We start from the raw sequence: 72,089 nt of genomic DNA on the forward strand, positions 1-72,089 counted from the left end.
TGGGATCGAAGTGATAGGGGGTGTAAAACCCGATGACACGCTTGTTATAGGCATAGCCAATGGTATTAGGAGGTGAATTTGTGGCATAGATCTCAATAGCTCGAAGATGTCAGCCATTGGGTTTAGTCCTTGTGTGATCCCTGGCAATCCCTCTCGTGGCCATGTCATAGTGCCTAAATGCTCCTTATATATATATATATATATACATATATATATATACATATACATATATATATATACATATACATATATATATATACATATACATATATATATATACATATACATATATATATATACATATACATATATATATACATATACATATATATATACATATATATACATATATTACTTTTTATATTCTCCCACAACCCGTTATAGCCTCAAGAGGCTTGGCGTACTCTTCGTTGGGTCAAACGGGTGTTCGTTTGCCCTAATTAAATTAGGTGCTATACACGTGAACGACCTCTTAGAGATAATTTTCTGAAAAAAGTGTATGTTAGTAACTTCCTAGATGGAAGAGAAGGTTCTAAAACCTATTTTCCATCACTGTCTTAAGACGAAAAAAGTTTCTCAGAATTTTTTCGTTTCGCAGCACGTTTTTGAGGGTGTTCCAAAAGGAATTTTGAAAAACTTGATATGACGGGGTTATAGTATTTTTGGAGCATTACAACTTTTTTTCCCTAAGTCGTCCGTGATTTTGTTGTTTTGTCCTTCAAAAAGTAGCCCGAATATGGCTTGTCGTTGTTTTTGCATTATTTTTTATGATTTTTGTTGTTTTTGGGCTATTTTTTGCCTTGATTTCTAGGTCGAATTTTGAAGCTACTGATCGGAGGCCAAAATGGTCGATTTTGACTTCGGACGGCCAAAATGGTCGATTTTGACTTTAGACGGCCAAGTCCAAAGTTGAAGAGCTCGATGTCAGCTTTCCAATGAGCCCTAGAGCGCCTTCATCGGATATACTGTTTAGGAGGTATGGGCCTCCAAACAGGGGTGTTTTCCAGAGTTTTTTTGGCACGCAGTTCTGGAAAACATGAAACTTTTGGGTGTGAAAAAATGATTCACGCTGTGAACTCTTTTTTTTTTTTTTTGCATGCGGCTCTCAAAAACATGAATCTTTTAGGCGTGAAAAAATGGTTCACGCCGTGAACTTTTAGGCATGAAAAATGGTTCACCGTGAACTATCTTTTTTTTTCGGGCATGCGATTTCCAAAAACGTGAACCTTTTGGGCGTGAAAAAATGGTTCACGCCGTGAACTTTTGGGCGAAAAAAATGGTTCATGTCGTGAACTCCTTCTTTCTTTATTTTTTTAATAGTTAAGTGGGAAATACGAATTTCCCTTTTTTGGGGGGGATATTTTTTGAAATTTAAAATGGAAGGGATATGGACTTTAAAAAAAAAAGGTAAGTGGGAATAAAAAAAGTCAACCCTCTAATGACACCCCTTACACTCTTTATAAATGACCCCCAAAAATGGACAATTTGAGAACTCATTAGCATCTACTCATTGAATGCTTATAGCGTTAATGAGTTATGTAAAAAAGTGATTAAAGATTAATCCTTTTACTAATCTTTTTCTCTTTTACATTAATGAAAGACTCTAATTAACCACTAATCTCTAATTAATTCACATAATTGAGCACATCATTGGATAGAGCAAGGGAATGCTAATCTTTGTGCATCAACAATTGTGTAAATTAATCTAAAATAGGAGATTAATTAGACTCTTGATTATGGTCTTCTCTTTTAAGCAAAGAGAGTCAAAGTTCTCCAAGTGATGAAAAATTTGATGTGATTAGGTGTTTTGATGCATCTAGATGCTCTCAAAACACTCAAAAATACCAATTTCGACTACTCATCTGATAAATTTAGACCCCAATTAAACACATTTTCTAAATTTTTTACCTCTTGAGCAAGATTAATCACCCTTAATGACAAAAACCAATCCATTAAGATAAATTAGTCAAATTCAAGGATTGTTTTAAAGGTTTTAAGAAACTTTTTAAAAGATTAACTACTCCTAATGTTTGCTAACACTCTAATCCAAACAATTTCAACAACAAACACACAATTAAACTAAAATTAATGATCTTAGTTCTATGTTTAACACTAAAGAGAGCTAACATTCACTAAAAAGTGCATTCTATTGCATTGTTTGATGCAATGAATTCAAACTAAGCCTAATACAAACTATATGCAAGCCCTAAGAACATGAAAAACCACAAAAACAAAAACAAAAACAAAAACAACAAATTAATCTAAAAATTAAACAAAAAGCATTCTTTTCAAAAATAAAAAAGAGAGCTATTCTACACCAACTCTCACACAAATCACCATCCAATCCACATCTTTTTCATCATGGGAAACTATTAATCAAGATAATGGGCAATGGGTTATGCGTAAATTAGAGGAAAAATGACGAAAAAAGCCAAGGGATGGTTCCTCGGCGGCGCCAAAAATGTTATGGCTCACCTTAACCCTCCTTAAAACATATCCAAAAAAAAGAGATTTCCTGGTGAACCGCAATTGTCATGAGGATCTTTCCAATGGCCGAGCTCGTAACCCTTGAGGTGTCCAAGGTCTATAACTCCTTGAGAAGCAATTTCACTGTGCCTCCCGCCCGCGAGCGTTGTCACACCTCCGCGTTGCACTACGGGTCCTCGTCCCTCCTCTCACCTCACTTCACTCACACACACTCACTAGCATGCATTAGGGAGAGAGATTAGCAAGAGCAAGACTCAATTGCATAATGGGAGAGTATCTTGTATTATGAGAGATATTCACTTATATACATGGCCATAAGTGTTCACACTCACTTAAACTGTGGCCGGCCGGACACTGTAAGCTCATAAAAGGCCTAATGCTATTACGATGACTACTCTCATAATATATCCATAAAGTACATCAATTAGGACTTCATCCTATCTTGCTGCCACATGCTCTTGAAGCGGGAATCGCCATAAATACTCTGTCACACCATTACAGGCGCCCGTCCAAGTTGTAGCTTTGGACACTATGGCTTCATATCTTGAATGTATGACCCTTTAGTGTATTTACCGTGACTCCTTGATGTAAGATAATGGCGGTGGTCCCTGTTAACCCTAGAATTGGGTTAACAGATGCATTGTGTGAGAGAGAGAGAGAGAGAGAGAGAGAGAGAGAGAGAGAGAGAGAGAGAGCTGCCTCAATAATGCAAGTTAAGAAGGATCTATGTGTCATTTGTGATGTTGAGTATGGCATGCACAAACAAAGAATGTTACACCATTTGGCACTATTTTGAAGATTAATATCCAAATGCATAAACCAAGAAACATGGATTTACCATGCTTTCCTATATCAAGCATGTTAACATTGCAATTGATATATTCAAAGCCCAACAAATTTTGATTGGAGCATGAATTATCTCGTGTTTGCTTTCAAAAATATTATGAAGAAAGCAATCTTTATAAGAAGGTTACGAGCGTCACATCTATGATGTCATAAATCAATATGAAAATTTCTTTAAGCAACATCGTACAGAAGAACTATTTTTGTGCTATAGAGAGATTACTAATCATGCTGATGGTAATATTATATGCACTATGCTTCACAAAACATATCTGCATATAGTGGGGAATCTACAATCATTGTCTTTTTCAGAAGCATTGAGCTTACTCTTGCTCTTGCTCTTTCAAGAATTTAGGGCAGGTCAAACAAAAAATATTACTATAGAGGAAAATCATTGTCTTTTTCAGAAGCATTGAGCTTACTCTTGCTCTTTCAAGAATTTAGGGCAGGTCAAACAAAAAATATTACTATAGAGGAAAATCAAAGTTTGTTGGTGTTCTTTTCTGATATAAGTTGTCTTTTACTCCTTAACTTGACATGTTAGCAAAGATTTTGCTTTAAAAACCATTCAAGCTTCTATATAAAAAGGAAGGAATTCTATACGAATACAAATTTTAACACATCATCCTTATCTTCTCATTTTAGCACCCTTAGCTCTCCCTCATGGCATGTCCACATATAATGATGTGTAGTGGATGCATTATAAGCTTTACATTTCCAATTTAGCAGCAACTTACATATCTTAGCAAAGTAATGATACACTAAGTGAATTGTAGCTTTAGGGGCATGCTTTTTGAATCCTTATATGTGTGTATACTTTTGAGTTTGTTATAGAACCTTTGTTGCATGGAAATTCTCCAAGAATCTTTTAAAGGACTATATGAGGGGAGGGCGTGTGGAGAAAGGCCTTTAAATGTTTAAAAGTGTCAAGGGTGGTTGGGTTGGTGGGGTGAGGAGTGGGGTAAGTGCTAAGGTATGAGTATTAGAGTATTGTTCTTGTGAGGGTAGGGACTAGGGAGTGAGATGAGTTGGAATGATACCTTAGAAAGGAACATTTATGTTAGATTTGGAGAGAGAGAGAGAGAGAGAGAGAGAGAGAGAGAGAGAGAGAGAGAGAGAGAGAGAGAGAGAGAGAGAGAACTTTAATGCACGTTGTGTATGATTGCATTGGGGTACGAGAATGCATTAATAGAGTGTACACATGGCATGTTGAGATGGCAAATTGAGCATGTGGAACTTGGAGGGCAAAGAGAGGTCAACTTACTTTTAATGGTGGCCCTGGAGAGAGTGGTTACTTGAGAACAATCTTTGAGAATGTAGAAGCAAAGTAGATGAAGAATAATTACAGATTCTTTCACTCACATACATTCTCCTAGCGATGAAGGTGAACAAGGGAGTGAGTTGGCTTGTGAAGGCAAGGTCTTATAGTCTTAGGGACCAAATTAACAATCAGTGGAAATAATCAAGCGTAAGCCATCTTTATACACAATCTTTTTGTATGAACTTACAAATAGCATACCCCTACTTATAAAAAAGAAAAAGTTGGCCCACATTTTGCAACTTTTATAACTTTAGAGTAGCACCGCTCTCCTATAAGGGGCCCACTAAATGTAAATGATGTCTTAGAGGCTTGTGGTCCCATCACTAACTTTTCAAGGTTTTGTGATTTTTTAATCAGGTTTAAGTTCTGTTTCTGCATTCCCCTTTTTATGTTGTCTTGCTCAATTCTGCCTTCCCATCACTAACCTTTCAAGGTTTTGTAATATAATCAGGTTTAAGGTTTGGGGTCCTGCTTCTGCATCCCCTTTATGTCGGCTTGTTCAATTTTGCCTTCACGATCGGTATCATTCCTCATCGTTTTCTTCTCTTTCCAGCGCGAAAGGTTTTCTTGATTTGTTCCCACTTTCAGCTTCTCGCCGTTCTCTCTTTCGCCCGCCGTACCATCGCCGGCTACTTCCTTTCTGTTTGCGTTGGAGTTAAAGCAGCGTACAACGAGTGCGACGAAGCGACTAGAACGCGGAACCTCCAAGAGCTGGATGCGAGCCATAGCCGCGGATTGGAGCTCCTGCATGCTGATCATCGAACCATAGCGGACAGGCGATGCATTTTCATAAAGAAAGGTACATGCATGCTTTAAAGCTGTTTTGAGCAGGACAGTGAAGATTAGATATTCAACAGCGCGATCAAAGTAATGTTGTAATGTTTCGAGACGAGAATTAGGGAGCATTGCTTCGTAATCGTCAGTTATTAGGCGTTAACGTTAAAGAACTTCTGAAGCGTTTTTGTTGAAGGAAGGCAAACAACGAGCAATAGCTTCTGTTTAAGGAAAACCATGAAAAGAATTATGCTTCTGAGAGAGACGGAAAACCTCGGAAACCTTCTTTCAAGCTATGTAGATAAGGCTCAAACGTTTCCGTGTAGAACGTTCCCGGCAAACTCTGAATTGTAGGCCAAACGTTTCTGTTTACGATGCTAATTGCTCTATGTATAGGGAAGTAGATAATGGACTTTGCTTTCCAACTTTTGAAGTGTAAGCTCAAATGTTTCTGTGCGGGGAAGTATAACGAGGAAATCTTCTCTTTAAACTTTCAAGAGTAGGCTCGGACCTTTCTGTGCAGGGAACTCAAAGGCAAAAGTTGCTTCTCAAAGTTTGAAGTGTAGGCCCAAACGTTTCTGTTCAAGGAAAGAAAATGGCTGTGAGAAGTAGGCTCAGATTTTTTCTTATGCAGGGAATTAATACATTTAGTCCCTTAAGCTTTGAGGAGTAGGATTATTAAAATCGATGAAGATTCTCAGCAGTGCTGATTAAACACATGCTTCATTCACTTCGTTCTTCAATGGTGTTGCACTTTCAGGCCATGCATCTTTATTTGCCACGGTAGTTTTGGCGGTTTTCTGTCAGCATCTTGCATCAGTATTTGGGGCAGGAAGTAAAACAATAACATCTGCTTCTTGAACTTTGAAGTGTGGCCCAAACCTTTGTTTCAACTTTCAAAGAAGAAAAACACTGAAAATAGCCTTGTAGCTCAATCTTTTCTGTGTAGGGAAGTAAAGCAATCAATGTCTGTTTATTTTTTCCAACAGTTCCTAATTATAAGCATGGCTATCTAGTTGCATAAGCTAGTTTGGTCTAGTTTGTTTTCCCGTACTTGTTTGCTAAACACTATCCATTTCTTTACTGGTTAAGATGACAGGCAGGGCCGGGGCAGGCATCAGGGCTGATTTTTTTTTTGCTCGAGTTTTTGCAAGAGCAAAGTTCTCTCATACAAGCACACAAACTTTTGCTGAATCCTTTTTCTTGTAATTTTTACCTCCAGAGTTTAGGTGATACTGTCTGGAAGCCTTATCCTGGTGTCTGCTCACGGTAGATGGAAGCTACATAAATTTCAATTTGTGACGTAGTTGAGAAGGTGCGTTCATGGATTCCATGGAAGTCCATCTCATGCCATGTTCAGGGACAATTGGACACAAGACAACTGCTGTTCTGTTTGTAATGAATGCGGTTCTCAGTTCAACATGTTCAATCGTCGTCATCATTGTCACATCTGTGGCTGCATATTTTATGGAAATTGCTCTCAGAATAAATTTTCTACCACAGATGGGTGTGCCAGGCTTCAAGAAGAAGAGGATCGTCTCCACATTTGCAGATTTTGCTTCAATAAAAAAGAAGATTCTACCAGTTTTTACGGTGGACAAACATCACAAACTACTACTCCATTTTCATCAATTCACAGTCTGTCAAGCATCAGCACAAGTGGCACTGGCTCGACAGCATCATCTGGGTATCCACAGCTGGGGTCTTCTGTTTTCATTTCTCAAGCACATTTAGGAAGAGATGTTATGGATACAGATTCAGAGCAGAAACAACTCAGCAAGTTGAGGCCAGGTAGGACGAGCATTAGATTAGTATCTCCAAGAGGTAGGGAAGGATCTCCAAGTCCCTATGATTTCTGCAACGACAGCAGGTAAGATGTCCCTTGTTTAAGGGAGGGATTATGTTCTGAAACGAATTATGTCTGGTGTGGTACTGATGTTATTCTGATTTACAAGTTTTTCTCTTTGTAGGAGTGATGATGAGGATGACGAATGCCATAGAGAAGCAGAAATCCACCATTCTAGATTTCAAAGGCGGTATAAGTATGACGAGGAGGAAGATGGCTGTGTGCATGTTGGAACCCATGGTTCATATGGTACCGATGCCCAAAATGATCAAGAACTTGCTATGGGAGCAGTGGCTGACATTAACATTGGGGGTAACTCTGAAAAAAGTGAGGCAGGAATACAATCATTATCCATAAGATCTGGAATGTCAGGTGAATGCTATGAAGGGCCAGAGGAGGGTGCAGATGACAACAGCTTCTATGCAGCCTTATACAAGGAGCCCTTGTCTGTGCAGGAAGGAGACTTTCTGGACGTTGAGAACAATGCCTCGTTATGGATTGCTCCACCACCAGAGGATGAAGAGTGTCAGATGGGGATTAATGGAGGGAATGACGATGATGATGATTCAGAGGGTGTTTGGTGTTTGACCCATTCGCCTGGTAGCTTGAGTAGCAGTGAGTATAGGAGCAAAGAGAATTCAACAACAGAGGAGCAGCGGAAAGCCATGAGAGCTGTTGTGGATGGGCATTTCAGAGTACTTGTTTCACAGCTTCTGAATGGGGAGGGCATCCAGGCAGATGAAGGTGGTCAGGAAAGTTGGTCAGAGATTGTGACATCGCTCTCATTGCAAGCTGCAAGTGTTATAAAGCCAGATACAAGCATAGGTGGAGGGATGGATCCAGGAGGTTATGTAAAGGTTAAGTGTGTGGCCATTGGACGGCCGAGTGAAAGGTCAGTGATAAATTCTACATTCATTGCAGAATTTTGAGTTTATTGGTTCCAACAAAAAATTGTTTGATGTCCTAGGTAAAGCTTGAAGCTATTTATTCATTGTGGTGCCCTTGTTTGTGGCAGTCAAGTGGTGAAGGGAATTGTTTGTAAGAAAAATGTAGCCCACAGGCGAATGACAACCCGATTCAGAACTCCCAGGTTGCTCCTCCTGGGTGGTGCTCTTGCGTTTCAAAATCAGTTTTCCTCTCTGGAGACTCTTTTACAGCAGGTGAGATAATGTGCCATAAATGCTCTTTTTCCGTCTTTCCTCTTTCAAGCTGGTAAAGTTCAGTACTAGGAATTATACACGTCTTTTTAATATAGAACCAATCCTATTTCATATCGATGTGATTGCTTGGATTAAATATAAATGTATGTTCTGGCTATCATTGGCAATGGTGAAGAAGTCAACATAGGAAATAAAAATTGATAATGCTTTCCTAGTAGGCCAAAGTTCCCAAAAGCAACATGCTTTTAAAGATGAAATCATGATAGGAAGAAGCTAATCTCATGTACGGCCAGCATTAGTCTGGAAGCATATAGTATGCACTTGAAGCATCACATAGGTGAGTGCCAAATGGACATGGACGTCAGCGTTCAGATGCTAAGGGGCAAGTTTAGGGGCAGAGTAGGCACAATCTAGATAGCTCATCGCTGCCTTTAAGAGCTAGGACCAAGCGCCCAAGTGTGGAGCCAGCTGGACAGTTGGATAGTTGGTGAGTTGCAAATGCTAAGTATGGGGATGTGTGCTGGCCACTGATCCTAGGCTGGCCAACCACTAGATATGCTCCTATTTAAGTATGGGCCAAGGTCATTCTCAGTCTTCTGGTAAGAGGTCCTAGAGCAGGAGGCAAGTGCTGGATCAGTGGTAAGGCAGCCTCAATGTGCATTACACAGTTACACAAGTCTTGGACAGCAAGACAAGCTTTTTGTTCATGCAGTGTAAGCTTTAACACCAGGGTTTTGGAGTTTAGACATGAGTTTTCAGCATTGTAATCATGGTAAATATTCATCAGCAATATGCATGGTAGACTAGGTTGATACTCAAGTCTGTCCTATTCCACTCTGCTTTTTCAGATTGTGCTTCTAATGAGCCTTCTAATCAGCATTTAATTAGGGCCTAATCAAGTAGGCTTCCACATGCATGCGTAGTGGTATCAGAGCCTAGGTAATTGCTTAGGGAGATTTGCAGCAAGGCATTGCATTAGGGTTTGCATGCAACATAGGTCCCTGCGTAGAGTCTTTGTGTCGAGTTTGCATGTAGCCTACATCCCTACATAGAGCCTGTGTGACACATCTCACGCTAGGTATGCGTGACTGGCCTGTAGGAGTTGGGCAGCAGGTGTGGGAGCGCTTGGACAGTGCAGGTGCCACGTGGCAATGATGACGTGACAACAATGACATGGAAGGTTGGACGACAAATAATGATGCATATATATACGCTTATTGGAAAATCGTCATAATCATCTTCTTGACTTAGTGTAGGACTTCATAGAGCGTTTCTCTAGAGGCGAAGTGCTAGCCAGGAGCGTACAGTAGGAATAGGTGCAGTTGACGTTTTCACTCAGCCATATCCTTTGTACTTGAATTTCAGTTGTATTATGCACAGCCTACAAACAATAGTTTAGGACTGTTGTGTGTGTTGTATGTGTGATTTTGCCGCACTATGAAAAGCCTAGGACATAGGCACGAGTGTTCTGTAGCTGGTATCAGAGCCTAGTGAACCTGCAATTTTTTTTCATTTATGGCACCCATGTGCGTTGACTACTTGGATAGGGTAGAGTCCCTAGGTTCAAGGAGTGACACTAATCTACGGATCAGGGAATTAATCCAATGGGATAGGGACTCTGGCAGCTAGTTTTCTAGAGATTGGAGACTACACTAGGTATGAGTTGAACCTCTGATCATCCTTAGTGTGATGGTGTCACGTGTACCTTGCACTGGGGTACACAGTGACACTGGCATGATCATCAGTGCAGGATTTGTTCAGAAGTAGAACCTTTTCTAGGATTATTTGTCGTACGTCGTGACCCCATTGTGAGCCCTCGGTCTAGGGACAGTCAGGCACGAGCTACGTAGGTCAGTCTCTGAGCTTTAGAGGTGAGTCAGTTGTCAGTCCTCTTAACCCACTTGGAGAAAGCATCATTCAGGAGCATGTATGTGTCAACCTTAGGATTAGATGCATGCAAAGCATTGTAAGTGCATTCACATAGAAGGGGGTCAGCCCTAAGGCCAGCACTAACGCTGCCCCTACTTGGGCTAAGCCTTGCAAAGGCATCCAAGAGTTTTGCCATACAGTCGGCCAGCAGCCGACAGGCATTACAGCACCCGACCAGGATATGTTGCCAGCTGACTGAGCATACGTGTATTGTTCCTGTAGCCGACTGTGCATATGAGCAGTCGTGGGCATTTTATGCAACCGACAGGGATTTTGCACCAGCCGAGCCGACTGGCATTTCTCAGTTGTGGGACTTCTTGCATCAGTCGACAGCTTCTTAGGGGCAGCCGACTGCTGATTGAGGAGGTATAAAAGGCATGGCCTCATTCCCACAATAATTATTCAGGTATTCAGCAGTGAACAACAACAGTTCAGCAGTCCTGCCCATCTCCAGACAACAAGGAAGATACTCTTCTATCTTGGCCAGCATAGGTGCAGTCCTACAATCATCTGGATTTGCATCAATGGTCAAGGAGAGTCTTCAGCAGAGCCTTGGGATAGCTGGATACTCTGTCGATGTCTGGGCCTCCTCGTCCTTGCATTGGGCATTCATATCATTTGTACTCAGCATTGTATAACATTTTTCCAAAGAATAATATAAGCAAATACTCTTGCTTGCAGGGGGGGGGGGGGGGGGGGGGGGGAGGGGGAGGCTTCAGTGGGACCCAATACTGTGTCTTCTTCTACATTCTACATTCTCTTCTCTCCCTACTCTCTAAAGTTGAGGCTATAGATTCTCACCACATAAAGGTATAAAGAAGGCCCTGTTGTGCGTTATCATGATCAACCTCAGTGCATGTAACATTGGTATTAGAGCATCAGGTTTGTAACCCAGCTCGGCTACCTAAAGAAGTGAGAGCATCCGGTGGATGGTTATACTGCAGTCCGGAAAAGAAACCCAGGCCTCCACCATGTCGGGAGAAACATCACATCAAGAAGAAAGCCAGCAGGAAGGAAGGAATGGAGGCATAAAGCTTCCAAACAGAAAAAACAAAGAGCTCCTAAAAACGATGATGGAGCAAATAAATTCTGTGAAGATGTAGCTTGCCGCCCCTGGAACAGATAAAATTCTGACTTCTTTTCATTGACATAGAGCTCGTTGCTTTCCAGCAACTTAAGGACTTTCTCCACATCAATGTCATGTTGCTCAACTGTAGGTGAAAATACGAGTATATCGTCCAGAAATATGAACACACACTCTCCAATCAACTCCCGAAAAATACGCATCATCATGCGGTTAAATGTAGCTGGGGCGTTCGTCAATCCAAATGGCATAACCACAAATTCATAGTGGGCCCGTTCTGTACGGAAGGCTGTCTTGGGGATGTCCCCCTCTACAATCCGTACCTGGTGGTACCCACTCTTTAAATCCAGTTTGGAGAACACCTTGGCTCCATTCAGCCTCTCGAGAATATAGTCAATTCGAGGCATCGGGAATCTGCTCTTGATAGTCAGCTTGTTGAGTGCACGATAATCGACACAACCGAGAAGACCCATCTTTCTTCTTGACAAACAAGATCGGTGCTGCAAATGGCGACACGCTGGGGCGGATGAAGCCAGCTTGCAACAATTCTTGGAGTTGGCGGTCCAACTCCGATTCCATTGCCTTAGAAAGGCGATACGGAAACTTGCTCGGGGGTTCCGAGCCTGGCAGGAGGTCAATCTTGTGATCCTCCGGTCTGGACGGGGGGAGCTGGGGAGGGAGACTGTCCCGAAGAAAAATATTATGGTACTTTTCATGGAGAACCGAGTACTTCTCGGAAGCACTGGCCACCGTCTGGGCTGTCTGGATGTAAATCATCGCACACTGTGCGCCTTTCCTGACTGCTCACTTAGCCTGCAAGTGGCTTATGAGCGGAAAGTTTGGAATACTTGGCTCACACTTAATGGTCACCGGGGTGTTTGACACATTCCGATCGATCTGGAACGTGTGCTTGTCCCATCAGGAAGAAACTTGTGAAACCACTGGATACCCAAATTATGTCTGCTCCTACAAGAGGGGAACCATAAAGTCACGCACAAACTCTATGCCCTGAATCACTAACTTAGCACCTAGAGCTTCATACTTGATGCTCGTTGTCATATCTGTGCTAAAACCCTCAACTTGTTTGTCCACCAGAGTCAGCTCGAAACGGGCACGCCTAGCGGCCTGTTCCGTGATCACATCCTCCGTGCTGCCGCTGTCAAACAAGACGACTCTCTGGCCACCTATGTAGCCAAAGGACTTGAGCAATTCGTTGCGCTCATACTCCTGGTCATGGGCGTCCTTCTGCTTATCTTCGAGCTTCCGGCTAGTAATTGCTCCAACTGAAGCACCGGGGGTTGAAGAACTAGGGGTAGCCGCTGGGGTCTGTGTGGGAGCTGTGCTCACCACGGAAGCTGTGGAGGCGGCGGCGGCCTTTGGAGGCTTCTTCGGACAATCCCGAGAAGTATGTCCTTTTGTGTGACAAAAGAAACATCTACCCTCCTTCTTGTACTGAGAAAGCTCCTCAGCACTCAACTTGCCACCTGTCTTGCCTGCCTCCGCTTTCTGGTCTGGAGTAAGCTTAGACGCATTGTTCGAGTTCTTGGAGCCAGAGGCTCCCGGGCTCTGTCTTGGGGAAGACTCCGTTTGGTTCTGGCTTTTGCCCCCCGAGGCGTTAGCCTTGGGAGAAGCCGGCTGGGAAGTCTTGGGCTTGCCACCATTGTGTTTCATTTCTGCACTCTGCGCAAGCGAGAGTGCGTCCTCAAAGGTGGCTGGCCTAAACATACGCACCTCCCATTGGATTTGCGTGTGCAGGTCATACAAAAACTGCCCTTTCTTGTCCGTATCAGATAAGCCTAATTGCAGACACAAGGTCGAAATTTTATTGGCAAACTGAAGGACTGGTTGCGCGTTCTGACCCCTGAACTCGTCTCGAGTCGCTCAAGGTAGTGGGGCGGTAGAAACCGCTGCTTAAGGTCGGGGACGAACTCGTTCCACACATAAGCTGCCATACCTGCTCTGGTGTGGGCATGAGCCCACTGAGTCCACCAAGGAATGGCCTCACCTTTCAAGTACCAACTAGCTAAGATCACTTTGTCAGTATCTGTTTTCCTAACTGCGGCAAAGTAAGCTTCAAATTGATGTAACCATGAATAAAGAGTAGTGGGATCGAGTTTACCATTATACTTATTGAAATTCATTTTCTCCGGAAAATGATTCGAGGGCGCCGCCGGTGTCAATCTGGTGTCCAAAGCTCTGAGGTAACGCTCGTGTTCCACTCGTTGCATGGCGTCGTCTTCTCGTTGTCGAATCTCCAATGCACGCATCTGCATCTCAAGCAAGGAGCTTGGCTGCGGCTGTGACCCCGCGAGAGGGTCCCTGTGACGAGGATCTGGTATCTGGGATACGGAAGGAGAGGGAGGAGGAGATGGAAAACGCGACGCTGGAGAGCGAGAACGCTCCTCCAGAGCCAAAATCCGCGCCTTCTGCTCATCCAACTTGGTTGTCTGGTTTGCGATTGCTCGCATCATCTGCTGGAACATGTCTGTGACACTCAAGCCGGGTGCCCTAGCTGGGCTGCCTGGTGCACTCTGGTCCCACGGTTCTGGTTCTCTCTCGTCGCCGAAACTCGCCATAGCGGGAAAATGCAATTCCTTTCCGGAACGCAATCTAACTATCCACTATCTGTGTGGGAGACTTCCGGAGGCTAAAAACCAACCATCCTTCGAGGGACAGGAGTCACTCCGAAAGGGGTAGTCCACCGGCGTCTAAAAACCAACCACACGAGCGAAAAAATTTTCTGGTTTTCTTTGCTGAATCTTTGTTCTTGAAGTGAGCTCTGATACCACTGTAATATGCGGAAGCTTCGGAAAAGGATCAGTACTTCAAAACTCAGAAATCAGCACTCTTTTCGCGACAGAATTAACGCACAAACTGAAAGGAGATGTGCAGAAAATAGAGAGAGAAGGGGGAGATGGAGAGGACACAGTATTGGGTCCCAATTACCCTCTGTAGGGCCCCCACCACGGATGGTGTATTTGCTTTATTAGCATGATGTAAATCTGAAAACAAATACAGAAAACTTGACCTTTTCTTGGCTGGAAAATCCTGCCCTTGACCTTCAGTCCTTCACCCCTTCGCGTTAGCAACTTCTTGGCTGTCCTGGCCCTTGTTTGCTTGAGCACTTGGTGAATTATGAGATGCCTTCATTGTTTCTTGGCTGGAGTATTTATACTCCCCTATAATCCAGTCGGCCAGCTTTATAAAGCCTCACGACCATGTCTTTAGCAATATTGTGCTTTCACACTATGCAGCCTGCTGGCCACTCTGCGCATGCCTGCTGGGACAGTGCCAGGCTGCTGGGCAGCCCTGTGCATGGGTGTGGGACTGCCCCCCACAACTGGCCGACCTGCTGGGTAGCCCTGTCGGCTGCCTGTCCAGAAGCACTAGGGCTGGCCGACAACCCTTCCAGCCCATGCCATGGCTGGTGGGCACAGCCTGGGCCCTCCTGGCCCCTTGGGGGTGGTTCTACATCTCCCCCATGCCCACACTAAGGGTGCAAATCTTCGCACTGGGGTAGCCCTATGGGCTGGCCCCATCTCTATATGCAAACCTACATGCCCACAGAGGTTTGGCATCCAGTTGCAAACTAGATACACAGAACATCTGACATCATTCCAGAGGGAGACTCACAGCGCGGACTGGCACTGATTCATGTGCAGGACAGTGCACACCTGACCTTGGACTCATGTGCAGGACAATGCACACCTGACCTCGGACGACTGAGATGGATCCCTGGCTGACTCGTCCCGGACTGGGCTCACATGGGACTAGTTCACCATCCTAGGTCCTGCACCTTCTGTACAGAAATGTCTACGTGGCATCCAAGTGCGGGGTGCACGTGACAGTGATGAAGGATATAGTAGGCTTCAAAACGACCGATCTCAGGATCACGAGGGGCTTATGGCTGAGCACCTCCCTTATGTAGGCGACACCTTGGCACCCTTTCTAGCCCATATGTTTAATAGTGCCCTCTCATAGGGCTTTCCCTCTACCTGGTCATTACACATTATTGTGCCTATCCATAAGGCCGGAGATCCCATGGATCCTAATAACTACAAAACCATCATGATCGGCCATATCTTGGCAAAGCTTTATGGATCTATACTTGAGTTTAAAGGGTGGTAGTGCCTCTATCCGCAAACCATGTAGGTCAAACCATGATCTCATCTGAGCGTACCAACAATGAGTATCTCCATATGAGAGAGAGAGAAAGAATGAAAGAAAGAAAGATTTTATTAACATCTTCCAAAAGACCGAACTCGGCCTATGAGACAAATCGGAGTACCTGTATGGGGTATCCTCTGTCATCCCAACAAAATGAAAAAGTACTGAATAAAAAAGCTGAATCTGGGTGTGCAGGAGATGGAGCTCTACTACTAGGAGAATGCAAAGCTATATGCATGGAGTATACAATCATGATATATTAACGTCTCTAAGAGGCCATAATGGCCTATGAGACCAAAACTGAGAGTACATCTGAAGTTGGTGTCTCATCAAAGAGAACAAGACTAAAAAGTACAATAAACTGATTGTCCTACAGTTATAAGAATAGAACTGCAAGACTCCGAGATGATACTGAGTAGAAAATACTGGAAAATACTGGAAAATGTATATCAGGTAGATCCATGTATGCTGATCAGTTGAAGTGTTGCCCTCTCCTTAGATCAAGTATCTCCGCCATGGGGCTGTCTAGAATGGAGAGGTCGTAGAAGTGAGGTAGGCGCCTCCGATGCCGAGCAATAATGGCTCTGATCTGGCGATGGTGAGGATGCCGTGGTCGGGATCCTGGTGGGTGTGGCCGACGAGCACGACATAAGATAACTGCTCTATCAGTGGTGACTCCCTGGGAGCGTGGTTGGTGCTCTGATGGCCCAATGGAGGAGGTATCAGGAGGTGTGTGAGCTGGGTTGCTGGTGCTGGTGCCGGTGCCGAAGAAATCTGTAAGGGTCCTCTGTCTAGGTACATCGGCCTCCTGTTTGCCAAGAGGTGTCTCATCAAAGAGAACAAGACTAAAAAGTACAATAAACTGATTGTCCTACAGTTATAAGAACAGAACTGCAAGACTCCGAGATGATACTGAGTAGAAAATACTGGAAAATGTATATCAGGTAGATCCATGTATGCTGATCAGTTGAAGTGTTACTCTCTCCTTAGATCAAGTATCTCCGCCATGGGGCTGTCTAGAATGGAGAGGTCGTAGAAGCGAGGTAGGCGCCTCCGATGCTGAGCAATAATGGCTCTGATCTGGCGATGTCGAGGATGCCGTGGTCGGGATTCTGGTGGGCATGGCCGACGAGCACGACATCTGAAGTTGGTGTCTCATCAAAGAGAACAAGACTAAAAAGTACAAGAAATTGATTGTCCTACAGTTATAAGAACAGAACTGCAAGACTCCGAGATGATACTGAGTAGAAAATACTGGAAAATACTGGAAAATGTATATCAGGTAGATCCATGTATGCTGATCAGTTGAAGTGTTGCCCTCTCCTTAGCTCAAGTATCTTCGCCATGGGGCTGTCTAGAATGGAGAGGTCGTAGAAGCGAGGTAGGCGCCTCTGATGCCGAGCAATAATGGCTCTGATCTGGCGATGGTGAGGATGTCGTGGTCGGGATCCTAGTGGGCGTGGCCGACGAGCACGACATAAGATAACTGCTCTATCAGTGGTGACTCCCTAGGAGCGTGGTCGGTGCCCTGATGACCCAATGGAGGAGGTATCAGGAGGTGTGTGGGCTGGGTTGCTGGTGCTGGTGTTGGTGCCGAAGAAATCTGTCAGGGTCCTCTGTCTAGGTACATCATGGCTCGGTCTCCTGACTGCCAAGAGGGTCTCTCTGTGTCTCCTGAGCTCAAGTAGAAACAATCCCAGGCATCTCTGATCCTCAAACTCCATGATCCTCGTAACGGCAGCTGGTGCAGACGTCGAGGAGAGAAGACGAGCAAAGTTGCAAACGTACGGTCAGGCGACACCCTCAAGAAAGATGTGAAACAATAAACCTTAATTTTTTTCATTTTTTTTTCTATGCTACATGTAATGAAACGCTCACCGTTTCATAGCACGAATGAAACGTTTCGCAAGTGTTTCACGTTTCGCGTTTTAGGCAAAGTGAAACGGGTTTCACGGTGACCCTGGTTATATGCAAATTCTAACATAGGAAGATAATCTTCCCATGAACCCTATCTTTTGGAGACATGCACGAAGCATGTCCTCCAAAGTCTGATTCAACCTTCAGTTTGGCCATTAGATTGAGGATGACCTGAGGAACTCAAATTCAAAGTTGTTTCCAACTTCTCAAAGGCAAGCCTCCAAAAGTCACTAGTAAACTTAGAGTCCCTATCACTGACTATGTCCTGCGGTAAACTGTACAGTCTAAACAATTGCTCGATAAACTGCCTTGCCAATTGCGTAGCTGTAACATTCTTTCGTGCAGGTAAAAATCTAGCCATTTTTGTTAAGCGATCCACCACAACCCAAATAGAATCCTAGCCTTGATGTGTTCTTGGCAATCCGGTAATAAAATCCATGGAAATACTTTCCCACTTATTACTTGGGATTTGCAAAGGATGCAACATCCCAGCCTGTCTAAAGCATTTAGCTTTATGTGCTTGACAAACGTGACATTTGAGGACATAATCTTCTATATACCCTTTCATCTTTGACCAATAAAAAATGTGTTTCACTAAAGCTAATGTCGTGTGTACCCCAGGGTGTCCAACAGAAGGGGCGTCGTGACACTCCTTAAGAATCTTGGACCTAATCCTGTGGTACACAAATTTTGTCATTATGGAACAGTAAACCATTCCGAATCATCCACTGGCCTCCCGTAACCTGAATGGTAGGTTGCTTAGTCATTGAGTCTTGGTCAATCAATGAGCTCCCGTCTTGGATTCTCTGCCACTACAGACCAAAATAATTATCAGTCCTGCAAAGCCCTCTTAATGACTGAAACAAGTTAGTAGAAATCTCAGTGAACGACAAAGTATTCACCTCTCTAATCCGACTAAGCGTATCCGCTACACTATTCATGGACCCCTTTCGATAGCGTATTTCAAAATCAAAATCTTGCATTAACTCTACCCATCTAGCTTTTCTTCCTCTCAAATCATCCGCATCACACACATACTTGATTGACTGATGATTAGTCAATACCACAAACTTGGAGCCATATAAATAATGCCTCCAAACCTTGAGAGCATAAATGACAACATAAAGCTCCTTCTCAAGGGTTGGCCAATGAGATTGAGTGTTGTCCAGCTTTCGACTCTCGAAAGCAAAAGGTCTACCATCTTGGAATAGAGCAGCCCCGATCGCATAGTCACTTGCGTTAGTCTCAAGAACATAAGGCCGACTAGGATCGGGCAGTGCTAAGGTAGGGACTTCCTTGACTTTATCTTTCAAAAGTCTGAAGGCCATATCCAAATCGTTATTCCAAGAGATAGGCTGATTCGACTTACGTCCACGACCTTTCAACAAGTCGGTCATCGGTAGTGTGAGGTGAGAGTACTCCTGCATAGATCTTCGAAGAAAAACAACAAAACCGAGAAAAGAACGAAGTTGTCTGTCTGTGGTATAGGCCAGGCCAAAACCTTCTGAACTCGGTCATAGTCAATGCTCAATCCTTCTCTTGTGATCTTGTGTCCCAAGTAAATGATTTTTGTCATAAAAAACTCACATTTACTTAATTTAGCATACAGTCAATTTTGTCTTTAAATAGTCAAGAGAATCGTGAGGTGTCTAATATGATTCTCAAGAGTACGACTATATACTAAAATATCGTCGAGGAACATAACCACGAACTTCCCCAAATGTTCACGAAAAAGATCGTTCATTATTTGCTGGAAAGTGGCTGGAGCATTGGTTAACCCAAAAGGTAATACGAGAAACTCTTAATGGCCATACCTAGTCCTAAAGGTGGTTCTTTCGACGTGCCTTAATCAATACGTATCTGGTGATAGCCAGTACGTAAATCTATCTTTGTGAAATACTTCGCTCCGATTAAACGGTTAATCAGGTCATCTGATCTAGGGAGAGAATAACGGTTCTTGATTGTCACTTTGTTCAGTCTCTTGTAATCTACACACATTCGCCAGGCCATGGTGCTCAACTTGTTAGCATTCCACCTTAGAGGATGAGCAAGGCTGAGGAAGATGAGCTGGCCAAACAACTCGCAGATTATTTGAGGATGGGCCAGATCCATCCAAGTAAATCACCTTGAAGGGCGCTTGTGTTACTTAGAAGAAAGAAGGACAACAACTAGATCAATACGATGATCCACTGTCCTTTCGAATGGTAAGCCCGATGGTGGCAGCTCCTTAGGAAATACATCTTGAAACGAATCAAGTAACTTCTTTAATTCTTTGCTTTCAAACACACTTAATTCATTGACATCCATAGTAGGTATGAGAAATGAAGAAAGTGGATCAAGACACAGTGGAAAGAAATATACAAAGAAGAATCCATTATATTTCCAAAATCAACGTTATTTACAAGAGGTTCTTGAGAGGGATGTATACAATCACCAAAGATACAATACTGGGTGTTCCTATGTTCAAAAGAAAAAGTATGATTAGACCAATCTATCTGGATTGAAGGGTCTTAAACCACTTAATCCCTAATAGCAAGTCTACATGCTCTAGGTGCGTAACATAGCACTCTAGAATATCTTCGTGGTGGCCGTAGTTGGGATCTCTGTTGCTATAGCAGAAGATCCGACAGCATACGAGGTGCCTACACAGCCGTCAGCACTCGCTCCCTTTCTTTCTCCTGCTGTTTCATATAGCCGGCAGGGTCTCCTCTTCTTCTCTCTTTCACTTGCTGATTCACAGCCGACTGCACTCTTGCTTCTTTCCTTGCCAAAATAAAAGCTCTTCTCAAGCAATCTAATCAACCCTTTGCAAGAACAAAACCCAACCCGGGTTCCAACGATGCAAACATAATACTATATGCTGAATTCTGAGAAAACAGCAGTATATACGAAAAAACAGCAATCATCTCGAACTCACACCTCTTCCTTTGACCTTGTTCTTCTCTATCTACCAACTTGCACTCTCTTCGAGGCATGCTCTGATACCACTGTCAAATCCCCATGGATCTCCCTGTAGAGCGCTCTTGAAACATGCAGGCCCGACTCACCATCCAACCATGGCAGCTGTGGCCAAAACCCGCAAGTCTTGGCTGTCCCCACCGAGCCACGAGCTGAGCTAACTAGCAAGACGTACTAACCAGTCTCTACCCCGTGCCGTCCCATACCGCCACGGAGCTACCCTCGCGGGCCTTGAGACTGCTGCCGGCCTTGGCTGCATGAAGTAAGTGCGCACGTCTGCACTAGATCGAGGCTCCTGACTATAGAGCTCTCACAAAGACTCGCGAGACTCTATGACTAACTGACTAACCTTGGCCACCCTTTTATAGGCTCTTGGCCGGTCACCGGGCGTCCACACTTAGGTGCCCGCCCCCATATCCCATCACTTATTGTACCCTTTACCTGGCATAATAGGATCTAGATTTGTCATCTTGTCTAATCTCGGAGTCTTAGATCTAGTTTTCAGTTTTCAGTTTTCAGCTTTAGTTTACTGTTGCTTTTTCTTATTTCATCCATGATGAGATTTCATGGACACTATGTACACATCATTTTGGTCTCATAGACCCTTTGGGTCTTTTGAAGATGTCAATATAACTTTCTTTCTTTATTTCTCTCTCTCTCTCTCTCTCTCTCTTTACTCCAATGCCATAGCCATGTACCTCATCGACCCTCCATAGGTGCAGCTCTATATTAACACTCAGCCCACCATTGGACCACAAAGAGGAAGATGTTTGTCACCAACTGTGACATAAGCTCTAAGACTATTGGCTTATATGGATGCCAAAACTTTAATGTACAAGCATTGAGAATGAGAGATTATCTAGTGTAGCCCATTGTTATGGGTTTAGGTGCCTAGAAGATGGGCCTTGCCAGAATATATTTAGGGGATTGAAATCCATTAATTTGTTTTTTATATGTAGCCAATGTTTCTGCAAGTAGACACCAGGGCAGTGCTGGTGTCATCAACGTACACATGCTTTTCTCTTCTCACGGGTGCTTGTCGCTGTTGAGATTGATGATGATGAGAGTGGGAATGACCTATCTCGGTGAAATCTGATGATCTTGATGGTGGTTGCTGGTTGTCCCTAGAGCCTTTTGTGGCACCACCTGGTGTGCAAGTGGGGGGTGAAGATTTTGCAACCCTGGCCGGCCTTTTTGTTGATGGTTGCTACAAATTGCAACGTCCCTGTTTTTGAATAGAGCTGGAAAGTTGTCCCATAACTTCGGAGTTGGCATGATGAGCCTGGGATTTTTTTTTCAGTAAAATTCAAAGCAACTTAGTCCTGATAACACCTCCCCCTCCCTAAAAAGCTGTGTCTGTGAGCATTAGCAGCTACCTTGTCTGCCAAAAAGGGAAATTTCCAGGATAACGCTAAGCTCTGATACCAAAAGTAAGACTGGTTGTACTCTTAGCTTTTGAGAGAGAACAGATGAACAGATCTACGCTTTATGTAAATCCCATATTCAGCCTGCATTCTGCTTGCGGAAAGTTGTGTAACTGTAGGTGGCATCGCCGCCACTAACGTTTCAAATGAAAAAGTCTGGGTCTGTTGGGATAATACAATTACTCTGTTATTGGACCTCTTGATGTCTCTTGTATTCCAAATGTCCAGAGATGAATCATGAAGCGACGGAGAAAAGTTTTCAGGTCTGTTTTATTTGGGGTTCCTTGTGTGCTGTCGTGACTTTATATGTAGGAAAGAAACCCCCGTTGTGGTTGGTGCAAGGAGGTCAAATGACTGGAGTTGTATGGTTTTCTCCCTTGTTTCAATCCAAAATGGGGTCTTATATATTGATTGGATTTTGATCTTGTCGAGAGTTCAGTTTTCATTCCATGAAGAACGGCAAGTTGATGCTAGAAGTTCAGTATCAAGAAGAAATTCCATGTTTCGCGTGCTAGAAATTTTGAGCTCAGCACCAAGGATGATTTTATGTTCCACATTTTTGCAAAAATGGGTATGTTTGGACCTCTTTGCAGTAGTAACCACGGCTACATTCGCTGCATGTTTTCCTGCAGGAAACAGGTCATATAAGCATGGCTGTATCAAGAATAGACGCACACCATCCAAATGTGTTACTGGTTGAAAAGACAGTTTCACGTCAAGCACAGGAACAGCTTTTAGCAAAGGAAATTTCTCTGGTCCTGAATGTTAAGAGGCCTTTATTAGAGCGAATAGCCAGATGTACGGGTGCAAATATCATTTCCAATCTTGAGAATTTGACCTCAACAAAGTCTGCCAATGTTGGGCGTTGTGAGCTCTTTCATGTGGAGAAATATATTGAGGAACATGGAAGTGCGGGTCAAGGTGGCAAAAAGTTAACGAAGACGCTCATGTTTTTTGAGGATTGTCCCAAACCGTTGGGCTGCACGGTTAGTATATTCTTTGCTCTGGCCATCACAGTATGTGTAAACAAATCATTAAAACTGAGCTGTGTCCTTGTAACTGCTTTTTTAATCGTTTGGTTTGAATCTTCTTTTTTGTAGTGTTGCATTAGTCTATTTATAATTCTGGTAGGTGCTTTTTTAATCGTTTGGTTTGAATCTTCTTTTTTGTAGTACAACATTAATCTATTTATAATTCTGGTAGGTGTTTAGAAAGTTGAGAATTCCTCTTTCCACTTTTATGTTTGTCATACTTCCCTGTTCATTCAATTGTCAGATGTTTTGAGACTTTGTGCTAGTTAGAACTCTTCATTAATGCTTCTGTAGGCAAGGTTAGTGATAAAACGCAGAAGCAGCACAAGGTGGTGATACACATTTTCTAGTTGAAAAGCATGGACATTGATCAAGACATGTTTCTCTTGGTGTTGAGAAAGAATCACATCAACCTGCCTTTTAGAGAGCAGCTGCTTTTTAAATAGCACAAATAACCTTAGCGGCCCACTACCAGCTTAAGCTTTTGTGACCAGCAGTCTAGTCTCCGCCCTAGAGGGGTTCTCAGTAATAGAGCTCGATCTATTTTACGGGGCAGAAGTCCCCAACCGAAAGCATCAGGACCCTCCGCCAGACAGATGCGGATCCAGGAGGTTCTTCGACGCTAGGACATGCTTCTATCAGAGAGGCCAGATATTCTCTTGGCCCCACCCCAAAGCATCAGGACCCTCCACCAGACAGATGTGGATGCAGGAGGTTCTTCGACGCTAGGACATGCTTCCATCAGAGAGGCAGATATTCTCTCGGCCCCACCCCAAAGCATCAGGACCCTCCACCAGACAGATGTGGATGCAGGAGGTTCTTCGATGCTATGACATGCTTCCATCAGAGAGGCCAGATGTTCTCTCGGGCATCAGGTCCATAGTGGCTGAAGAGTGGCATCATTATTAGTTGATCATGGCTAGTTCTCCCGTACAAGGTCACATGCTGATATCACTTCTGTATACACTAGTGATAGTCGCTTTTCCTTTTCCCTCAGTTATTTTTTCCATGGCTCACTAATAACTATATCCATGATATCATTGTATCACTCATGGTCTCATAGACCCTTAGGGTCGTTTGAAGAAGTTGATATTGCTTACTTTCTTTCTTTCTTTCTTTCTCTGTTTCTTTGCATTTTGTCCTCGCTTACCTGCTTGCTTTCTCTTTTACCTGCATGCCTCAGCATACTGAAACCTGCTGCACAGGGCAATGATGCACAATGAACTCATTGCTGTCTGTGAGTTGGCACGTACTGGTAAGGAGCAGGGTAGCGACTCCATTGAAAACACATCTTGGGGTTCTCTGGATACTTTTTTGGCTATTGAATAGCATATAAAAAACATGCCAACCTATCTCTATTTAGCTTATTTACAAGCATTGACCAGCCAAAACTCTTGTATCGTATCAAATCAGACCAAGCAAGTAAAACAGGCCTTAAATATAAGATTCAAGAGCGAAAGAAGATGCCCAGAAAATCTCAAGGCCTCAGAGGATGGACATGTTAGCTGTGTGTGTGTGGGGAGAGGACTGGAGGAGGAGAGCTCAGAGGACTGAAAGAGGAGGAGAGACTGAGGTGATGATGTTCCGACGTGTGATCCGGTCCAAGGAGTTGGCATTTGAGTCTTCGAGACAGCTTACATAGGAGTTGCACAAGAGGGACATGGCAGACCTTGGTATTCCTGCATTACTAGATGGATTTTGTCACACATGGTCTTTATATGGTACTTCTCGAGTAGAGTTGGAGGCTTCTCTTTTGGATCTCATGGTAGGAGGTCAACCAAATTATTTGTCTAGATTTCAACTTTGTGCCTATGTTATCAAAAAGAGCCCTCCAAAAGAGACTCATAGTCTTGGGATCTCTATCATCCACAATGGACTTTTGCATACCTTGATGCTTGAACACTTGTGGAAGAATTGTCTGACAAGACATGTTCTTGCTTGCTAAACTTGTCTACAATTGTCCATATAGCATCATTCCCCAACTAGGTTCTAGGTAAGTCCATGATGAAGTTCATAGCAATGCTTTCCCATGACTATGAGCTTGTGAGGGAAGTGATACATGCATGTACATATGCTGTAAGCCGGGCGGGGTGTGCCGTGATAGACTCAACCACGTATCCAAGAGATAGAGATATAGAGAGGGGGGAGAGAGAAAAAGGGGCCAAGGAACTTTGCACAGTACACCACATTGAGCGAGAAACAGGCCGCGTCCCCTTTCAAGAATTTATTCAGGAACAATCCACGGGCAAGTCCAAGTCCAAGTCCAAATCCAAATCCAAATCCAAGTCCCAATCCAAGTCTAAATCAAATCTTGAATCTCAAAGATGGCCAAAGGAACTTAATACCCAATCTGAGAAGAACCTTGGAAAAGCAAAACACAAGTGGAGGATATGAGTGCTCGACTGCCAATCTCTCTGTTGAGGATCTGGAGAAAGATGCTGGCAGCTTGATGCGGTAGGCGGCGCTGCACAATGGCGGCGGCGATCAGAAACGACAGGGGGTGTCAGAGCTGGGTAGAGGTGGCAGCGGAGGTGTTGCACAGGTGGCGGCAGAGTGCGACGCTGAGCGGCACACGGAGGCGGTGGATCTAGGTAGTAGTGGCTAGTAGACGAAGATGTTGAAGATGATGTTGACGATGATCACCTTGCTCTCCACACACTTGATGCCCAAAACAAGAGGGCTGTAGCGTCTTTTATACTTGAAGGGGGCCTTGCTTTTTGCCAAAAGCTTATCCATGCTTTGCTTTTGCCTTTTTACTCTTTGATTTTACCTTTTTGCTTTTTAATAATAAAATATTACTCAACTTTAGTCAAAAGTTCTTGTTTTACTTTTCTAGCTTCAGGGCCTTGCTTTTTGGTCTTGGAGTTGCTTTTAGCTTTTTGGTCCGACTCAGTCGCCTCTTTCCAATGGTAGTACCCTTGACTCGCGGTCCATTGGGTTTGACTTTCAATTTTTCCTTGCTTTTTGGTGCTTTTTCTTGTGTCAACTTCATGAATCTTGTTTCCATGCATTCATTAACTTGTCCATGTGCCCGAGCATGTGTTCCATCATGTGAAATAGAGCTAGGAGGGCCAAATAGTTACATTCCCTCCCTCTTATATCGCACTTGTCCTCAACTGTGAACTGCAAATGTTCCAAGCATATATTCATATGTTCCATGTATATCCATGTGTTCCAAGTACATCCATTCGTTTTAAGTGTACATATATTCCAAATATTTCTCAGTACTAGTCCTGTCGGGTGAGCTTGTGCATATGGTCTTTCCCATATATGTGGTGTCATCTGCTCATCTGGCAACATCTTTATGCCTTATCTTTGACGAATGGCTTTGTTCTCGATGGTACTTCTTCAAGGCATGTCACATGTGTTAGATATAATAAATGCATACTTACCTTCTGCAAAAACTAGACAAAAGCTAGTCAACAAACAACTATGCATCATTCGTGTCTACTAGGTATTCCAGGTACTGGCCACGTAATCTGGAGTCCAGTGGACTATCACATGCCATAAATCCAAGCATTGTCCACACATAAAAAATAGCAGACAAAGTCAAAGAAATTCAAACATACATCAATATATAGTGCACAAATAATGATCCTCTTGTTCATGGATTAGCTTGTCTGGTTTCATCGAAAACCATGCTGAGCTATCTGGCTCCCGAGAGAAACCGCTTAGAATATCGCTCAAGGCCATCTGGTCATTAGGACTGCCTGAGAGTTTATCAATAGTCATTTTGGCCATCTGATCGCATTGACCGTCCGACTATGAAATCCAATGCAGTCATTTGGGCTATCTCGTCGCAATGACCACTTGACTGTGAAATCCACAGTTAATGAGGGCTTTGTTGGAGACTAACAAATCCATTCCGATTATTTCACATTTACCCATCTTGATGGCATAGAAGTCTCCCTTACACTTCCTTCCCGCTAAGGTGAAGGATAAGTTTTCGAAGAGCCCTTGGATGTTGTGAGCTTTCCCATTAGTAAGTTAGATGGGCCTCTTTACTTGATTTCCTAATCTTAAGTGTTGTGATTTGACAAGTTTTTGGAGAAATAAAGCAATGAGTGCTACCCGAGTCAACTGAAAAATGAACAATTCCGATTGCTAATCTTTACTCTCATCACTGAAACATGAGCATGAGATACAGAAGAAACCATACATTTCATTATAGGTTTAGGCAACTCACCTTGTTTCCCCACTTCCTATCCATCTCAGTCAACCTCGCTTGCATCTTCGGTCCAGTCCCGAAATTGAATTTAGCTTTATAAACTGAGAGAGTAAACCGAGTGTTAGAGGATATTTTTAGAATGTATGTCAATGAAAAGCAAACCAATTGAATTGAATTCTTACCTTTAGCTGAGTTTGCTTACAATAGTTTATGGCATAGCTCCATTCAAATGACACCTTTCGAGGCCGTTTATGGACTTTTACTGTTATACACCAGTGAATTTTTTAGAGCCAGAGAACCGAGTTGAGGTTTCCAAAGAGATGCTTGAGAGGATGGATGAGGAAGTGAAGACTATTAGGGAGTGTATCAAGAAGGTTCAACATAGACAGAAACTCTATTATGACAAGAAGCATGCAGCTCGTGAGTATAACTTGATTCTTGGGAAGGATAGGAGACTCTCACCCCGTTTTGCTGGTCCTTTTAAAATCTTTAAGAGAGTGGGAACATTGGCTTATGAACTAGAATTGTCTAGCAATATAAAAGTGCATCCAGGTTTCCATGTGAGTTTATTGAAAAGTTATATTGCTAATCCTTCCATGTTTTGTGGAACAAATTCAAGATTCAAGAAGATGGGAGTTTGAGGGTTGTACCTCAATTCATTTTGGATAGAAAGACGAGCCAACTTAGAAATAGGACTGTAGTTGAAGTTTTGGTTAAGTGGGATGTATATCCCTTAGAAGATGCTTCATGAGTAAACTTAGATTCTTTGCATGTAGAGTTCCCTTCATTTAAACTCTGAGGACAGAGTTCTCAAAGAAGAGGCGATTGTGACGTCTCATAATTTCGTAAAAATATTTTTCGAAAATTCATGTTGTAGAAAGTGTATAGAATTGTTTGTAAGGACATCTAACGTGTTTTGATAAAATTTTGTGTTGCAAGAAATTTGTTGGTTTTGGTCATTTTCAGGTAGTTGCCATTTTTGTGGGTGAGTTTTGATTAGGTTAGAGGTAGAATTAGGATAAGTTTTGTATGAGAGAGTTTTTCCATTTTGTACATAGAACAACTTTGCTTGAGTGAAAATTTTGTGATTTGTATTATTTCACATCCGTTTGGTGACTCCAAAGTGGTTTTTGAGTGGTTTTGTGCTAAAAATGTATCTAGGTTTTCGTGTCGAGACATTCCAGGTTCTAAACGGAGGTCAAGGACAAAGATTTAGTCTCAGACAAACAAATACAGAGTCGAAGAAGAGGATGGAATGTTCGAGATGAGCTATTGAGCATCTTTATCGGATCACCGAGTGTAACATGTAGCAAAAGTATTTATATTGGAGGATCCTGTCACACAAATGCTCACACCATCTTCTGTATCTTGAGTTTCGCGAGTTTAGCAATCCACTTTAAGACTTCAAACTTTTAAGAGATTTGAGAGAGAGAGAGAGAGAGATGGAAACTATACACCGTATGGTGTCCCGAATTACCCACTGAAGGGCTCCCTATCCCGTTACCGGAATAGTATTTGCTTTATTATCTTTAAAGAGACTGATGGTGTGACTGACGATAAGCCAAACCGAAGATCTCTGAAGACCAAGTGTTGGGCTGAAGTGTACACTGCTGTAGAAACACCAAAGATTGTTAGCACATTCATCCCTAGTTTTTGCCCATTTCTGGTGTCCTTTTGGTCCCATTTGTATGGCCCTTGATTGTGGGCTGGCCACCCTTATTTTACATATTTTTTTGGGATTTTTCCCAGCCCTTTTGGTATTTTACCAGTCGGCCAGCTCATATGCTCTAGTCGGCCAGCATAATCAGCTCCAGTCTCGGCAAGCCCTCCTCACCTATAAATAGGTGGGGCTGGCCTCTCATTGTTCATTCAGTCTTGTACATATTTTGCTCCCTCACTTATGAGACTTGTAGTGTCTCTTGCTTGGGACTGTTTTGCTTCAGTATATTCAACATATTTTTCTCCATATCTCTCTCTCTCTCTCTTGCACTCTCTGTTCAACACATTCTAGTGCCACTCTGCTTCCGCTCTGTGCACTCTTTCATGGTATCATCGCTCTCGGTTTAGCAACCTCTTTGCTGCCCCAGATTCAGCATTGTTTTCAGCACCTCCTTCTCTGCGTTTTCCTTCAGATATGCAGCTCTTTCATGCTGCGTTTTCTGGACTGAACCTGGTCACTTTGCCTCTGCGTTTTTCTCTCAGATCTGCAGCTCCTTTGCTGCGTTTTCTGGATTCAACCTGCTAGTTGCTGCGCCCTTCAGTTTGGCTTCATCAACATAGCCTTCTGGTATTGTTTGACCAGTGTTTTCTATTCCACGTGGAGTTTGGGACATAGGCGGCCTGTTTTCTTCAGGACAGCAGCTTCCTTTGCTGCGTTTTTCCTCTCCCGTGGGTTTGCTCCTCTGCAGAGGGGGTCTTTGGTGTTGCAGGCTTTGGTGGCACTCTTGGTACCTGTGGAGTACACTTCTTCTTTAGAGATAGTGCGTTTTCTTGAGGAGAGCCCAAGCTACTGTCCTTGTTGGCCTTTCCCTCTTGCACCCTCTTATAGCATATTCCCTGGCCCTGTGTGGCTGCCTTTTCTCTCTATATCAAATCCGCATTTTTTGCTTCCCTCTTCCGGTGACCTCAAGGTTGGAGGTACAGTCGACAGAAGCTTCTGCGTTTTTTGCTACAGGAGGATTCTCGGGTGCTGTCCAACCTCTTAGGGCTGCGGAGGAAAGACCCTATATCAACGTTTTCTGATCTGGATAGTTTTTATCTTATGAGGGTTGGTTCTATTAATTGGATCAATGATGACAACTTCAGATTTGGCTCCCGTACCACTCTCTTGTTATTTCCTTGATGAGGCAGACATGTTGGATGGTGGTAACTTTCAGTCATGGAAGTTGCAGGTTACTTCTATTCTTAGGGAGTATGGTTTGATGGAGTTTCTCTCGTACAAGAATCGGTGCTTGCCGGACCTTGCCTCTATGGAGGATGTGTGTCGGTGGAGAAAGACTGATGGACATATCTATGGCTTTCTCCTCTTGAATTGTCAGGATTCGGTCCTTCGACACTTCATCTATGCTCCTGATGATGCTTCTACCTTCTATGTGTGGTAGTTGCTTTGTGACTTGTATGGTGATGCCAGTGATCGGCAGATGCTTTTTGCTTCTGGGTGCTGTGCAGCCAGTGATTTTGTGGATACTTCTTTTGGAGATGTTACTGCAGCGAAGGATATTGGGCCAGTTTTTCTCATAGCATCTTAGGAGTTTGTTTCTCCTGTTGCCGTGCCTTCAGTTTTTGTGCATACTTCTCCTTGCTAGGATGATATCTCTGGTAATGTTTTTGAGGAAGACAGTGGGCTATCTTTGCTCACAACTTCTGAGGGGGATTTTTCTCCTATTGCTTCGTCTCTGATTCTTTCTTCGTCAACCAGTGACCAGGATGTGTTGCTGGTCCCTTTGCCTTCTATGGAGGAGCTTGCTTCTACGCTGTGTTATGCTATTGAGGAGGCTACTACTACTTCAGTTACCACTACAGTGAATGTTCATACTTCCCTTACTCTGTGTGAGGATTTTGGATTGTGGTCAGGTGTGTCCGTGACCATGCCTGGGGCACAGTGGTACTATCAGGGATTGAAGGATTGGGATTTGGATTTGGTTGGGCCTGTGGAGTCCCGACATCAGTTTTCAGAGGGGGCAGTTGAGTTCTTATATCTGGCGATGCCGACCTTCGAGGAGGGTGCTATTATACAGCATTTGGCTACTCTTGGTACAGAGTTGGAGCAGATGGACTCTATTTCTTTTGAGGGTATTATCTTCTTGGAGCTACAGGCTTCTAGGGATTCCTGTGACACTGTGTTTATATTTGGGTTTGGCACCGATATTCGGAGTAGCACAATGCAACCTTCATGGTTGATATCTTCTAGAAGAAGAGTGTACCTGGCAGCTTGTTCTGTTACTTTTGTAGCTGAGTTGCTGTGGAGATTGTGTGTGGAGCTTTCCTGGTACCTGTTGCTGCTACTTTTTTTCGTCTTTGACAGAGGACGACTTCTTGGCTTCTTGGAGTTATGTTCAGCATCTGGTGCTGAGAGGGGGTGTTAGCACATTCATCCCCAGTTTCTGCCCATTTCTGGTGTCCTTTTGGTCCCATTTGTATGGCCCTTGATTGTGGGCTGGCCACCCCTATTTTACATATTTCTCTGGGATTTTTCCCAGCCCTTTTGGTATTTTACCAGTTGGCCAGTTCATATGCTCCAGTCGGCCAGCTCTCCTCACCTATAAGTAGGTGGGGCTGGCCTCTCATTGTTCATTCAGTCTTGTATATATTTTGCTCCCTCACTTATGAGACATGTAGTGTCTCTTGCTTGGGATTGTTTTGCTTCAGTATATTCAGCAATTTTTCTCCATCTCTCTCTCTCTCTTGCACTCTCTGTTCAGCACATTCTAGTGCCACTCTGCTTTCGCCCTATGCACTCTTTCAAAGATGTCCAATCTTGAGCCTATGCACTCTTCCCAGTGGAATGAGGGAGGGATGCAAAGCTTGGGATGAGAGAGGGGCTGTTTGGGATTGTTCTAGATTGAGTATGAATGCTGTAAATGCTTATGAATGCTGCGTTTTACCTTCATCAAGTGGCTGGAGCAAAACGATGATATGATGAATGCTGAAAACTGTATGGATGCAGAAAACGCAAGGTTTATTGATTGCCGAATGCTGAGAACTGCTGCGTTTGCTGATGGAGGGTTGAATGCACAAGCATTGATGCTCCTCTGACTATGGGATGACATGCTTCTCCAAAACGTAGATGGTTGAGGTGAATGTAGGGCTGAAGACTGAAATGCTGATGCGCCTGAATGAATGAAACGTAGGGCTGAAGACTGAAACGCTGATGGCCGAATGCTGAGAACTGCTGCGTTCGCTGATGGAGGGTTGAATGCACAAGCATTGATGCTCCTCTGACTATGGGATGACATGCTTCTCCAAAACGTAGATGGTTGAGGTGAATCTAGGGCTGAAGACTGAAACGCTGATTGCTGAATTATGAGATGAATGAATGAATGAATATGATGCTGATTATTTATATGGACCAAAGGAGCGAGTCGGCTGGCTACAGAGCTGGCCGACTGCTCGTGTCCACAATAAATGCATAAAAGATGTATAAAATGCTGAAAATGATGGAAAAATTACCAGAAAATTCCTAGTAAATATTTTGATAAATACTAGATGATATTTGGGGATTCTGCAATGGTCTAGATGCAATGAATGAATGATATGCAATATGCAGAATGCTTTCTAATGCAAACCCTAAGGTTTCTACTGACTTTACATGCATGAATGCATCTCTTCAAGTGGGTTAAGAGACTTTGACTGAGTGATTGACTGTCTAAGGCTGAGAATGACCTACGTAGCTCGTGCCTGACTTATCCTGGACTGAGGATTACAATGGGGTCACGGTGTACGACAAATATCATCCTGAAAGGTACTAATATTGTTACAATGTTGCACTGATGATGATGAGCCAGTTTGCCACCATGCACTACAGTGCAGAGTGCATGTGACATTCGCTCCTACTTAGCTTGGCGGCAGGTTCATGGCTTCCAAGTAGTCCGCCAACAACTGGGGGTACTCTTGAAAGAATTCCTCGTCTGGCCGTACAGCTTCTCAGGTACCTTGATCTCGGAATTTCGTATAGAACTGACGTATCTGTCGACCGGAACCATGCTTCCAACGATGAAGAAGGATCTGCTTAGGCTCGATGACTTCGGCTTCGTCTACCACGGCTGGCTCTGCTGTTCATCTGAAACATCAAAAACTTCTGGTCCAACATATGGTTTTAGCCAAGAAACATGGAAAACATCATGCATCGTCCAACTGTTAGGCAATTTAACTTCATGGAGACATCACTTAACTTTTTGACTATTGGGAAAGGTCCAAAACTACAGAATAAAAGCTTGGGACAACGTTTGTCCACTTGTTTTAATCTTTGTTTCATGATGCGTAGATAGACCCAATTCTCTTTCTTGAAGTGGATATCTCGTCTTGACTTATTTGCCTGTCTGCTATAGGCTTCCTGTGCTTTGATCAAGCGGTCCTTGACTTACACAATGATCTCGGAAAATGCTTCCGTGGTTTTATTAGCCTCTAGAGATGGAGACACCAATCTCGTCAAAAGAGAAGAGAAACGGCGACCAAAGGCTGCTTCATATGGAGTCCGTCCGACACTGGATGAATGAGTGCCGTTCAAGATAGCCTGGACCAATGGAAGATAATGTTCCCATTTGGACTGCTGGTCATGACAATATGACTTGAGAACATCAAAGGCCAACTGGTTATAAATTTCTGTCTATGGATGGAATGCACTAGACAACTACAACTTAGTTCCAAAGTTTTCAAATAATGTCCTCCAGAAATGCGAGATAAACTTGGAATCTCTAACTGATATAATGGTACTAGGCAAACTACAAATTGGGTACCAATGCTTGAGAAAAAGACGGGCTACGTCCTCGGCTGTGGCCGTATGCTTGCATGGGATGAGCATGCAGAATTTATTGAAGCGATCCACAATGGTGAAACACTGAGTGTTACGGGATCCGGTGGATGCTGGTAGAGGCTCTACAAAGTCCATAGATATGTCGATGAAAGGTCTGTCAGAGATAGGCAAAGGTTGAAGTAAACCAGCCTTCTTTGTATGTGAAACCTTTACTTTTTGACAAATCTTACAGGCTTGAACATGTGAATATACATCACGTCTCATTTTTGGCCAATAAAAGGACCGTTCCAATTTTTGGAGGGTACTGTTGATACCCCTATGTCCTCCAACTAAGGAGTCATGGGCATCATGGAGAAGAGTTGATCGCTTTTCCCAAATGACACAGAGGCGGTTCTTGAAGAACAACCAACCGTTCTGTACTGAATAATGGCCAGGCTCAGAAGTGAGGGCCAAATTATGCCAACTTATACGGAGTACCAAACTCAAGGGTGTTGGGGTAAAGGCATTATGCCCACCCTTATAGTGTGTACAAGCCCATAAGTTATAGTACATAGTACACTTAGTACTTTTAATGTACTAAGTACACTATGTGTACTAGTGCAATATACATGTGTGATAGGGGAGTCACACACTCACATCTTGGAGAGTTGACGTATCCCCACAACTCTCTCTCTCTTTCCCTTGTTCTCTCTGTGTATGTCTCCCACATGAAAAACCTAACCCTAATTAACTCTCCCATTCAACTGGTATCAGAGCTTGTAGTACTTCCATAGCTGGGTGCTGATTGGGTACTGTCATACATTCAGCCTGACGGGCGGCAGGGACAAGTGCTTGGGTCGCTTCACACACCGGTGGCACTTGCTGTTGGCTAGCTTGGTGTTGCAGGTGTCAGCTGACAGGCAGCGCAGCAAAGCGCTGCACAGTTGGTAGCGATAAGGAGCATTAGCCACAAGGCAGCATTTGCAGGCAGGCTGGGCGAGCACGTGGCAAAAGGCCGCTGAGCAGGTTGCCCAGCCAACCAGGCGCAGCCAGGCGCCTACAGCAGCCAGGCGGACACGGCGTGAGCGAGTAAGATACGTAGGCGAAGGTGTAAAACCATTCATTCGTAGTGAAGTCGTCGGCTGGCTACGCAGGCGAAGGCGGCGGCAGCTAGGCGATTTCAACTGTCCCCGTGGGATCTTCTTCGACGGCTCGGTTGGGCAACGTCAACAGCTTGAGATGCCAACTCTCCCACAGGAGGCGTACCCACCCAGTCTAGCTTCGACGAGTTGGCGTCTGTCCCGGCTTAGTTGTGCTGTCGTGGGAGAGTTGGCGCCGTGAGGATACAGCCATCGCTATCACCAACGCCTTCTGTCTGGTCCTTCGCCTGCCCAAACAGGGCCACGTCTGTGAACAGCCCAAGCCCAACTACAAAAGCAGCAGCAGCATCGTACAACTGCAGCAGCAACTGCATCAGCATCAGCATCAGAAGCGCCCCCCCCTTTCTGCATCACGATTTCTGCAGCAGCACCAAATTCAGCAAACCCCCTTTCCTGCAACAAAAAATCAGTAATTACAAGGTATTTTGCTTCAATTTATTTTTGGGATTTGCAATTGAGCAAGTACAATCAATCAATTGAGCAGGTACAAGGTACAGGTGCCGAATTGCTCAATTTCTGAGCAAAATTGGCAAAATTGAGTGACATTGGTCACAATCAGGATCAATTTGCAGGAAATTGGATGTCAAAATTTGGGGCTTTTGATGTAATTGTGCAATTAAGCACTCATACATGCTGTATGATGTGAGAAATCGCACATTCGGGCAAAATTGCAGCAAATTGCAGTGCAAATCAAGGGGCTTTTGTGCCGATTTGGTTGATTTGCATGCAGGCAATCGCATTTGATGCTTTGGGCAATGTGTTGATGCCTTACAAGCACTCAATGTGCCTGTAAATCAAGGGGCTTTCATGTATTGGATGTATATGTGGCCAGGGGGAAGCACCGTGAAGACTTTGGATGCCTTCATGTGCGTCAATGTACCATGTATGATCAGAAATTGATCTTAAATCAAGGGGCTTTTCAAGATTTTATGCTTGTTAAGCTTGGCAAAGCAGCAGGCAAGACTTTTATGCCTTGAATCCTCAGAAATCAGCTTGCAGTCAAGGGGCTTTTGCCCAATTTCTGTTCGGAACTGTTGTATGCAGTGTTCGGGACTGTGAAAGTCTGATTTTCACTCATTTGGACAGCCAGGAGAGCATTTATTGCTACTGTACTTGCTGGTACAGATTTGGCACAGTTTTGTGCAAGTTTTGGCATGGCTGTACACTGATTTGAGTGAGGAAAAGGTTCAATTTCAGCTGCTGTACTTGCCGGTACAGGTTTGGTACATTATTGGTGAGCACTTAGTACTGCTGTACAGTACTTTGGAAGGGCAACAGAGCACATTTAAGGTGCGGTCCTAAATCTGCAGCAACCAGATTTTGGTGATTTCATCACATAAAGTGGGAGTAGAGTTGCATTTGTGCTTCCGCAGTGGGAGATAAAGCTTGGGAGAACAACTGTGAGCACTTTGTGTGCTTTTGGTGCAGTGTTTGCAGATTTTGCAGGAAGTCAGGCATTGACAGGTTGCATATTGCTATGGCAACCACAGGTGAGAGCTCTTCATTGCTTCACATCAAGAAGCTTGAAGGCTCACATAACTATGATATTTGGCAAACCCAGTGCTATAATGTGTTGCTCCAGAAGAAGCAGCACAAGCCCATCAAAGAAAGGGGTGTAAAGCCCGCTTCTCTTACTGCTGAAGAGTGGGAAGATATGGATGAGCTGGCAAGATCCACCATCATGTTGTCTGTGTCAGATTCAGCATTCGTGAAGAGAAGACAGCTTGGGGAATGTGGCAGAGATTGCAGGACTTGTATGCCCAGCAAAGTGCCTCAAGCAAAGTGTATTGGTTGAAGAAACTCATAGGTCTTCAGATGAAGGAAGACGTGTCTATGGCAGCCAATCTAAATGAGTTTAATGGTATTGTCAGCCAAGTTATAAATCAAAAGTTGGCGATGGGGACGATGAGTTCAAAGCCACCTTTCTCTTATGCACTTTGCCAGAGAGTTGGGACACATTCAGGACAGCCACTAGCAATTCGAATGCTATGCTGTCATATGCAGATGTTGAGGGTGCTCTTCTTCAAGAAGAGATGAACAGGAAAAACAACTCTGTTGGAAAGTCCAATGCAATGAATGCACGTGGGAGATCCCAACAAAGGGGTAAAAGCCAAGAATGGGGAAGGAGCAAGTCCCGCTCCAAAAAGGACTTGGAATGCCATTATTGTGGCAAGAAGGGACACATCAAAAAGCAATGCTACAAATGGAAAAATGATCAAAAGGAAAAGGGAAAAGGCAAAGACAAAGACAAAGATGAAGCCAAAGATGTAAAGCCAAAGGGCAAAAGTGGAGTCAAGATTGAAGAAGTCAATGTGTCACATGTAGGTGACAGTGAGGATGAGGTCCTATTCACGTCTTCACTTGATGTCCATTCACTTCTTACAGGAGATGGTCATGGTATGCACTCATGGATCATTGATTCAGGTGCGTCCTTTCATGTCACAGGTTGCAGAGACTTGTTTGTCAGGTATACTGCTGGCAATGAAGGAGTAGTTTATTTGGGTGACAACCATGCATGCAAGATTCTTGGCAGAGGTGATGTGAGGCTTGTGTTTTCAGATGGCTCACAGCTTATGCTCCATGATGTCAGGCATGTGCCTGAGATCAAGAAGAACCTGCTTTCTACTGGACAGCTTGATGATGCTGATTATGTTACCACATTTGGTCGTGGAAAGTGGAAGATTAGTAAGGGCTCACTGGTTGTTGCGAGAGGCTCTAAGGTGGACACTCTTTACTTCATGCATGCAGGTGTTTGTCACCATGCTAATGTAAATGCAACCGAGCTGCCGGAAATCTCTATGTGGCATAGCCGGTTGGGACACATGAGTGTCAAAGGAATGGAGCAATTGTCTCGTTTTGGTTACTTTCCTTCTCTAAAGTTTTCAAGTTTTCAGTTTTGTGAGCATTGTATATATGGCAGGCAACTCCAGTGCCCCCACAAGAACGCTCTTGCACAGAAAGATGCTCAGTTAGAGCTTGTGCATACAGATGAATGTGAGATGCCTCAGCTTTCTTTGGGAGGGGCAAAATACTTTGTGTCTTTTATAGATGATGCCACACGCAAGGTGTGGGTCTATCCTCTTCGTTTGAAGAGTGATACATTCTCAGTGTTTGAGAAGTTTGTTGCTCTTGTTGAGAATCAAACTGGCAAAACACTGAAGGCTTTGCGTTCCGACAATGGTGGAGAGTATATGTCCAAACAGTTTCAGGACTTTTGTGATGCTAAAGGCATCAAGAGGGAGCTCTCTACTCCTTATGATCCTCCACAAAACGGGACAGCAGAGAGGATGAACAGGACCATTCAGGAGAAGGTCCGTTCTATGTTGTCACATGCTGCATTACCTCATGGTTTTTGGGCTGAAGCTGTTATGACAGCCGTTCATCTTATAAACAGGTCACCTAACACGAGGCTTGGTAGGAAAGTGCCAGAGGAAGTATGGACAGGGAAGCCTCCGTCATACAAGCACTTGAGAGTGTTTGGTTGCGTTGCGTACGTGCACATACGCAGGGAAATGCGCACCAAACTTGATCCTAAGTCTCACAAATGCATATTCCTAGGATATGGTGACAGAGGTGAAATGGGGTATAGACTTTGATAGAAAGATTATACGCAGCAATGATGTCATTTTTGATGAAACATGCATGTATAAGGAGCCTGCAAGGCAACAGGAGCCTGGCAGAGTCATCTTTGATGATGATGGACATCATGGACAACAACCAAGGGCTGTAAATCAGCCATTACAGCAGCAAAACCAGCCCTTAAATGGTGCTGAAAATGGTCCAAATGGACAGCCAGAGATGGCAGAAGATATCCCTATGGATATACCACATTTAGAGGAAATACCGGGCATGATATTTCAGCCTTATGGCATGGAACAGGAGCCACCAATGGGTGATATGCAGGCTGGACAGCAACCTGCAAATGATGGTAATTGGGTACGGAGGTCCACTAGACCCTCCAGAGCCCCTGACAGGTTTGTTCGAGGGGTTGACTACTTGATGCTTACTGACTGTGGGGAGCCCTCTTGTTATAAGGAGGCTTTACAGAGGACAGACAAGGCTCTTTGGGAGCGTGCCATGAAGTCAGAGATGGATTCTCTGCACAAAAATGGAACATGGAAGTTGGTGCATTTGCCTGCAGGCAAGAAGGTTTTGCCATGCAAGTGGGTTTACAGGCTCAAAGTTGCACCTGATGCAAAGCCAAGATACAAAGCCAGGTTGGTGGCTAAGGGCTTCAAGCAGGAATATGGTGTGGACTTTGAGGAGATCTTCTCTCGAGTGGTCAAAATGACCACACTTAGAGCTATGTTAGCTTTGGTTGCACATGATGATCTGGACTTGATTCAGATGGATGTGAAGACTGCTTTTCTTCACGGTGATCTCCATGAGGAGATATATATGCAACAGCTAGAGGGTTATGCAGTGAGTGGAAAGGAGAAGCTTGTATGCAAGCTGAAAAAGAGTCTTTATGGGCTCAAACAGGCACCAAGGGAATGGTATCACAAATTTGATACATTCATGAAATCCCAGAATTTCAGGAGAAGTGACATAGATCACTGCTTGTACACCAAGAAAGCTTTGGATGGCAGTCTATTGATCCTCATCTTGTATGTTGATGATATGTTGATTGCTGGGAAATCTCGTAAGGAGATGGATACCTTGAAGCAGAGGCTGCATCAAACCTTTGATATGAAGGATTTGGGTGATGCAAATCACATTTTGGGTATGCGGATACTTCGGGACAGAAATCAGCATGTGTTGTATTTGTCTCAGAAGGAATACATTGGCAAAGTTTTGCAGAGGTTCAATATGGACGGGGGGAAGAAGACTAGTACTCCTTTGCCTCCATATGTGAAACTCAGTGCTATGGACAGTCCACAGTAAGATAGAGACAGGGCTGATACGGCCAAGATTCCGTATGCTTCAGCTTGTGGCAGTCTCTTGTATGCCATGGTTGCTACTAGGCCGGACATTGCATTTGCAGTGGGAGTGGTTTCTAGATACATGGCCAACCCTGGCAAAAAGCATTAGGAAGCAGTGAAAGGTGTCATGAGATACCTGAAGGGCACACAGGATATGTGCATTTGCTTTGGCAAACAGGATGCATTAGTGCATGGTTACACAGATTCGGATTATGCCGGTTATCCAGATAACCGGAAGTCTACTACCGGTTATGTGTTTACATTCACAGGAGGTGCTGTGTCATGGATATCCAGGATGCAGAAGTGCACTGCCTTATCTACTACAGAGGCCGAGTATATTGCGGCCACAGAGGCTTGCAAGGAGGCATTATGGCTATCTCGGTTAGTGGTTGATTTGGGTTATACAGGGGATATTCCATTGTTGCATTGTGACAGTCAGAGTGCCATCCAGTTGGCAAAGAACCCTGTCTTTCATGCAAAGACGAAGCATGTGGATGCCAAGTATCACTTTATCAGAGAGGTGATAGAGAACAAGCAAATTCAGCTTGTTAAGATTCATATGGATGACAACCCGGCTGATCTGTTGACAAAGAGTTTGCCTCCGGAGCGGTTTGCTCATTGCAGACACTTGATGGGCATTGGATGAGGCCAGTTTCAGCCTTGATATGGCCTTGTATATTATCATGTACATGCTGATTTTTCTTTTCCTTCATTTAAGGGCACTTTGCCTTTAAGTGGGAGGTTGTTGGGGTAAAGGCATTATGCCCACCCTTATAGTGTGTACAAGCCCATAAGTTATAGTACATAGTACACTTAGTACTTTTAATGTACTAAGTGCACTATGTGTACTAGTGCAATATACATGTGTGATAGGGGAGTCACACACTCACATCTTGGAGAGTTGACTTATCCCCACAACTCTCTCTCTCTCTCCCTTGTTCTCTCTGTGTATGTCTCCCACATGAAAAACCTAACCCTAATTAACTCTCCCATTCAAAGGGAGTCGATATATTGGTCTTTCATTCTATCTAAGTCCTTCCCCGTGATTTCGAGAATGGTAGATTCCTGGACTGCCTGGATGCTGGCCTTTCAACTAAGAGCATCTGCTACTGGGTTATTCTTACCAGGGATGTATTCAATCATTCCTTCAAACTGTTGGAAGAGTTGACTCCACCTGGCCAGCCGATCACTCCACTGGGCACTTGGCATGGTTTGTAGCCACTTAAGTGCTTGGTGGTCTGTTTTGACTGTGAAAACCTGTCCATAAAGAAAAGGCTTCCAATGTTTGAGCGTTGTGATCACACCCAAAAGCTCTTTGTGAATAATTCTTTTCGGTGACATCCAATTTTGTACTGTAGTATACCACGGATCTATTGTTCTGCTGGAGAACTGCATCTATGGCTACATTGCATGCATTGGTAATGACCTCGAAAGGTTCATCCGAAGATGCTAACTTTAATACAGGCACTTCTGAGGCAGCTTTCTGGAGTGCATGGAATGCATCAAGCGTCTTGCCTGTGACTAAGACTTTTTGCTTTCAAGTCTTCACCCCCTTGAGCAAGTCGGTAAGAGGTGCTGCAAGGTTGGAAAAGTGATGGACATGGGTACTATAGCCCTAACAAAGACCTACGAAAGAACGGATTTCTTGGGCGGTCTGAGGGATGTCCCAATCTAAGATTTCCTGAACCTTGGATGGATCTAGTCTAATCCCATCGGAACCGATGATATAGCCCAAGTATTAAACTTCCTTAAAGCCGAAGATAGACTTTTTGGTGTTTATGTAGAGCCCATTATCTCGCAAAAGTTGCAAGACTTTCTCCACATCTTTCTCATGCTACTCTGCAGTGGCTCTGAGAAGACTAGTATGTCATCAAGGAATATGAAAACACACTTCCCAATGAGGACTGCGAAAATCCTGGACATCATTTTATTGAAGGTTGCAGGTGCATTTGTAAGCCCAAAAGGCATGACTACGAACTCGTAGTGACCACGCTCTGTCCGGAAAACTGTTTTTGGAATGTTAGCTTCAAAAATGCGGACCTGGTGGTAACCACTCTTGAGGTCGATCTTAGTGAAAAATTTAGCACCGTCTAAACGCTCCAAAATGTACTCAATCCTTGGCATAGGAAACTTATTCTTAATGGTGAGTTTATTTAATGCCCTGTAGTCTACACAAAGACGTGCAGACTTGTCCTCCTTTTGGACAAATAGGATGGGTGCAGCAAATGGTGAGGAAGAAGGCCGAACGAATCCGGCTCGGAGGAGCTCAGATAATTGTCTTTCTAGCTCGCTCTCTAAGGTCTTGGAAAGACGATAGGGAAACTTGCTAGGAGGTTCTGATCCAAGAACCAAATCAATATGATGGTCCTCAGGACGGGATGGAGGGAGACTGGGCGGGAGATCGTCCCTAAGCATAATGTCCTGATGTCTGGATAGGTCTGCTAACCGTGGGACAACTGAAGATGAGAGAGATGCTACTGATAAGGTAGAGGCTGTTTGAGCATGAACATAAAGTAGTGCTCCTTCTGCTTCCTTGGCGGATAGCTCATTGGGCTTGGAGATGTGAAATCAATGGGATACCAAGAATGCTTCTATCCCCACGAATCATGACAGGCTCAAGAAAACCTTTACTGATAGTAAAAGTGTCATGTCCCCAATGGAGAATAGGCTCATACTGGGGTCCCGAATTATCCACTGAAGGGCCTTCTATCCCGTTACTGGAATAGTATTTGCGTTATTATCTTTGTAGAGACTGACGGTGTGACTGACGATAAGCCAAACACAAGATCTCTGAAGACCAAGTGTTGGGCTGAACTGTACTTTGTTGTAGAAACACCAAAGATGTCCAATCTCGAGCCTATGCACTCTTCCCAATGGAATGAGGGAGGGATGCAAAGCTTGGGCTGAGAGAGGGGCTGTTTGGCGCAAGGTTTATTGATGGCTGAATGCTAAGAACTGCTGCGTTTGCTGATGGAGGGTTGAATGCACAAGCGTTGATGCTCCTCTGGCTGTAGGATGACACGCTTCTCCAAAACGCAGATGGCTGAGGTGAATGTAGGGCTGAAGAGTGAAACTCTAATGCACCTGAATGCTGATTGCTGAATTATGAGATGAATGAATGAATGAATATGATGCTGATCTATTTATATGGACCAAAGGAGCCAGTCGGCTGGCTACAGAGCTGGCCGACTGCTCATGTCTACAATAAATGCATAAAAGATGTATAAAATGCTGAAAATGATGGAAAAATTACCAGAAAATTCCTAGTAGATATTCTGATAAATACTAGATGATATTTGGGGGTTCTGCAATGGTCTAGATGCAATGAATGAATGATATGCAATATGCAGAATGCTTTCTAATGCAAACCCTAAGGTTTCTATTGACTTTACATGCATGAATGCATCTCTTCAAGTGGGTTAAGGGACTTTGACTAACTGACTGACTGTCTCAGGTTGAAAATGACCTACGTAGCTCGTGCATGACTTATCCTAGACTAAGGATTACAATGGGGTCACGATGTACGACAAATATCATTCTGAAAGGTACTAATACTGTTACAATGTTGCATTGATGATGACGAGCCAGTTTGTCACCATGCACTACAGTGCAGAGTGCATGTGACACAAAGGTGGGAGTGGCGTGCCATGAGAAAGTGTTTTTTTCCAGTGTTAAAAAAAAACATTATCTCATGGAAATGATGATTGCGTGTGAAGAAAGCTTTTCAAACACGCTTTTTTCAGAAAAGGGTTACATTGCCAAAAAATATGGCACGTTGTTCGAGAAAGCTCAAGAAAGGGCTACTTTTGGCTTTCTGTGTGAAGAAGAGGAATACACAAAAAACTGAAGAAGCAGATGAAGATTGAGAGTGCGAGTGCAAGTGAGATAGCTCGGGGGTGGTCGGGTGGTTCGAACTCTTTCTCCCAAGAGTGCTTCATATCAAATTGTCGTAAGAACTTTCTTGATTATATACAGAGTTGTTCTTTTTTTTGCCTCGAGAATTCGCACAAATTCTATTTTCTTTGAATTGTATTGTGATTTTTGAGCCGAAGCCTCACATAGTAGCCGTTGGATGACCATTGCAGAGGTGGCGTGTAGATGATTTTGAGTGGGATCGTTAAGCTTTTTGACAGAGGAATAGGGTACAGACTTCATGATGTGGGAGCGTAGAAGTTTCATGTGCATGGATCCAGGTTGCTCATGTTTTGCTTGGACAGAGGGGAAGTGTCTCCCGAGGTTCAGCATGTTGGATCACATGGTGGTATGAGACAGTTGGACATTGTCATTGATAAGTGTTGAGATAGAGAGAGGAACTATGACTCCTTGGTACAGATCCAGAGAAATTTGACAAGGTCCTTATGTTTTCTTCATTGGCAAGATGGGAATGCATATCCATGGCTGGGAAGATGGGAGGTGGTGACATCTCTGGAGTGACTAAAGGGGGATGATCTCAGGTTGCTATGTGGTTGCACATGGATCGGTCATGGGTGGCTTGCTAGAACAAGTTTGTCATGAGTGCTTGCTAGATGGATCGGCCACGGGTGGCTTGCTAGATTGATCAAAACGAGTTTGTTCTCGGTGGAAGTCCGTGTGGCAATAGTATTCAGAGGAGACTTGTTCATCATGACCTAGGTAGTTGGTTGGATGCGAACAACTTGAAGTTGAAGTCAGCACGGACGACGTGTGACACTTCTGGACCATGCTATCACTCACATGGTTTTGTCCTATGTACATTGGCTTAGCTTGGGCACATGGGCACTATTGTATGTGTATGGAGAACTAGTTTTGGGGACCATGGACTGGCCAGTGGGTGGGCTAGTGTGGGCATGGACCTAATTTGGTCCAATTGGCACCAATTGGCCAGGGTTGGCAGGCAGTCCAGACCCTGTAAATAGAACCCTAGGGTCTTGTATTCATCATTTACTCATGGGAGCCCTTTGAGGCACTATGGAGCTCTTCCACCCACTGAAGGGGCTTGGCCCCGCGCAGGTGGAGAGAGAGAGATGATCATTGTAACTGCTTGTTCGTTAGCAATATATTCTCTATTATGACAACCCTATCAATTGAACTTCAATTTTTCAGAAATTTCTATTTTTGTAATGCCCTTGCATTCTTTGTTGCAAAACTTGTTCTAGTGTTTCCTTGTTTGTATTTTTTTGTTGTTAAATAAGTGCAAGTATTTTCTCAATTTGATATTCCAATCTTATGAATGTATATATGTTTTTTAGGGGTCCTTTGAAGCCATCTTGTTCTAACAAAGATCAACCATGTTATAGCATAAGTCTAATGATCTACATATGTGCGCACTAATACCTTTGTGGTTGGTTTTTCTTGGTTAAGAATGTGATCCCTTTGTCCTGCACAGTATCTGGAATGGGCATGACTGAAATTGAGATGATATTTAATCAAATTGCATGATAGGCCAGGATTTTCTGTAAACCCAACTTGTGGGTAGTCCTGCAGGCTTGCAAAAATGTGTTTTGTTGCCCATGCAAAGCAAGAGAGTCACATCTATAAGAACTATTCAATGCTTTTGGTCGGTGAAAGGATTATTACATTCTATCATTAATTTCTGTGTTTTCTTCTTGTTTAACTCTTTCTTTTTTGTTAAAAAAGATATGGGATTTGAAAAGCAATAGAGGCTGGTGTAACCAGCAATTTAACTGGACTGGCTATCTTGTTTCATTAGAAAGCTATACAGGTCTCTAATGTGGCTTTTGAACTGAATTGTTTTTTTCTGTATTTGGTTGAAGTGCCTGTGATAATCTTTTAAAAATCCCCTCCTCCTCTTTGTGTCGATGAACTCCTTTTTCTTTTTGGTTTGTTGAAGTATCTTATGCATTCTGGCTATCGAATTTACTTGGCTATTAGTTTTCAGATCTTGCTTAAGGGATCAAATGGCGATGAATTGAAGAAGGTGAAGCGTGCAGTTCAGTTTGCAGTTTTTGCAGCTTATCACTTGGCATTAGAAACCTCATTTCTTGCGGATGAGGGTGTTGATTTGCCTGAACTTCGTCTTAAATCCCCATTGAGTGTTGCTCTGCCAGACAAAAAATCAAAATCAGACATGTCTATTTCTACAGTATCTGGTTTCTTAGCTCCATCATTACAAGCTGGAAGTCAAGCACAAGTTTGTGCTGTATCATTAACAAGTACATCAGTTTCAGCCCTTTCAAATTTAACAGTCAATTTAAGTGACTTGGGTTTGAGAGAACCGTCACCTGCAGCATCCGTTCCAATGTCTGGGAACTCTTCATTGGTGTCTTCAAGAGCTAATTCTCCTTTAAGCAGTCCTTTCAGGGGCCATGAAGTTTCAAATGATGCAGATAGTGTAAAGCCTTACACTGGTAGCACAAGCTCGGGGCTTCGTGAAGTGATCGGGGCAACCTTAGGGAAGCTCTCACCAGCCATGACACTTGAGGATTTTGGACAAGGTGTACTGGGATTTACTGCTTCCTTGAGGGGTTTCCTGGAGGCTTCATCTGCAGCAAAGGCATCTGAGTCACCACCAGCAACCAAGTTGTCTGCTTATGATGGACCTGTCTTGGTAGAGGAAAATACTGGTTTATCTGCATTTGAAGACATATCAAAGAGTCCTGCACAGGTGCCATCTATCTCAGCAGAAAACCAGGCAGTAGACCCACCATTGGAAAGGATGGATTCAAATTGCACTGCATTAGAACTTCATCATGTAACCAATCAGGATGATGATGACCAAGATTTGAGCCGAGAAGATTTTCCACCCTCTCCCTCTAATCATCAAAGCATCCTGGTTTCGTTTTCCAGCAGTTGCTTAAGAAAAGGGACTATTTGTGTAAGAGGCCATCTTTTCAGAATCAAATACTATGGCACTTTTGACAAGCCTCTCGGAAGATTCTTACGAGAAACTATATTTGATACGGTATACATGTCTGTGCTCTTTTTATCTGCAAAGATTTTCATGAAAATTGTATGAACCTCACATTTAGGAAATGGAGTTTGTGGTCTTGTTTGGAGGCATTTTGATGTAATAAGCTGAAAACTTTGTGAATCACCTCTTTAAATGGCATGACAGACTTACAGATGTCCAGCTTGTGGAGAACCAAAAGATGCCCATGTTGATTGCTATACTCATCGGCAGGGAAGTTTGACAATTTCTATTCACAAGCAGAATCAGGCTTTACCTGCTGGTGAGAGCGAAGGGAAAATTTGGATGTGGCACCGTTGCTTGAAATGTGCCCGAGTCAATGGTATCCCTCCAGCAACTCGCCGGCTAGTAATGTCAGATGCTGCTTGGGGCTTATCGTTTGGCAAGTTCCTGGAGCTAAGCTTTTCAAATCATGCAGCTGCAAGTAGAGTAGCTTCTTGTGGGCACTCTTTGCACCATGATTGTCTCCGATTTTATGGGTAAGCGTAGTCGCTTTATTCTTATGATGTATTTTGACGTCAATTTGTGATTTTACTTTTTATTCATGCTGTTCCAAGATAGTCGAGATAATCAGAAACATCTGCAAATGTGATGGTAATATAGAGGTGTGAACATAACTCGTGAGGATGGTTGCAGGTTTGGAAATATGGTGGCCTGTTTTCGGTATTCTCCTGTTAATGTATATTCTGTCTATCTACCTCCAGCCAAGTTGGAGTTCCATTACTCTGAGCATCAGGATTGGCTACAGCAGGAAATTGATGAGGTATATATATTCAGCTTTGAATCTCACCAAAACAATAACTTCCAATTGTCAGTAGACTTGCAAAACAGAAGTATATATTGATTAACTTGTGAGAACATTCTTGCAAAAAATCATGAAATTTTCTCTCTTTTTGAAGTACAAAAGAAGTCCCCTTTTATCGGGAACTAGTCTAACTCCTGTAACAAGGAGAGCTTGATGCCGTCTCTCCTATTTTAACACAAAAATTACGTAAATTTTTTTGTTAAAATGGAGAATATTTAGTGACCAGCTGGCATTAGTCAAGACTCAAAATGGTACCTTACCTTTTATATGTTCATTTGATGTCTCGGGTGATGGTAAACTTTCCTCCTTCAACTGCAGCCAATGGCTTCTCAGGGCTTGTTGGACTTGAGGTGTATGCTGGCATTATGATAGTTTGTCTAAGTAGACATAGACTCAAATGCCATGTCTAAATTGTTTTGTTATGTATCCCTTTCAGCATTATTGATTTTCTTGCAGTCTTGTGGAAGCCTTGGCTTATTTGTAAGATGCCTTTACAGATTGCAGAAAAAGGTGGCCTGTTTTTCAAAGATGTCTTCAATCGTCTTCATCAAATTCAAAAGAAAATAACTAGCGTTAGTGGGAAAGTTCCAGAGGCTAAGAATCACATTTCTGAATTGGAAGATATTTTATGGAAGCAGAACGACAGTTTTCGAGTAAAGCCTGATCCTCCATGAACCTATTAAGAAGCCGTTCACATCTTGATCTTTGTGTTGTTTTCACCACGTTCATCATCTCAGCAGAATGCAGGTTCTCAGGAGTACATTTGTATACCATGTGAGAATTACTTTGTGTTTACACTTTATTTGTTGTAACTTGTGTTTTCAGATAGCTTTACATAATGCAGCATCATGCCATGGAGCTGATCAGCCACATGTTGATATTTTGCAACTCAACCACATAAGACGAAGCCTTTCCAACTGCTCTTCTTTGTGGGAAAATCGCATACAAAGCCTGTTATCCTCTTTAAAGTCACCAAAGTCTTCCTCTGGGTTTGATTCAGGATTGATTGGAGATTCGTTTTTCTCATTTCTGAAGGATATCAGCTTTGGAAGTGGCAGAAATCGAAAATCTGATGTCACTAAAGAGGCTTCTGTTGCAGCAAGTTCAAATTTGGATGGTTTTAACCTGGAGCTTATTCAAGGCACTGGTGCCCCTGCATGCAGAGGTCGCATAATTCTAACCAATAGTGTCCTGTTGGAAAGCATGAAGGCAACTGAAGGAACGGTGCCAGTCGTTGATGTGGAGGTTACCCCCGAAGTGTGGGAGTCTGTCACTGCCAATATGTTGGCAGATTCATATATTACAGGAGTGCACTCAATGAAAGAACCAGTTAAAGTAAAATTTTCAGCAGAGGGGTCCTTGGCATTGTCAAAAAAAACTAGGACTGAGGCCTTTAACAACCCTGAGAGTCTCTCCTTTTTAAATTCAGGATTGGAAGGTATGTTGCATGCAAGCAATTGTTCGTCAGGAAGTAGCTCTTGGCCAACTAAACAAGCAAGGGTAATCGATGCTAAACTTTTGATGAAGGGGGATGTTGGGGTACACAGGTCATTATCAGAGGGCCATTTTTCTGCTTTTAGAGATGTTTCAGCTACATTTGACGCTGCATGGACAGGTGAAGGCCAGAGCACAGATGCTCCTGGGTTGGATTTACCATTAACTGAACAACAAGTCACCATATCTAAAGGGATCGCAGAATCAGGGGCTGCTACCAATGAGGAAAGTAAAAGGTCAAGTTCTGAGACCTCTGATGAAGGTTCATTAGAACATTATACACAGAAGCTTAGCCCTAGTGTTGATTCACAATCGGCAAGCACCCTCACCTCACCTGCCAAAGCAGGGGAACCATCTGACATTGAAGGCTGGGTAGGAGCGCCCTATTCAAGCTTCTCTAGGCCTTACAGTGGGAGTGGTAGTAGCACATTGTCAGTTTTGCCTCCAAGGGCAGATGCACAACTGCTATCTACCTCGCCTTTTGTTGTTTTCCATCCAGAGCAAGTAGCAGTAGAGGAAGGGGTTAAAGTGTCACTTCCTGCAGGGATCAATGAGACAGTGGTTTCTGTGTATGATGATGAACCGACCAGCATTATTGCCTATGCAATCATTTCACAAGAACATCAGGGGCATTTGTTTGATAAAACAGACAAGCAGAAAGACAAGGAGAAGGAACACAGAGAAAAAGACAAGGAAAGGACACTGCCAGATTATAATGGGGGTGGCATTTTTCACTCGGTTCAGCTGGTGGAGGGCATTTTAGAGCAAGGGGACGGTAAAGAAAGTATTCTGTTAAGCTCCAATGAATTGTCACCTGATGTTCCAATGCTATATTCCAAAGCCATGCATGCTAAGGTAAACTTTTCTGACGATACTCCGCAAGGAAAGATAAAATACACAGTTACATGCTACTATGCAAAACAGTTTGATGGTTTAAGAAAGAGATGCTGTCCAAATGAAATGGACTTTATTAGATCTCTTTGCCGTTGCAAGAAATGGGGGGCACAAGGTGGAAAGAGTAATGTTTTTTTTGCTAAAACTGCGGATGACAGATTTGTTGTCAAACAAGTCACGAAAACTGAGCTTGATTCATTCATCACATTCGCTCCTGCATATTTCAAGTACATATCTGATGCACTTGTCACAGGAAGTCCAACTTGCCTGGCAAAAATCCTTGGCATTTACCAGGTCAGTGCTTATTCCATGTATAGGTTTCATCAATCCAAACATCAGTTTTGTGTCTGGGAAAAATGCCTCTCGTTTATCTGGTCTTTGCTTTGTACTTTGCTCTCAGGCGCAAATGATCATTTGAACTAGCAGTTTGGTTCTTGTTTGTTTAGGTTGGGCTTATTCAAAGCATGCAACACTGGTTTGTAACTGGGGTATGCTTGGCAGGTAATGGTTAAACATGTAAAAGGTGGCAAGGAGGTACGCATGGACCTAATGATAATGGAAAATCTGCTTTATGGACGTCACGTTACTCGAGTCTATGACTTAAAGGGTTCTTTAAGGTCGCGATACAATGCAGATGCAACTGGGAAAAATGCTGTTCTGATGGATCAAAATCTGCTAGAGTCAATACAGACCAATCCTATTTTTATCAGCAATAAAGCCAAGCGATTGTTAGAGAGAGCTGTATGGAACGACACAGCTTTTCTGGCGGTCAGTTGTCAATAACTATTTGCCTGCTGGTTTTACATGGTAAATTTGAAACTTCATGCCTGTGACTTCTTTTGAATCCTTTTGGGCTTGCAGTCTGTAGATGTTATGGACTACTCCCTACTTGTCGGTGTAGATGAAGACAGGCGAGATTTGGTTCTTGGCATTATTGATTTTATGAGGCAGTATACATGGGATAAGCACCTTGAAACTTGGGTGAAGACTTCTGGTATACTTGGTGGTCCAAAGAATGCCACCCCAACTGTGATATCTCCAAAGCAGTACAAAAAGCGGTTTCGGAAGGCTATGAGCACGTACTTTTTGATGGTTCCAGATCAATGGTCACCGCTTACTGTTGTTTCAGGTCTACCACATTTTGAGTTTGTTGATGAAAGCTCCTCAGTTGCTGTCAAATCTGGATCTTTAGATGATTCTGAAAGTCTAGTAAATTGAATTTCGGGATGACTTGCAAGGCCAGTAAATGACGGTCTCCCTTGTACACTAGCAATTTCCCCCTAAGGATAGGAAACTTATTACGAGGCGTTTCTTATTTGAGAGAAGGTTCCTTCTTGTGTACTCTTTAACACCACTTTGTAGTCTGCAATGTCAAATTTCACTGTACATGGTAAATGTTTTGTGCTTACTCTTCAGCAGTCTCTGGTATGCTGCTTTACCCTTTGTAGACTTACTGTGTAAGGGTGATTCGAGAATCCTGCATCACCCAAATTTTCCTTTCTTCTATAAGTAGGGTGTATTGTCTATTTACTTCACCCGACTTTCCTGTCTTCTATAACTAGGTTTTTGTTTACTTCTATGCTTCAGATAGGTTGGATTTTCCTTAACCGAGTTTTTGGGCAGGTATGACATTTTACTGGCATGCACTTGGTTTCTTTTTGTCCTTTTTTAGTAACATCTCTGAACGAGTTTTGATGACAGAATTCTGGCAGCATTTGTACCTGACAGAGCAGTAGACAAACTCAAACACATTTTCCATATCCTTCTGTAAGATGTTTGTTTTACCTAACACTGGCTCATTTTGAGTCTTTTGATCTACGTGATTTTTGCACTGAGGGAGTCGTTTCACTGAAAGGATCAAGCAGGTAAGCGTTACACAACCTATGCATTGAAATTTCAGGTGTGAAGTTTTGCTGATAGATTTGGCTGCAGTTTATTGTTTCAGAGCTGGCAGGTTTGTTCCATCACGCAGTTGGAGCATGTCTGCTGTGCTGTGGTACGATTCAAGGGCAGTTGCTGGACATGTTTTGTAGGCCTGAGCAGGTGCTAGATTGAGAACTTTTGGTGGTGGTTTCTGGAGATGATTTTTTCGTGGATTTAGAATCTCTGTCCATAGCTGGAATTTTTTGGGAAGCATTACGAACTGTGTTGTACCTTTAGTCAAAAAAGGATGTGAATACACCTAAAATTTACATCAGTTTTGCTTATTCTTCAATGCAAAAATATGATTACTTTAGCATCAATGGATCCTTCGTTCTGACTTGCTGCATCATGCTGTAGTGCCGAGTGCAACATTTTGTAGAGCAGTGTGCTTGTGACTTAGATGGAGAGCATAATTGAATGGCAACCCTCTCAAAGGAGAGAATATGAGGGGGACGGATCTGTGAGATGTAATAATGGCTTTTGTAGTGAATTTTGTCTAGCCGCCTGTTGTTGCTCAGGGAAGGCTTCATTGGCAAGTGGAAGGAACGACATGGTGCTAACAAGTACTCACCCTTCGCCATTCCCCCTGAGCATTCCTAAAATGTCATGACATTATTCATGGTGGAAAGCATCTCAAGGAATATCATAGATACATTAAAAAGTAAATAGAGGATAGACAGGTGGCTATGTTCAAAGTCATCGTGCACTTGCAGCACATTTGATGTGCATTAAACTATAATCCTTGCTTTTTATAACAATTTGGGCATGTGATGACAATTTGAGAGTAGCAATCTTATACATGCATTAAGTCATTAAAAAGTGAATAGTGGATAAAGAGGTGGCTATGCCATGCTTCATCACATTTGATGTGCATAAAACTATAATCCTTGCTTTGTAAAGCGTTTGAATGCATTCTAAAATTCTAGTGATGCGTTCTAAAATTTTAATGATGGGTATTGAATCATAGCATATACAACAAGATTTCAATTCTTGTGTAAGGGTATTCATAAAGCCTCATGTGAATAAAATCATAAACATATGGGTTAGTGATTCATCGAGAGTTGATTGGGGTGCAGAGCTTGGTTTTACTTGGATCAGCAGAGGATGCACTGCTAGATATTTGGCATGCCAAGTTGGGATTGATATTTCTTATGCACAGCAGTTTGCTCCGGTACTTATGAGTATCCGGAAGAAGCTCCTCCATTGGAGCTCCAGGAGATTAGATTTAGCCTCTAGAGCTTTGGTGGCTAATTAGGTCGAGCGAGACTGGATGCCCAACATGTTTTTTGTTCACAGAGGCTGATATTAGGGCATCATCTTCCCCTCTTATTGCAGCCATTGTCAGAGCATGGAGAAGCATGAGATATTTTTTGCGACAAAGGCTTCCTAGGTCTTTGGACGACGAGGTTGACCGATAATCTATTATGTGGAACGAGTTCATTAGGGATGAGGCTGGTTGGCCACTTGGTGCATCTCGTTATATGCTGGGAGAGATGCACATACACAGTTCTTGCTTGGAAGACCTTTAAGAGTCTTTCGGAGGATCGGAGAGTTACATCCACTTAGCATCTTAGGGGCTTTCGCATTCGTATTGAGTAGATTGATGCAGCTATTCCGCATGAGTGGCTTTCTGGGACCTTTCACGGAGACCATCATCCGAGCTGGCTGGGAGTTTTTTTAAGGATAGGCATACCTCTACAGGTCATTGCTCTCCCAGGCCAGGAGGATACAGATTTCCTCATTTATTCTATCATGCCTGGTGGGAGATTGAGGAGATGTAGTATGGAGGAGATCACACACATACACACACAGCTAATTGAATGCATCTTAAATAAATGAAAATAACAATAAAGAGGTGGAGTTATTTATGATCCATGTACTTTACCAAGTTTATCTAGTACAAGAGGACACTAGGGAAGAAAAGATAGAAGACATAGAAAGAAGGAAGAGGTAGAATTGGTAGAGAGGAAGGAGAAGTTGCACAATATTTGCGTGTGTACCAACATTTCCATCCTTTCTATGTCCTTGGTTAAAGAGGGGGACAAAAAAAGGTGGGGTGATGGAGATAAAGAAGAACTAAGGGGACTTGGCGAAGATGTGTTCAGCTCTTGTGCTAATGGAGGGAAAAAGGGAGAGGAGACAAAGAAGGGGAAAGAAATAGACTTGGCCTAGATGTGATCCTAAAAGGCACCAATTTTGTGGTGTTGTATCTATTGCACTACTGCGCACTGCATTAACTCTGCAATGCTACAAATGATATAAAGCATCCATACTACTATCGAATAGGGAAAGTCTACAAACTTAGTGTACATAGTTGCTTAAGACTAGTAATAGGCCTAGCTATTTTTAAGTTTGGCCAGCCTAGTGTGAAAACCAATGTACGTGGTTGTTTAAGACTAGTAATAGAGGCCGGACTATTTTTAAGTTTCCTTGGTCTGGTGTAAAAAATAGTCACTTGTATATAAGTCATTTTTGACAATAAGCAAGACAATCATTTCCTTGCAGTAGTTTACTTTTATGAGATCTCCTTCTTCCTTCTTCCTTCTTCTTTCTTTTGAATCTTGCTTACTTGATGGATGCATGCTATCCCCTTGTAGGCTTTTGACTCTTGCTTACTTGATGGATGCATACTAGACAGGCTTGGTTGTAGGTTTTCTTCTTGCATAGCTTCTTCTTCTTCCCCCACCTTTGTGAGAGAGAACCATCACAAAGGCTCATCTCTTCTTGCATCCATCTAGGCATTGAGAGTTCTCTCTTCACCCCTTCAACAAGAAGCATTCCGGTGTGACAACGGAGCGAGGATGCAACGGGATGCTACTGCATCTATATGGGAAGTTGCATTTGCGGCTCTAAGACAAAACCCAATGACACATGCTTTGGCAAGGTTAAGGTAAGCTCTTGACTTGAACATATATGGCATTTGCCGGGGACTAACCTAGGTCTTAGCTTCATTTTTTCATCCTATCTAAGCTATTGGGATCACCCAATAATTCCTGTGTTGATTAGGCGGTTACACTTCAAAAAACATACGATTTGGAACATTAGATATGTTGTTTGTTGATTTTGATTTCCATTTAAAGTTTATTTTGCATTAGGGCAATCTATGTTCATCTATTGGTAGACCAAATTTTTAAAATGATTTGCATAAAATTAGAGCCTAAGAGGCTTAATTTTAATTGCGTTGTTCCAAGAATTTTTTAGCAATTATGATTAGGAGTGAAATCCACTTCAAAAACATGAGGATTGAGCTCCATTAGGTTGAGTGAAATTGTAAAATTTGATTCATGTATTTTATATTTTCTCATAAATTGTTTATGCATTGTGGAATTGGTAGAGTAGAAGCACACTAAACTCATTATAACCATTTTCTAGGATTAGGACACTTAATCTCATCCCATTTAGTCCAAAAAATCATAAAACCACCAAAAACCATGCCAAACCATCTCTTGTATAGGAGACATGAGTCCACAGCCTCACGTAAAAGGACGTAAATATGGACACGTGAGCCTCCAAACATGAGCCATGAACCTGGACATGGAAGCCGTGAGCCTGGACACGTCAACTTTTAGACATGAGCCCACAAATGTGACCCTAGAGATAGGTATACCTAATATAGTATGAACCAATTATTATAGCCATAAAGACCCGTAGTGACACACCTACCCATATCCTTTTGAAAGATATTCTTGTCAGTACTAACTACAAACTCGAAGGAAAAATTATTATCCTTCATAATTATTAAGAAATTAAGTACACTTATTTTCTAATAAGTCCACACCAACCCTATTTATAGGCTCTCAGTTTCTAGAATTTCGTTCCCCAAGTAGGGCTAATTCAAACTAGGGAATATGTGAGCCGAGTTTATACAAAAAAGGAGTGAGCTTGCAAAGTGAATCTAGACACATGAACCTACAGACATGAGCTTGCTTAGTGAACTTAGACATATAAACCTATAGACGTGAGGTTGCATACGGGAGTGTAGAGGTGTGACCCGAACACATGAGCTTAGAGATGCGAATCTACATATGTAAGCCCAAATACATGAACCTACATACGTGAGCACGAATACATGAACCTGTAAACCTAAGGCTAAAGGTGTGAATCAGGACATGTGAGCCTAGTAATAGAAAATAAAACAAAAAAAAGGACCTATCTTGAACCATTCTCAGACCTGATCTAGAAGCACCTAAGGACCTTTGATACAAACCCGATCTGGGCGGCTAATTGTTGGAAACGACAATATACTTAATTTTAGTGCATCGAACCACACCTCCTGAATTCTACTAAGCCTTCAATCCCAAAAATATTCAACAGAGTCCTCCCTAGTTAAGAAGGCTAGACAACTTGCAGAAGTGGACATGAGAATGTGAAGACTTGAAGTTCAAAAAGGTAGACAAAAGCACCAAGAATAAACACAACAAACACAAGAAGAAGCACAAAAGTCAGACGTGAACCTATAAGGAAAGAATTTGAAATAGGATCCTATGTTAGACAATTATAACCAGCCCTAGAAAGACATGTTATGGCTCGCCCTAACCCTCCTTGAAACACATCCAGCAAGAGATTACTTGGTGAACCGCAACTGGGATCTTTCCGAGCTCGTAACCCTTGAGGTCTCCAAGCTCTACAACTCCTTGAGAAGAAATTCCACTATCCCTCCCGCGAGCGTTGTCACACTGCCACGTTGCACTACGGGTACTTGTCCCTCCTCTCACCTCACTTCACTCACACACACTCACAATTTCACTTATATACATGGCCATAAGTGTTCACACTCACTTAAACTGTGGCCGATCGGGCACTTTAGGCTCATAAGAGGCCTAATGCTATTACAATGTCTACTCTCATAATATATCCATGAAGTACATCACTTAGGACTTCATCCTATCTTGCTACCACATGCTCTTGAAGCGGGAATCGCCATAAATACTCCGTCACACCATTTACGGGCGTCCGTCCAAGTTGTAGCTTTGGACACTATGGCTTTATATCTTGAATGTATGACCCTTTGGTGTATCTATCATGACTCCTTGATGTACGATAATGGCAGTGGATCTTGTTAACCCTAGAATTGGGTTAACATCCCCCCTTCCTAATGGTGATCACGTCCTCGTGATCGCGTTGAAGACCTTTGTGTGGGGAGAATGGACAAGCTTTGTTGATGGCTTTGATGTTGAGTGGTGTTCAATGGTCTTTGTTCCTCTGGAAGGAATAAAAAAATCTAGTTAGTGAATGAAAAGATTAGTGGTTTATTGGGAATTCCTAACGAGGTGGGAGGTGGGATTTTTTTTGTGAATGATTGCATTTTTATATTTGTGTGAGCATGCTTTTTTTTTTTGGGCTTTTTGCTCACTTTTTTTTTGGGCAATCATAAGCAATGTTACATGTGATTTGTGTCAGTGGGTGGTGGGATGCTAAGAGATGTTAATAATGGGAGAGAAGAGGGAAGGATTTGGAGAAACGTAGACTTAATCATCAGAACAAGATGGTGATTCTTAGTTTCTCATTTGATTCATTGAAGCGACATTCATCATTTGAAGAATTTGGCCTTCGATGATGTCCCTTTGTGGGGTTGGATTCTTGTCAAATGTTGTTGAGTAGGACTTGTTTCTGCTTTCTACTGCCCATGTGCTATTTATGTTTTATGTATATTTAAGTGCGCTTATGAAGTAGATATATATGAAGTATAAGAATTGAGTCATATAGACTCTTATTGAACTGCTGTGTGGTGTTGAAGTAACCACTTGTTGTGGCGAGGATTGAAAGAATTATGTTGACTTGCGAGGCTAATATAGATACCTTCACTAAAGGATTGAAGATCATTGATTTGTGAAGATGGTAGCATCATTTGGAGAGGTTTGTAGTTTGAAGAAAAATTCCAGGCGATGGGTTGTACTATTGACCAAGCTTTCGTCCACCATGGCCCCCCCATCCAGAGATGTACTTGGAAGTTGTTGTTGTTGATGGTGAGGCTTTGGTGCAAATGTTCACGAGTGCATGAGTATGGATATATACTCATGGAGCAGCTGCTACATTAATTTAGCCAAAAGAATAGTAAGCAATAAGCTTAATAAATATATAATGGCTATTGAAGATCGTCGGGAAAGTGTTAATGTGTGAGATGGCTTCATCCGTGATGTGGCTTAAATCGTGAAAGTGCAAGTTCTTAAGCTGAGAAACTATTAAGTTGTGCGAGACCTGAACTTGTGAGATTGTAGGTTTTTTGGCTGTGAAGGGATATTCCTTGGAATGGCCTAGTCCCGTGAGATTGCAAGTTTTTTTTGGCTGTGAAGGGATATTTTGTGAAAGGCCCTAATCCCGTGAGATTGTAGGTTTTTTTTGGCCATGAAGGGATATTCTGTGAAATGGCCTAAACCTGTGAAAGTTAATCCTATGAAATGGAATTCTGTGAGATGGAATCCTATGAAGTTACAAGTTTTGACCCCGTGAAGTTGTAGGTTTTGACCTTGATGGTTTTTGATTTTAATTGATTTTATGGTTAGCTAGGGCATGACTTGCGAGCAACCGATTCTTGTGCACTTATTTTTCACATCCAGAGGGGTGAAAAGAGCATTGTGAGTTTGTCTTTGATGCGCTCATAAGTCTCCGTTTTGCAGTCATGGGAATTGATTCTTGAATTTTTGGCTCAAATGTTGTTTGCTTGAACACACAAGCTCTTGTGTAGGTGCTGAATGCACAAGAGTGGTTGAGTGATTTTCTTGTTGTTGCTTGGGCCTCCATTCTTGTTAAACTTGAGGTGAAGCTATTGGGGTTGAAGTCGGTGGTGAGGCTTTCACATTGTTCAATTTTGGCAACCATATGATGGGATTACCATCATAGTATCCTTGTTGTTGAAGCACATGCACATGCACCCATCTTTGATGAACATTATAAACTAGTGGTGGCTAATGTGCTTGGTGTTGAGGCTTCCTTCTTTGTGCAAGCTTAGGGGACTTTGTGATGCACTTGGGAATCCAAGATTTGATATTACTCTGGTAGTACCCTTGTGCTTGTAGTAATGTGCTTGGTACCCACACTTGTTGACTTGGTGGAGTTATTTAAGGAACTCGCATAGGTTTTTATGGATGGTGTTGTGGAGTACTTTTCTTTTTCCTTGGCCTTTGATTGCTGTGTTGAAGAGGTTTTGACTGTCGGGGTACCCAAATTTGATTGGGACCTTCATTGTAGCCTTGAGCTACAAGTAGCTGCTTTTCCACCCACCTCTTGATACTATTAAGATAGGTTTTTATGGATGGTGTTGTGGAGTACTTTTCTTTTTCCTTGGCCTTTGATTGCTGTGTTGAAGAGGTTTTGACTGTCGGGGTACCCAAATTTGATTGGGATCTTCATTGTAGCCTTGAGCTACAAGTAGCTGCTTTTCCACCCACCTCTTGATACTATTAAGATACCTTGATTTTTGTGGTTGTCTTGGTGGAGTTTTCTTTTGGGTTGATGTGGAAGGTTTGGGGCCCTCCTTGACTTTGGTTGGCATGGAGGCTATAGGTTTGAGACTCATGGAATTGTTGATGTGATGAGGCTAGAGTCTCTTTTGGAGGAGTGGCTATCGATGAGGACGAGGCCTTCGAGCATGTGGTTGTCTCCTTTGGTGAGGTTTGTTGATGAAGATGCATAGACTCCGGGGCTTTGAGTTCCTTGTTAGAAATAGATGGTTGAGCTGTGGGAACTTCTTCAGCAATAGCTGTTGATTACGAGGTTTTGGCATCGAGCTTCGTAGGTGAGGATGGGGTTGAAAGAGTAGATGCTCTAACAATGGAGTCGGCTGTTGACGTAGATGGTAGGTCATTGTGTAGAGGGTCTTCTGTGGAAGAGGCTTGTAACTTTTTGCATTCAGCATCATAGAAATCCATTAAAGTTGGATCCTTTTCCTTGTAGTATGGTATTGTCAACTTTTTTTCATTGACCATCGTGATGACTCTATTGCGCTAGTAAAGCACAATGGTGCTTGGGCAGTAATAGTCCATTTATGCCCCAAGATCAAATCTGCTTCCAACACATACTCAACCACAAAAAACTTGTAAGGGGGTTAGTTTCAATATACATTGACATGGCATGTTCAAGTCTTGTGTAAAGGGAATTCTTTCAGGATGTGCCGTGAGTGTTGGTTGACCTAACAAACCCCATAGCTCGAGGGTCATGAGATTGTGTTCTCGTGTTGGATAAAGCTGTGCTTGAGCTGTGGTGATTTTATTTGAAATTCCAATCCAACAAGAATCATAGGGATATTTTCAGTAAGATATGTTGGAAGTTCCAGCTCCTTTATGGTCTTGTTCTCCCGTTAAAGCAATTGTACAATGTTTGAAGGAGTGTTCAAGGTGATTGTTTACATGGATTCATCTATTGAATACAACGATTCACCTATCCAAGTTCCACCAAGGATGACATAATACTCAAGGGAATCTAGGGTAACATGGAATGTAAATTCCATATCTCCACCGATTGTTTGAGTAGTGTAGCTAAAGTAGCCTGGAACTTCAATGTTCATTGGCTCCTTTTGCAAGACTATTGTCTATAGGGATGAGTTTAGGTTGTCCCAATGACACCCAAGTTCTATTGCCATGATGTTATGACTGGCTTGAGGGCTAATTAATGCGTGTTTGCGCTTAGCATCATTGCCTGTAGGAAAATCCAACCATACCATGATAGAATCTTCCAAAGGAACCATGGCTATTTTAGTTTTAGTTTTAGCTTCAGATCTCGTTGCTGTTTCATATTTCCATTCCCACTCATCCTCATTTTGGCTCTTAGCTTTTTCAAGAGTACCGAATGTGTACACTGGCACACTTGGCCCTCTCACAATTCTAAATGAGGTCTGTTTGGAAGCTTGTGAATCCTCACAGTCCTATTCTATGGAGTTCTTTATGTCTTGGTATAACTCATGTTGAACCCTTAAAGGTGCAAGTGCTGATGTTATGCTAGCTTCACCACATGAGAGAAGAGCATTCCACCAAATGCGGTTTTGAGAGACTGCTTTAATTTTGTAAGGAAATCATTAAATTCCTCACGTGCTTTCTCAAGCGTATAATTCGTGTAATCTTTCTCAAATGACTCTTTTATAGAGAGTATATCTTCCTCTTGAAAGGGGAAGCGGTACTCCTTTATGCTTTGTATTTTGGTTGCTTTTTTAGGATTGGCATTACGAGACTCAGTCATAACCGGTGATCCTGTAAGACACTCAACCAAGCTAAGCATGCTCTCCTGAGCTTGCTTTTTACGTTCCACATATATCATGTGATCATTATTATCAATTTTGGAGTGGTTGGGTGGGTTTTATTTTCTTGATTGGTCTATGTGATGCACTGAGTGAAGAGTCAGAACTTGTTTCATCCTCACTTAGTGACATACTAGAACTTGTTTCATTTTTTGACTTTCGTTGGATTGTCAGTTTTTCATTATGTTTGCTCATGCAATGAGATCAAATTTTCTTTTGGGCTTTTGTACCATGTGTCGCACATATGGGTTTGAGGTTTGTGTGGTGGTCTTTGAGGTGGATGCTTCTGTATCATGTATAGCTTTTGGCTCTTTTGGGTTTATGTCCTCTACTACAAGCTTCTTTTCCCTATCTTTTAATTCAACCTTGGTTTCGATATTTTGTAGTCCCTTTTCTTTCTTGATTTTAGAAGGTTTTGTTTTCTATTTTGGGTTCTACTTTAAAGCATGTTCTTCTACCCATGTTGAGGTATTGTCTTTTGCGTTCTTTTTGACTGTTTCTCGTGCCTTGGCTTGTAAAGCGTGTAAGCACATTCAAGGGTACCATGGACAATAGCCCGTTTTGTACACTTAAGATGTTATGAGTTGTATTTTGTGAGACAAGTTACATTAAAGCAACTCATCTTGGGCAATCTTGGAACATGTGATCAATGCCACATTGTTCACATGTTCACACATGGGTTGCAAAGTGTCAGTGATTATGGGCATGGAAGTATTCCGAATTGTGTAGTCTGCCACCTTGTGAGGTCCACGACAATAGAAACATTGGAGTGTTCAATTAATTACTTCCTGAGCAGTTTTTATCCTTTGGACTGTTTCTATTTGGTGCATGGGAGAGATAGAGGTTTTGAGTCAATTGTGGATGAAGCGGGACACGTTTCAATATCATGGTCAAAGGTTTTACAATATATGCAGTATAGAAAAATAGGAGCCTTGTATGCACAATGGAGATTGGGATGGTTGTATAGTGATTGCACTCAACACAAGGCATTTCGTTCCTCACTTGTGGGGAGGAATTAAGGATGTTTGGTTTTGAAGGAGTTTATCCTCTCTTAGAGATGTCGATTGAAAGGTTTTAAGCAAGGCTGCATAGAATTCAGGAAATGTCAATTCCGAGATCGATCTTTCTTTTGCCATTGCTTCACTTGGTTTAAATGAAGAACATCTCGTAGCATGATCATCTTCGAGCATGTTGTCATCTAAACATATTGCTTCTTTACAACATTGATCGAATGTTTCCGGATTAGATACAATGATCAAGTTGTGTAAGTTGTTATTCTTCAAGCCCATCATGAAACATTTCTGTTTAATTTTTTCCATGACTCACATCGTGAGTCCAAGAGTTTTACCCGAAGGATAAAATCTCTAATGGATTCATTTGGTTGATGTTCAATTGAATAGAGTTTTTTTGCTGCACTCCACCGATCACCTTGTCTTGAAAAACCATGGATAAAGGGTGTTTTCAAGGTTCTGAAGTTGGTCTTGATTGCCGGCATCAATGTGATGAACCATTGACTAGCTTTTCTCTCTAAGCATAGGTTCAATGCATGTACCTTGGTGGGATAGTTGGGATTTCCAAAGGCTTCACATCTCTGTTCAAATATTTTAATGAATTGAACAGGGTCTGTTGTTCCGTCCTATTTGCTCATCATATTGGAAATCTGTATGACCATATTTCTGTATGTCACTGAGGCTGTATGTGAATGCTCTTGTTGGGAGAGACTCATTGAGTCCTTGGGCTACCCCCTTCCTAGACTAGTCAGTATGTCCAAGGTGTGGGCATCTAGGAAAGGGTTGGTACCTATAGGATTTGTAAGAATGTTAGGTAAGGGACCAAAGCCCGGTGGGATCAAAGTGACAAGGGGGGGTAAAATCTGATGACATGCTTGTTATAGGCATTGTCAATGGTATTGGGAGGTGCATTTTCGGCATAGATCTCAATGGCTCGAAAATGTCAGCCATTGGGTTCAATCCTTGTGTGATCCCTGGCAATCCTTCTATCGTTGCTATGTCGGAGTGCCTAAATGCTCCTTAATGAGCAAACACAGTTTATTTTTTGGCTTTTTATACTCTCACAATCCGTTATTACAGCCTCAAGAGGCTTGGGGTTCTCATTGTTGGGTCAAATGGGTGTTCGTTTGCCCTAATTAGCTTAGGCGGTATATACATACGCGAATCCGTTACAGCCTCGAGGGGCTTGGGGTTCTCATTGTTGGGTCAAATGGGTGTTCGTTTGCCCTAATTAGCTTAGGCGGTATATGCATACGCGAATGACCTCTTAGAGATAATTTTTCAAGAAAAGCGTATGTTACTAACTTCCCAGATGGAAGAGGAGATCCTAAAACCTATTTTCCATCACTGTCTTAAAAAAAAAGAAATTATTTTCCCTGTTTCGTAGTATGTTTTTGAGGGTGTTTCAAAAGGAATTTTGAAAAACTCTGTATGAGAGAGTTGTAGTATTTTTGGAGTACTAGAACTTTGTTCCCTTGATTCGTTCATGATTTTGTCGTTTAGACTCTCAAAAGTAGCCTGAATATGGTTTGTCGTCGTTTTCATGCTGTTTTTTGTGGTTTTTGGACTGTTTTTTACCTCGATTTTTGGGTCTAATTGAGGCTACTCGTGGAGGCTAGAATGATCGATTTTGACTTTGGATAGTTGAGTCCAAAGTTGAAGAGCTCGATGTCAGCTTTCCAATGAGTCTTAGAGCGTCTTCATCGGATATACGGTTTGGGAGATTGTAGTATTTTTGGAGAACAACAACTTTGTTTCCTTGAGTCGTCCGTGATTTTGTCGTTTAGACCCTCAAAAAGTAGTGCAAATATGGTTAGTCTCATTTTCATGCCATTTTTTGTGGTTTTTGAGTTTTTTTTTGCCTCGATTTTCAGATTGAATTTCGAGAATGCTCATGGAGGCCAAAATGATCGACTCTAACTTCGGACGGCCGAGTCCAAAGTTGAAGAGCTCGATGTCAGCTTTCTAATGAGTCCTAGATCGCCTTCATCAGATATAGGGTTTAGAAGATACGGACCTCCAAACAAGGGGGTTTTTGAATTTTTGCCAACAGACCCCCTTTCATGTCGTGAACTAGTAGGGTGCAGTTTACGCTGTGAAACGAAATTGACGAATTTTGTAAATTTTGATTTTTGTTTTTGTTTTAGGTTGCGTGAAGGAAGGGTCTCATACCGTGAACCCTTAAATAGTTCCATCAGTGATTCTTGCTTGATGAAAAGGTTGCTGCTTAAGCTCTTGCAACAGAACTCAAATCCATTGGTATTGCATGCATGTACCTTAGGTACGTATCAACAATTGAAGAAATGAATGACCTAGGAATTTTCCCTATTGAGGCGCTTCATGAACTTTGAAACATCACACCTAAGATTAGGGCACTTGTAGACAAGGAAACATCATATGTAATCCTCATGCTTGCTCAATAGGTAGGTTTAGAAAATGCTGAATTGGGAAGATTCCTACCGTCTTATGCCCCTCACCCTATAACCACATCTATGCTAGAGTTAGGAACATTTCAAGAAAAGCAAGCATCTTACAACCCATTAGCACACTTACCATCAAGAAGGAAGCAATTAACAAACCAAACTACGTTGCTCCTACATCTCTAGCAATGATTGGCCAAGTCAGCGAATGCAATAACACTACAATTCAATTGCATCTGTTGGCCCATAATAAGCACATTACAATGAAGGAATTGCACGTTTGTATCCAAATGTTGGGTATCAATCTCATAGAGCAAATCACGTCCTATTTTGATGCCTTGAAAGAGAACCTAGAGCCACTAGATGCAATAGTAGACCAAGGCCTAAAACCGGAATTCCTTTCATCGTTTCATTGCCACAAGGTGTTTGTATAGTACTAACCTAAACACCAAATGAAACAACAAGCCTCCCTACAGACCAATAAGACCCTCAACCCCAAAGCTTTGAGAAAACACCTACCGCTCGCATTCTATGCATTAAAAAATTTTCAGATACTTTGGAATGAGCCCCAACATATGGTCTGACCACTTACTAATAATTGCAGATGTGAATCTCCTAAAAGCACACCATCTCCAAAGAAAGCCTCTTCTTGATCTTGTAGGTTCATTTGCGTGAATAGGTTCACTCACATGAAAGAAGGCACTCATTCGCGTGGATCAAGCTCGCTCGCATGGAAAAAAATGGCTTTTCAAAAAGATCTTTTTTCCTCATTTTAATTAGTTTGCATGGAAAAAAATGGCTTTTCAAAAAGATCTTTTTTCCTCATTTCCACCCGCGCGATCAATGTGCTTCTTCTTCATAGCTTCTTCCTCCTTCTTGCCAGCAGCAGCACCCTTATCCTCATCTCCATCCCCACTCCGAGGTAACACTTCTAACCATGGTTCTACTTGTGCATTCATGATAGGAGAGAAGGTCAGAAATAGGCATGAACTTCACACATGAGCAAGACCCCACACCACATGAATCAATGAAGCATTGGGAGCTTATCAAAATTTCAACCTCATAAAGCACACAAGGGAAAATCCCTCCTTTTATGTGTCAATGTAACAAGCTCGACTTAATGGCCACAACACCTATTGCAAAATGTTTTGCATGGAGCCCTTCCCATGGAGCATTTAAGATCAGAATTTGTCTAGATCTTCATGGAGATATGGACAATCATCACTCCCAGCCTTCTGATCAAAAACCTTCTGGAACTGCCATTCATGTGAAACTGCACAATGGAATTTGTCATGTGGGCCCAAGAAGAGAATTCATTGTGACCATTCCTAAAAATCTACAACAGACCAAGATGATTGAATGTTGTAAAATTGTCTTCTGATAGTTGGATTCTCATACCGTGCCATGCACTGAGTACCTAGACCATTGCATAGTGTTGGACCTCTTCCCAATAGGTAAATTTTCATTGCTACCCAAATTGGCACCAACAATGCTTTGACATCCGCATTCGCATATGGAAGTTCATGTTCTACACGAACGGAATGTCCATTCATATCGCATGCATAGTAGTGTCACTCAAGGTCACTCTTAGGACCCAACACTGTATTCCATCAAGACTTATGAGTTTGCCCTTTTTTTGTTCTCTTCAGTGTTCATTTCCATGGAACTGCACAGTTCCAATGCGAACGAGTCTTATAGGAAAAGTGAAGTGATTGAAAGGCTTCTTTCTAGTTAACTTTACATGAGTCACCCAATATGCATCTTAGCTATTTACCCATACCTGCTATTGATCATGCATGTTTCCATCTTACTATTTTATTGTCTATCATTTTTTACATACCTTCTCATTTACTCACAAGACCCCCACTCAAACCAAATGCAGACGAGCTGTGCTGTTACACTGAACCAACCCGCGGGTTCTTTGATTATGCCTATCCGGTGAATACATTCGAAAAAGAACGACCCATTGAAGCTACCAAGAACTAGAGGAAGAATGACTTTTTTTCATGGTGGTTAACATCGTCAAGGAAGCCCGCACTTGCCCCAATACCTATGGGATGCCGAGGACTGCAAACCTGATGGAGTACAACCTGAAGATCCACCCCAGATCCTGCACCTTCTGTACAGATATGTCTACGTGGCATCCAAGTGCGGGATGCACGCGACATCTCCTTCTGCTTAACTTGACGGAAAAGCCTCCAAATAATCCGTCAATAACGTCGGATAGTCATCGAAAAGCTTTGTCAAGCCATACCGCTTCGTTCTTTTCTTTACTTCTCTAGTGGCTTCAAGCATGTAAACCATGAAAGGTTTATATTATGGAATGTGATAATAAATAAATAAGGCCTAGGCAAAGAAGAACCTTTGACCTCAAGACTTCAATTATGAGATTTAAGACCTAAGGACTGGTAATCCTAAGTATCCTGGTGTTCACCTAAAGGAAAAAGGAGACAAGTATAACTCTAAGCTAAGGTTAATGTTCTGGTGTTTAATTATCGTTTTGTGGAAAGACATTAAGAAGGCTCATATAATCGATTAATGATCTTGGATTAACGGTACCTTGCATTTTAATCTCAAAAAAAGGTCACTTAACTAACATGTGTTATTGCTATCTGCAATAAGGGGAATAACATGTGTTACCTATATTTACTTTGTGCTAAAGTAAATATTTTAAGCAAGTGTTTACTTTGAAAAAAGGAAGGGGTTAATGTACGATGCTCATGGATTTTGTTTATAGACTCCAAGGAGCTAAATCCCACTTTAGTGTTTGTTAAGTTTGGGGAATTCATGTGTCTATCTATCGTAATGGTAAAATATATATTTTTAAAAGTTTGTGTAAGTTGCAAGTTGCTAGTTTAGGCTATTGTACACCTTTGTACGCATGAGCTGATATAACAAATGCCTGTTGACTGACTTTTCACATGAAGAAAAATTCATGGATTACTTTTCTACTTATTGGGAAGCACGCATTGGTACGTACTTGATTGTCTTCTATAATTGATAGGATATTGTAAATACGCTAATACTTAATCTCCATCTTGTGATTTTGAAGAAACATGGGTGGTGGGGGCATGCATATTAAGCTAAGTATGTTAAGATTTATGCATAAATGGTATAAATTGTTGACAAGTATGCATACTTTTGTAAAAAGAATATAGAAAATTACACACGAAAAAATATATACATTATAAGTAAAAATTACACTTGAAAATATGTACATTTTTCAGCAAAATATACGAGGATTACTTCTACTGGTGCCTGGAGGGTGGCATTCTTCCATTGTTTTTTGGTGTACGATGTACTGCCAATGCTTTTCATGTTCATCATGAAAAGAGTGAATTGGCTCATACATCAACTTGTCTCCAATGCCTTAATATACTATTGGTATCGAGATGAGATGAAAAAGAGTGGTTTTAAGAGAAACCACCTTATTGAGACACTACTTGAAAATTCCTTGGAGAGAGCACAAGGGATTCTGGATGAGAGTGTCCATTTTGAAGTCGACAATGGTTGTGAAATTGCAAAGGTTAGAAGCATGTCAAACTCTTCTTTTACATAAACAGTCTTTAATGTAGATTGTGATTGGGCATGATATACATGTGAATGGGCACAAAAAGGAAACTTGTGCAAGCACCAAGTCAAAGTATTGCTCATGAAGGGATTTACAGTACAAACCATTGTTACATGTTGTACTAAAGAGGGAGCATTTGAGGCACTTGTGATAGAGAATTTGGGTGAAGTGCAAGTTACTGCAGTGAAGAATAATGGGGAAAGGGTTTTAAGAAGTTATAAGAAAGTGAATGTTTAAGCATTTTGGATCAAATGATACCTATAGGAAATCGTATCCTTGAGTTTGTAGAGGGATACCCAAAGTTTAAAGATGATATTTTACCTTCCTTGATGGAGTCGCTTGGAAGAACACCAATGCAATATAGACTGGGTATTTTGTTTTCAAGTAAACATTTTATTCAACTTCTCATATCGATCCTATGTGTCAAATGGGTTGGATGCTTCTACTTACATGAACAAAGACATGGCACTTTTGGAATCCACATAACTTAGAAATGATGAGGGAATGGAAAGAATGTTTGACAAGTGGGAGCTCACGAATGCCTAAACCACATATTTCCTTTGTGGAATATTTGACAAGTGGGAGCTCACGAATGCCTAAACCACATATTTCCTTTGTGGAAAAGGTAGGCTCTATGGTTTTCATCCCTCCAGGATGGCCACATGCCGTGTCTACAAAGAGTGGGAGCATTGGTATTTGTGGCTCCATGGTTAGCACAGAGAGTCTTTTTTGCATGACCTTCTTTTGGGATCAGCATAGGAGAGTATATCCAGAGGATGATATGCCATCATGGAGGCATGTGGTCAGTGGTTTACATGCATGGACCATCCCACAACTATGTGGTTGCATTAGAGAATGCACAAGAATAATGGAAGATATGATGAAGAAGGATGGTGATAATTCAAGTACAATTAACAATCTTAGTACAAAGAGAGGTCGAAAGGCAGGGAGGAAATGTTTTGGGTATAGAGGTACTTCCAAATTTGGAAAACGACCACAAGGCGATAAGCCTTGTGAAGACCCTGAGCATGATCGCACATTGCCTTGGAGTTGTGGGAGACAATATGTATCTTATTCATATAACTTAAAGGCTCTTCGTATTCATATAACTTAAAGGCTCTTCGTATTTGCAAGGCATGCTATACAATAACTAAAAGAAATAAGGCTTTTCATGAGCCTTAATTGTGATCTTCATATCCTATGGTTTTGTATTTTATGTTCTATGGTTTTGCAGTAAGAAAAAAAATAACAAAATATTAATGCCAAGAAGATCTTCTTTCTTCGAGTAAAGAATCATCCTTCCTATATGCTTTATGTTTTGAATCATTGTCATCTTTTTCTTATCCTTTTTCCTCCTATCATCTTATGAAATTAGAAGAAGAAGAAGAATTGTTCAACATCTTTGACATCCTCTTTTTCTTGTTTCTCATTGTTTCTTTAAGTTAGAAATTTGGGATGAAAGCTTGAGATCAACTAGGAAGTGGTTTGTGTAACCATCTACATAAGTGCATTTTGTAAGCTTATGAAGTTGCATGAAAAGTCATTATGACATGGAACGGAGGGATTATTATACCTTTTGTCACCTTAGTATAAGGGTTAAGGGTGTAAGTAAACCTGAAGAAGCCCAAAATGATTGTAAGGATAATCATCGACCTCTTTAGTCTAGGCCCTTAAGGTGATGCAAGCTTGTTAAGTTACATGTATTTTAGTGCTTTCTCTATCTTGGTAGGCACCATGACTCAAAGTGGTGGAGGGTGGTGGTGGAGGGTGGACTCTAGAGCATGGCCTAGTGCCCTAATCTAGATTTCATCTTTTAAAAGCCTATTAGTATTAATATTTCATGAAAGGCTGATAAGTATTAAGATTTCACAAAAAATTTTATGCGTGTGGTTCTAGAAGCGCACAAAATAACATTTCAAACCTTTTGTAATAAGCATAAGCTTTTATGTTATATGGTTTTGCACAGTAAGAAAAAAAATAACAAAAATATTAATGCCAAGAAGATCTTCTTTCTTCGAGTAAAGAATCATCCTTACTCTATGCTTTTTGTTTTGAATCATTGTCATCTTTTTCTTATCCTTTTTCCTCCTATCATCTTATGAAATTAGAAGAAGAAGAAGAAATGTTCATCTTTGACATCCTCTTTTTCTTGTTTCTCATTCTTTCTTTAAGTTAGAAATTTGGGATGAAAGCTTGAGATCAACTAGGAAGTGGTTTGTGTAACCATCTACATAAGTGCATTTGTAAGCTTAATGAAGTTGCATGAAAAGGCATTATGACGGGGAACGGAGGGTTTATTATACCGTCCGTCACCTTGGTATAAGGGTTAAGGGTTTAAGTAAACATGAAGAAGCCCAAAATGATTGTAAGGATAATCATCGACCTCTTTAGTCTAGGCCCTTAAGGTGATCCAAGCTTGCTACTAAAGCCTTAACCTCAAGTTACAAGTATTTTAGTGCTTTCTCTATCTTGGTAGGCACCATGACTCAAAGTGGTGAAGGGTGGACTCTAGAGCATGGCCTAGTGCCGTAATCTAGATTTCATCTTTTAAAAGCCTATTAGTATAAATATATCATGAAAGGTTGATAAATATTAAGATTTCACACAAAATTTTATGTGTGTGGTTCTAGAAGCGCACAAAATAACATTTCAAACCTTTGTTTTATTGTGTAGCTTGATTTTCGGGCTCCCTCTCTCTCTCTCTCTCTCTCATATATATATCTGTGTGTGTGTGTTTGTGTGTGTGTGTGTGTGTGTGTGTGTGTGCGCGCGCTAAAGGATCCAATATGCTCAATGTGGTTATGGTGCATGTGCAGTGGGGTTAACAATGAAGATTGTTTAAAGACATCAAAATGAACAAAGTTATTTTGGATATGACTCAAGACATCAACATAACCCATGCATTTTGCTCCAAGTCATTATCATTGCTCAAATACTAAAAACTTTTCTTAAAAGAAGGAATATTTTTGCAATTACACAAGGTACTAAAGTAACATAAAATTGAAACGCTTATTCAAACACTTTAGATGAACACCAGGATACTTAGGGTTACCAGTCCTTAGTGTTAGAATTCGTGGTGCTCATGCTACATCAAGTATGTGGAGGAGAGGGACTCCCAAAATACAAGACAATATCTTGCTTTATTAAGCTGTTCAAAATACAACTAGGCTTCTTGCTCCATACAAATTGCCTTCTAGCTCCACCTTTAAATAGGTGAGCTAGTGGACCTTAAGTCCCTTCACACACACACCCTTCTCTTTCCCTTTTACATAACCTTAGTCTCTTAATACCCCCCCCTCAATACTAACTATTAAAAAATAGAATAGGTGGTATTGAACATAGGATACCTTTATAACATTAGGCGTACAAGGTTAGGAATATAGGTGGTGTGGTTTATCTAGGACTTATAACTATGTTCCTAGAGCCTTAGAGGCTAAAACAATGATGCCATCTAAGTCTTTATTTGATGTCGATGAAGATGTACACCTTAATGATGGTGCATCCCACTCTTTGTGCTTGCTTGACTTCTTGTAGTTGACATGCTTTAGACATACATGCCATTGCTTCCATATGCTTTCCACCTTGACCATTCTCACACAATGATCAAAACAAGGCTGCCACCCTTGCTTAAGTGGTTTGCACATAGATGTTCTTTCAACATGCTTGATGCTTCCTTGAATACCATACCTCCTCTATGGGCAATGAGGGCCTTCCTTTCTTAGAGTAATGGTTATGAGGTAGATTTATATGGGAAAGAGAAAGGGAGGGTCTTACCACTTGCTTTATGGATTGGTCAAGGGCAGTGTCTACTCCATAATTACAACAAAAGCTTTTGTGCATGTTGGTTACATGATACCCATTAGGGTTTGAAGGTACAAGCTTAATGAAAGTGAGTAAGTGGTTAAGGTAAATGCTCAAGCAAATAAGGTACATCATTCTTGGCTCAAGAAGGTGAGGCCTTGAGGTCAAAGGTTCTTCTTTGCCTAGGCCTTATTTATTTATTATCACATTTCATGATATAAACCTTATTTATTTATTATCATATTCCTCCAATGTAAGCTAAATATCGACCTAACTAAAACGCTCTTTCTGCATCAATGAATTTGCAGAGAAAAAAACGCTCTTTCTTCACATCTTGATGGTGTTTGTGGATGATAGTTTGTAGGCGGATCGGGGGTGTAGGCGCGCTCTCTA

At 42.2% G+C, this 72,089-nt stretch overlaps 1 protein-coding gene across 2 annotated transcripts; it reads left to right on the plus strand.

Moving 5' to 3' along the window:
- The first annotated feature begins 5,030 nt into the window (after window positions 1–5,030).
- On the plus strand, window positions 5,031–51,277 carry LOC147610327 (1-phosphatidylinositol-3-phosphate 5-kinase FAB1B-like). Of its 2 annotated transcripts, none has more exons than XR_015264104.1 (13): window positions 5,031–5,450; window positions 6,648–6,740; window positions 6,929–7,295; window positions 7,396–8,163; window positions 8,287–8,431; window positions 22,543–22,896; window positions 45,521–46,543; window positions 46,697–47,028; window positions 47,186–47,312; window positions 47,852–48,007; window positions 48,180–49,703; window positions 49,901–50,036; window positions 50,244–50,380. XR_015264104.1 is itself a non-coding variant. In XM_086786625.1 (13 exons), exons 3-13 carry the CDS (start codon window positions 7,171–7,173, stop codon window positions 50,958–50,960), a joined length of 5,511 nt encoding a protein of 1,836 aa, XP_086642751.1. In that variant the 5' UTR covers window positions 5,031–5,450; window positions 6,648–6,740; window positions 6,929–7,170; the 3' UTR covers window positions 50,961–51,277. The 2 variants fall into 2 exon arrangements, 1 of the variants encoding a protein (XP_086642751.1); XM_086786625.1 differs by adding an exon at window positions 50,604–51,277 and having other exon boundaries at window positions 48,180–50,036; window positions 50,244–50,510.
- The last annotated feature ends 20,812 nt before the right edge of the window (window positions 51,278–72,089 follow it).

The sequence above is a fragment of the Cibotium barometz genome, chromosome 49 (assembly GCF_041138505.1).
Source record: "Cibotium barometz isolate CiBa-2024 chromosome 49, ASM4113850v1, whole genome shotgun sequence".
In the NCBI taxonomy this organism is placed as follows: Eukaryota; Viridiplantae; Streptophyta; class Polypodiopsida; order Cyatheales; family Cibotiaceae; genus Cibotium; species Cibotium barometz.

What these genes read in the sequence shown, in the direction of transcription:
- LOC147610327 (XM_086786625.1), top strand. Translation starts at nt 7,171, where the DNA reads ATGGATACAGATTCAGAGCAGAAACAACTCAGCAAGTTGAGGCCAGGT. An exon ending in TGGAGACTCTTTTACAGCAG is followed by an intron (nt 8,432 to 22,542) that starts GTGAGATAATGT and finishes GTTTTCCTGCAG; the next exon opens with GAAACAGGTCATATAAGCAT. An exon ending in ACGACACAGCTTTTCTGGCG is followed by an intron (nt 50,511 to 50,603) that starts GTCAGTTGTCAA and finishes TTGGGCTTGCAG; the next exon opens with TCTGTAGATGTTATGGACTA.